Consider the following 72,089-nt stretch of genomic DNA (forward strand, 5'->3'; position numbering starts at 1 on the left):
ATAACAGTTTGGTTCCCACAGAACCCTTTAAAGTAAAGCACAGACCCTGAACCTATCAGTTCTGGCTACCTATAAAGAAACCTGAACCTATCAGGTAGGTACTAACTGACACACAGTTGTACTCAGTCTGACACACAGACTCCAACTCCAGCTTCTAAACTTCTCCACACAAGCTCCACATATATATATACAGTACAGCTCCTCCCCCCTGATGTCCCGCCTTCCACTCCCCATAGGATGGAACTTTCCCTCCAAACCCATGACAGACAGGTACCATCAGTGCTGTATGTGACAGTTTCTCATTCCGGAGGGGCAGAAATGTATTATTCTTGAAGTGTGCGCAAGCAAGACTCCTCCTGCCTGATTCATTGAGGCTGAAATTCTAAAGACACTTACTTGGGAGTGAAGAGTATCGAACTAAATGGGACTGATGTGTAAATAAGCATGCATGCACATCTCTTTTGCATTTTGGATGGAAGTTCATTTATCACATTGACCAATTTCAGATCACAGTTCCAATACTTCTCAGAAGGTATTGTTACAGAACATCAATTTTCTGCTACTAACAGTGTGCATTTCTTTTAGAAGTTCTTGGCATCTTTGTCTTCTAGCCAAAGCAAAGATGTTGCCAAGTTATTGCTGACATCTGAGTCTGTTCTACCACCAGAACAGCTCAGCTGACGTTACAGAAGGCAATGGGCTTTTAGAGAAACTATTGTGTTAATCATATTCTGTGTGTATAACAGCCAGCCAGCCAACCAGCCAACCAGCCAACCAACCAACCAACCAACCAACCAACCAACCAACCAACCAACCAACCAACCAACCAACCAACCAACCAACCAACCAACCAAACAAACAAACAAACAAACAAACAAACAAACAAACAAACAACCCAACCCAACCCAACCCAACCCAACCCAACCCAACCCAACCCAACCCAATGAAAATAAAATAAAATAAAGTATATATAGGCATCCTTCAGTCTCGAGAGACTATGGTAAATAAAGTGCACCTTAAAGATTAATGCATTTATTTCAGTGTGAGCATCCAGCCAGAAGTGGACAATCCACTTCCTGAGGGATGTTGAGTACATTAGCTGGGTCATAGGTTCATATAGACAGAAGACACAGCAAAGGAAGCAAAGGAATGGGGACCAGGTGACGTGGGGGGTTACACAGTGACAATCACGTTGATAATGGGCCTACAAAATGACAGTGCCATTGTTAGCAACAGTAATTATCAGTTACTGTAATCAAAGTGTATATTACATAGCAATCTGCCTGATCATTACTGGTGTTAACCATGCCATTGTCCTTTTGAAAGCTCATTATCCTGTAAACTCTCTCTATAGCAGAAATGATGTCCAGCGTTGGCAAGGGAGCTTCTAGAGTGCTTCAGGAACAGAAAAAATAAGAGTCAAGGAACTGCTACCAGTTGATTTCTATTTCCCTTGGGCAGGGCTAGAACAGGGGCAGGGCAACTCAGGATATCTTCCAGGGACCAAAACTTAGATGGTGCTAAAATCGAAAGGTCAATCTATTATGTGTGTTAGGAAAATAAATATCCATTCTTCTCATCCCCTTCACCCTTCCTTCCTTCCTTCCTTCCTTCCTTCCTTCCTTCCTTCCTTCCTTCCTTCCTTCCTTCCTTCCTTCCTTCCTTCCTTCCTTCCTTCCTTCCTTCCTTCCTTCCTTCCTTCCTTCCTTCCTGTTTCTATGTAGTTTTGCTTCTTATTGCTTGATGGGGGCTAACCCAAGGCTGAGTAAGAGGGACTACCATTTGCCCTGGGTGCTAAAATTTCTAATCACTGTATGCCTTTGCCCCCCAGGAAAAAAATTCTATGTGTTAGGGCAGTGGTCCCCAAACTTTTCTGCAGACCGGTTGGGGGGGGTCTGTGTGTGGGGCGTGGGCACCGCCCACTCATGGCTGGGCAGAGCATGCTCATGCTCATGTGCACATGGATGGGGCGCTTGTGCATGGGTGGGGTGTGCTCATGCACATGGGTGGGTGGGGCATGCACGTGAGTGGGTGAGGCATACTCTCATGCATGCATGGATGGCGGGGTGTGTGTGGGGGATGGGCAGGGTACCCATGCATGGGGGTGGGCGGGCTGTGCGTGCGGGTGGGTGTGTGGTCATGCATGTGGGTGGGTGATCTGTCTCCTGCTAAGACCATGGCCCAGTACCTGGCCGCGGACTGAGGGTTGGTGTTACTGGCTTACAGTTTTTAATTTTGCAGGCTATACATTCCCCCCACCCCAAGCTGGGTACCCCATTTACCGACCATGGAAGGATGGAAGGCCGAGTCAACCTCAAGCCAGCTACCTGAGTCGAGGATGAAACTCAGGTCCTGAGGACACTTTTCAGTGCAGTACTGTGTAGGTTAATTCTTAGGCTACAGTTCTTAACTTTCTTATTACTGAACTGCATTGAACTCAGTTTGCTCTAAGTAGAGATGCATAGGGTTGGAATATTAGGAATATAACTCTTTTCAGCTTAAGTGTAATTCCTACCAAAAATGCTTCTTTGTGGAGTGATTTTGAAATCTTTGTTTAATGGAGTGATTCAACGACTGCTATAGCGGCTATGATAGATCCATTAAATTTCAACTGGAAGTAACAAAGTAGAGGTTGGAGAAAAATGGCTGAAACTGGATTTAGACTTCTTTGCATCCAGAGACCTTCTGAATTTCGAATGGTGTGTATTTCCAAAAAGTTAGCTGTATAGAGAAAACATTTGGTAAGGAAATAACTGACTGAAATCCTGTTGCTTACTCACTTTAGCATAGTAAGTTACAACTAGAGGAGGCCCATTTGAATCCATGGAACCTAGGGAAGAGCTGACTTATGAAATCCCCACTCATTTGATGGGCCTACTCTAGTATGACTTATTATACTAAATTACAGGATTTCAGCCACTGTTAGGCAAAAGCAGAAAGTCACTTTGCAAATATCAATTACAACCTGGTGCTTCCAGATATTTTACTGTATAGCTCCCATATTGCCAAATATGAAGGGATAACGGTTGCAGCCACCCATTAATGCCCCTGCTGCAACAACTGCACTGGCTACCAGTCCATTTCCAGACCCCATTCAAAGTGCTCGTCATTACCTATAAAGCCCAATAGGTCCAGGACCTTCTGAGGGACCGTTTCTCCCGATATGAGCCTTCTCTGTGCTTAAGATCACCAGAGGAGATCCTTCTCTTGGTCCCACTGTCAGCACAGGAATGGTTGATGGGGACACAAGAGAGGGCCTTCTCTGTAACAGTTCCCATGTTATAGAATACTCTCCCTTGGGAGATCAGGCTTCTCTCCTTCTGCTGACCGCTGATGACCCATCTTTTCAAGCAGACTTTGAATAATCATGATTGAGTCTCTGAATGCTGTTTTTAAGTTAAGAGACTTTTTAATGTTTACCTGCTTTCAATTATATGAATGTGTTTTAAGTAGTACCATATTTTTCGCTCCATAAGACGCACCTTTCCATAAGACGCACCAATTTTTTAGGAGAAGAAAACAGGAAAATATAATCTGTTTTCTTTGCTCCATAAGACGCACAGACTTTCCACCCCTCTGTTTTGTGGGGAAAAAGTGTGTCTTATGGTGCGAAAAATACGGTATATCATTTAATTATTTTTAATAGTTACTATGGTTTTGATTCTATTCTTTTAAACATTGTAAACAACCTTGAGCTCCCTTATTGGGAGAAAGGAAGCTTATTAAAAAAAACAAGCAAACAAACACACCCCAAACATCTGAAAGGTACACATCTGCAATACGCTTTATGTGGGGCTACCTTTGGAAAGTTCTCGGAAGCTTCAGTGGTTCCAAAATGCTGCAGTCTGAATGCTAACTCGGGCTGGTTACATGGATCAGGCCACTGCCCTGTTACAGCCGTTCCATTGACTGCTGGGCACAACTCAAAGTGCTGGTTTTAATTTACAAACGGCTTGGTTCCAAGCTATATCAAGGACTTTGCGTCCCTTTATGAGCCTGAATGGTTGTTGAGATCATCAGTGGTGGCCTTTCTCTTGGTCCCACCACTTTTGCAAGTGTGTTTGGTGAGAGGACATGGGATAGGGCCTTCTTTGTTGCTGCTCCCAGACTTTGGAACTCCCTCCCACAGGAGGCTAGGCTGGCAAAGACCTTTCTTTTAAGGCAAGCTTTTCTTAAGTGAATGACTGCTGAGTAGGGTTTTAAATGGATTGTTGCACCTTGGTGCTTTGAATGTGTTTTGGTGTTGCTTATATGTATTTGTATGTTATTTGTTTGATCCTCTTTGTATTTATACATTGTCAGTATCCTGAAGTGGCTCTCTTGTTAAGCTACTTCACGATATCAGAAATTGCTGCTGGAAGGAGCCAAACTAATAGGACAGCTTGAACTCCGATATGCCATTTGGATGTGAAGATCACACCAAATGGCCTATTCCACTTCTACCCCACCCCAAGTGATTTTATTTAGCCCACACCAACCCGCTGCAAAAGAGCCTTTGTAGACAAGCCCTTACATGGAGCTAGTTGGGCTAGCTTCAATCAAATCTCCTTCCAGCTTATCTTAAAAAACAGCAAGATCCTGTGAAGAAAAGTAGTTGCATTTGGTCAACCAAGATCTGCTCCTCTTTCCAGCTGTAAAAGGATTGTGTAAAACACAATCAGTCCTAAACCTAATCCTGCAAAGATGAAGATGGGAAGAGATAGAAACCCACTCTATTTAGGCCTTTCTCAAGGTCCCACCTTCCTCACAGGTGTGCTTGGTGGGGGACATGGGAGAGGGCCTTCTCTGTCACTGCTCCCAAACTCTGGAATTCCCTCCCACAGGAAGCTAGGCTGGACCCCATCTTTGTTGTCCTTCCTCAACCAAGCAAAGATCTTTCTCTTCAGCCATGCTTTTCTTTAATGACTAGTGGTCCAAGGAGGTTATTAAATGGATTGTTGTGCTCTGTTGTTTTAAATGTGTTTCAGTATTGATTTTATTGCTGTTTTTAATATAATACTTGTTTAAGTATTTTAAAATATTTGTATAATTACTTTTTTTGCTTTTAAATACAGTGGTGCCTCGCAATACAAATGCCACGCAGGACAAAAAACTCGCAAGACAAATGGTTTTGGCAATGGGGGGGGGTGTCGATGACTCGCAAGACAAATGTTCCTATGGCCATGCTTTGCAAGAAGAATATTTTCCGTCTTTTTGTTCCTGCCTCATGTTTGCTGATTTTAAAATGTTTTTCTATGATGTTTAAAATGTTAAGGTTTTCTGATTGAATTTTTTAAAATCATCTGCACAATATGTATGCCTTTAAAGGGCACTTAATAAACCCTTTGTAAACCAAATTTGACTTTGTTCTGACTTTTTTTGCCCATAGGAACACATTAATTAGATTTCAATGTATTCCTATGGGAAAATGCATTTCGCAAGAAAATTTTTTCGCAAGACAACATTAACCGTGGAACGAATTAAATTTGTCTTGCGAGGCACCACTGTATTGTCTTTTTAATGATGTAAGCCAGTGGTTCTTAACCTTTGTTACTCGGATGCTTTTGAACTGCAACTCCCAGAAACCCCAGCCAGCACAGGTGGCGGTGAAGGCTTCTGGGAGTTGCAGTCCAAAACTCCTGAGTAACCCAAGGTTAAGAACCAGTGATATAAGCCACCTTGGGTCCTTTTAAAGAAGAAAGGTGGGGTAAAACTGTTTTAAATAAATAATTTTTAAAAAGGTCCATTTTATGTTATCAGTGGAGGTGGTTGACATTATGGAACAAGTAGCTGTTTTCCTTGGGTCAATTGTTAGGAGGCGAAGCCTTGACCATGAATGAATGTATTTATTGCATGCTCCCTGTGAATATAGAAATCTAACAAACTAGCTTGACTATGTTTATTTTATGTGGCAGTAAAGGTTTATTTAACAACAACAACAACAACAACAACAACAACAACAACAACAACAACAACAACAACAACAACAACAACAACAACAAATTTAAAAACAAATACCCATAAATTAAAACTGCTTTAATGGCAAAATGTGTAGAAATGTGGTTACAAACTGTGAAAGGATTTAGAAATTCCTTATCTGCTAATGTATCAGTTATCCAAGCCATTTTATTTCAGAGCTAATTAAATGTAACACACTTTTCTTTAGTTGTTAATCATATGACCTTCAGAAGAATTTTCTTTCTTCCTTGCTCGCTTGCTGGTTGCTCCCAAGAAACTAATTTCACAAGGGAGACCAAATGGCAGGTGAGGAAATCTGTGTCTGTCATTGCTCCATTTTTATTAATGAATACATATCTTTCTGCTAATAATTTCTTTAGTCCTCAGATGTTCCCCAGAAGGCTTTCTTTCCTGTATATGGTTTAAGCTAGATGATTGAAAAGCTTGACATTTTCCAAAGAACTGGCTTAATGGGGAGAGTTCTAACTATTATTGAAGTTCGGAGCCGTCCAAAGCAACTGGAAGAGGACCAAATTGGCTGTGAGAAGTGGATAACTGATAAAAAATGAGTCAGCTTCTCGAATTTTCACTTGTATGGTGTCAATTTGTGAACCGTAGTGAGCAGCCCTAATCATCCTCTGACATCTCCAAAAGGAAATACCACTGAAATCATCTAGAAACTGCCTCCAAACACCCAAATCCTCTCTTATACCAAACGTAATCCTAGTCCTATGGAATGGACAATGCAGCCCCCTCATTGCATTACAAAGCTGATGCAGAAAGGTGTGACCCGGCGCCACCACTCTGCAGGCAAAATTTAGATTCCAATATCCTCCCCTCACGTACCTCCTTACCTATCTTTTCTTGAACTACTCCTTCCATACAAGAACTCAAGTGATTTAATTGATTATTCTACCAAAAAACTTTTTTTTGTGTGTTTTATCAGTGCCTGTAAGGATAAAAAAAATTAATTCTAATGTATCATTAATTATATAACGAATCGTAAATATCACCTCAAACAAAACTATCACAAAACAGTCAATGACCCCGACCAGGCCCAATTTAGGTGAGAGGACAGATAGTGGGCATATGATTAGGAAGGCAGCAGTGAATATAAGGCACCCGTGTAAGCGCAGGGCAGATGGTTCAACCCCGCCTGCTCTGCTGGGAGTACAACTCAAGGGGTTTGTGCTCCAAGAAACCATGTAGTTTTAGGCACGAATGCTTTATATAGTAGCCTGACTGACTCCAGACACATTCTGATTGGTTAGAATCCTATGCTATGCCAATACAATATACAATACAGTATCCTATTGGGGTTGCTGTGGCCACTGGCCAGTAAGTCAAAGGAGCCACAAGTTGAGAGATGAGGGTGTTTGTTTGTTGGTCTCTGAGAAAAATTCCACTTTTTTTTTGGCATTTTTAAAAACCAAGCAAAGAATGTGAAATTGTTGCTGTGTGGTAAAAGCAATATGGTTGGATTAGTTGCTTGTGCCTTTATAATCAACCTTCTGTTTTGTCATACTTACTGCATGCAAAATTTCCCCAATGAAAGTTCTGGAGAGACAGGAGCTTTATGTACAGCATACTTCTTGCAAACTGAAGGAATCATGATGAATTTGGGGTGGGGGGGAGTACTGGTGTCTAGATTCTGGTGAAACCTCTCCAGAGGATAGAAGGACATGGTCTTGTCATGCCCTCTGGTCTTGCCTAAAATCTCAGAATGGTGAGGCTTTTCACATCCCTACTCTCCAGTTTTCCAAAACCTCTGATTACTTCATTCTTGAATAAACAGATTCATAACTTGAAAAACAGCAACCTTTTGATAGAGACTGAACTGAGATGCAACAAAAAACACAGACATGTGTTATGTTAAGGCCATGTGTACAGAGGCAGGAAGATGCCAAGCAAATAAGAAATTATATGAAGAATAGATGTGTGAGACTGTTACTGGAGGACTGTGCAGAATTACAAGTGAAGAAAATTATGAGAACTTTTAACAAGTGTGCCCTTATGTGGGTGGATTTGACTTATGGTTTTATAAGCCTGGAACTGATAATGCTGTTATAATTTTTTCTTTCCCCAGCAGTACTAGAGAACCATGTGTAGGTGTTGGGTGAAGCACAAGAAAGACTAGATCAGAATAATGCATCTTTAATGTCAAGTCTTTTTTGTGCCCTCAATGAAAAACCTTTAAACATGTTTCTTTGAATGCCATGTTTTTTATAAGTCTCAGACGACAGCAAACATGCAAGATATGCTTCCACGATCTGAGCCAGCTGCAAGAATCAAAATGCACACCCATCCACTCACAACCTAGGCATCACTACAAACCAGTTGTTTGTATGAACCAATGTACCCTCTAATTTTCAACTCCTCTGGGTAGGTCTCTCTCTCTCTCTCTCCTTCACCCCTGTATGTGCCCACAACTTCACTCCCTGCATGCAGGGTTCTGTTGCAACCAGAACCTAACACACTTGCTGTGTGGAGGAGGAAGAGAGCTGTGTGCAGGAAGGTGGAGATACCCAGCTTAGAGGGAACCTTAGTAGGAATCTATTGTTTATACACAGGAGCGAAATATTTCGAGGCTTTGCATTCACTGCAGTCAGGGTGAGGAAAAATGTGGCTCTGTAGATGGACTACAACTCCCATCATCCTTCACCACTTGCTATGCCGGTACAAGTGATGGGAGAGGGCAGCCAACAGCATCTGGTGGGTCACAAATTCCTCATCCTCAGTTCAGAAGATATTCTAAAATTGTGCTAATTCCTGACCCACTAAGTACCTATAATATTGGGCATACTATCCCACCCTGTGTCCTTTGAGAGACACTCTGACCTCGTCCGTCCAAAGTGCCTGACATTCCTGCTCTGTTTTCAGTTTGCAAGCAAAGCAAAACAAAGCAAAGGTTTTACTAGGAAGGGGAACAGGCATGGCTATGGCCCAGGGAATTCAGTGGTTGGAATTTCTAGCATTGTAACGAAAGGGGAAAAAAATAGAATGTGGGTGGGGAGAGAATGGGGAGGTACTGTTCCAAAACGCAACAGGGACCGTCTAAGCAGCAGTGCAAGTCTTTCAGTTGCCCTACAGCTCCATTAAGTGACTGGCATAGTAGTTGCAAGAGAATCACAATATTTCTGTAACATTTGGTAAACTAATGTGAATTTGGAAGAGATGGATACTCCAGAATGCAAAAAGACAATCTGAACAGTTGCACAGATCTTTCACTTTGGCCTACAGCTCTGCAAAATGGCTGCCACAGAAGCTTCCGGAGAAAATATAGTCCACAATCGTCTGACCTGGGCCTTTCCTAGCACCTCCGGCTGGAATGTCACTGCTGCCACTGCTGCTCCTTTTGTCGGTTGTGCCCCCAGTGCCTCCTCTGTGTCAGGATGGGGACTGGGACTGCTGAATGCCGAGATCTGCACTGACCGGTGGATGCAGGGGTAGTTCTGGTGTTGTCAAGTCGAAGGCCCCATCACCCTCCTCTCCTTCTTTCAGGAAGCTGCACCTTTCATACAGACATAGTCAACCACACCTAGGGTTGCCAGATACACGGGTACTAAAAGGAGGACATAGAAAGACAAAAAGGAGGACAAAGGAGGACATATTGAATGTTTCATTTGAATCGTTCCAGAGTAAACCCAAAATCAATACAATTTTATTACAATAGCTGCCAATAAATGTCTTTCAGTGAACCGACCAAGAAACAGCCATGTTGAAAAATAAATAAAATAAAAATAAATTCAATGGAGGCTTTCTTTTTCAAAATACCGGGAGTGGGCAGGCAGGTGGGGGTGGGGAAAGCCAGGGGGAAGGGGGTCCTTCCACCTCTCCCCCTCCCATCCAAAATTATAACATAAAATATACAGAAGCCTGACATTTTAAAGATTTTTATCTTTGCCTGCCTGACAGAGGACATTAGGCTTAAAAGGAGGACATGTCCTCCTTTTGCCTGACATCTGGCAACCCTAACCACACCAGCCATGCAGAAAATGGGGTCAGGCTCCTTGGCAGTGTCTCCCTGTGCCCCTTCCACCCACTCTGACTCCTGGCATGCTGGTCTCCATTTCTATCCAGCTCCCATCTAACTCTTCTATTCCCTGCAGTGGCCCACCAGCCACGGCCCCTCTCTGCTCACCCAGGTGGGCCCTATGCCTCACCTCCTCCTCTCTTCACGAGGGCAACTGGACCCGCCTGAGGCCCATCGCTTGTACCTTTTGAGGTGCTCTTCTGGGGGTGTGGAGAGATGGCAGATGGCCTGCCAGGGGCACCGGCAGCAGTCCCTTCACCCCTAGAGAATATTGTGAAAGGAGGATGGGGCAGAGGTAAGGGCGAACTTGTGCAGAAGTGACATTGACTAGAAATAAATTAATTCACAAATCTCTAAATTCAATGCCATTTGAACTGTCACACTCATGCTTTTAAGTCTCAAAGCCTTTACAAGGATATTTGTCTGTGATGCTAGAGCTGCTTTATTTTTTTGTACAGTATTTAAACAATGCCAGATTTGTGATACTGCTCTAATATACCTATTGATTTACCTCATTCAAAGCTCTTTTGTGCTGGCACAATAGGTCTTTGGATTAGCCGATCAATCTTCGGGGGGGGGGGGGGGGAGAAGATGACGATTAATTTAAAAACCTTAAGATCATGAGCTTAATGTATCTACAAAGGGCCTTTACACAAACGATGTCACATTTCATTATGTTTTTGAAACGGCTGCTCCGATCAATCACAAATAATGTTGCATGACAAAGGGAAGCCCTACTCCCCAGCCTAGTTGGGAGGATAATGGGCATATTGAGTTTAGGGTTCTTCTGGCTGGTATGTGTGAAATATCTGTAACAATCAAAGCAATGGACAGGCACGGCCAATGTCCATAACTGGCAGATGGTCATGAAATGACCACCTCGTGCCAGAAGGCCAGAGATTCTGTGAGAAAAAGGCATCACGTGGGAAGAACTTTGAATGTGATGCTGCTTCCAACACTTTGCTGATTATTCTGAAAAAATAACATTCACAACAGTCCTCAAGTGTTCTTTTTAGGGTTTTAGGACCTACGTTGGTCTGATAAGATACGAGTCTCTCTTTTTTTGCATTCAAAGCAATGATGAGAACTTTTTTAGAGGGGGGGGAGTCAAATTAACCCAGCCACTTTGTGTTTGTACAGTACAGGCTGACAGTCATGGAACAATCAAGGGCTATTGATTCTGTGCCCTGCTAAATAATTATTTATCTCTGAACTACAGTCGTGCCCCACTTTACAATTACCCCGCATATGATGAATCCGCTTCACGATGACATTTTTGCGATCGCTTTTGTGATCGCAAAACGATGGTCTAAATAGGGTTTTTTCGCTTTGCGATGATTGGTTCCCTGCTTCAGGAACCAATTCTCCACAAAACAATGTTTTTTTAACAGCTGATCGGCAGCTTCAAAATGGCCTCCGGGTAATTAAAATGGCTCCCCGCTGTGTTTAGGGACGGATTCCTTGCTATATAGGCACCGAAAATGGCCGCCGTATGGAGGATCTTTGCTGGATGGTGAGTTTTTAGCCCATTGAACGCATTGAACGATTTTCAATGCGTTTCAATGGGCTTTTTATTTTCGCTTTACGATGTTTTCACTTAACAGCAATTTTCCTGGAATGGATTATCACCGTTAAGCGAGGCACCACTGTAGAGGCAAACATTATAACAAGCAGGAGTCCCTCGGAAACCTTGCTCTGTTTATTAGCAGCATTTCTTTTCTTTTCTTTTCTTTTCTTTTTTTCTTGCTAACTTGATGATGGGAAACAGCAAAATCAAACAAAAAATAAAAACCACAGAAAACTGGCATATAAATATGGTAATTGTGCCAAAAACGTGCACATATTTATACTTAGTTTTGCTTTGACTCTTTGTGTTGGAGAGCTGTGGGATGGTCCCCTGCTGAGTTATGGAAGACAGTCTTCTCACTTTCTGCCAGAGTCTCCTCCGTCCTCCAGAAACAGTCTCCTGCATTAAGTGTGTGCACGTGTAGCATCATACACAAGGCACCCCAGTCTCAGTCATGAGCTGCCCTCAGTCATATGCCTGTTAGAGATATCAACATTGTGTCAACCGGTAACAGCAACACCAGCTCCACATTTGGGAAACATGAAAAGGGACCTAATGCACATGCCAATGATTCAGAACTTGGATGCAGTACTTTGAAACCTAAAGCATTTAAGCCCAAATCCTATAGCTCATCTCAAGCAGAGTCGGTTCATTGAATCAAATGTCAAATGGTGAGTTAGCACATACATAATCCCATTCATTCAGTAGGCCTACCTTAGTTGGCCTTAGTGTTAGCTTTTGCTCACTGTTTAGAAAATAATGACTTTGAAGTGTTTCAATATTTCAACCACTATTTTGCATTTTCCAATGATTTTATTTAAAAACATAATTTTAAAAAAAATAACACGTTAGTGACATGTCAGGCAAAAACAAGAGAAACATACAAAATAAAAAAATGAGAAATGAGAGAGACAAAAATATTATGGCACCTTAGGTTACTTCTGGATATCTTTCTTGCTTTGTGAATTTGTTCCTTAACCATACTGAGTGGGTATTGTCATCTGAGGAATGTGTTTTGTATATCCTTGAGTCTGGAGTCTCTGTCTTGTGGGTCTGAGCATGTAATTAATGAGTAACATAACACACTGGCCAGAACTGGTGAAAAAAAAAAGCAAAGTGTGCTGCTTATATACCGCCCCATAGTGCTTCAAGCACTTTGAGCAGTTTACAAGTTAATTATGCAAACTACATATAGCTCCCCCCCCCCAAGCCAGCTGGGTACTCATTTTACTGACCTGGGAAGGATAGAAGGCTGACTCAACCTTGAGCCGGCTACCTGGGATTGAACCCCGGGTCGTGAGCACAGTTTTAGCTGCAGTACAGCAGTTTAACCACTGTGCCACGAGGCTCTGGTGATTTAAGCATGCATTCTTTGAGTTAGTAACTCAATGTCGCCAGTTGCTGCTATTAACTAACAAGTCATTGGCCATGTTCTGAACCGTGTGCTTAAGCACATCTAGTAATACAACTGGTGCCTCATCAGTTAGCAGCAATTTGCCACAGTGTGCTACACAATTTAACATATGCATGTTTAAATCACCAAAAGGATTCTGGCCAGTATATTTTATTACCCTTTAAAATATGTTACTCCTATTTTTTTTAATTGTCTTTTTAAGAAAATCAATGATAAATACAAAAAACGGCCCAATATATCGAAATAATTCATAGTCATGTCTTATGAAGTAGAATCTCTTTTTGTCACAAATTACTTTGATTGAGTTACTTCCAAGCTTTGGCCAATAAAGACCCTTGGCTCCTTCAGATGAACAGGGATCATAATTGGTTAAGAACATCCCTCACATAAAAACGACCATGGAGATATGGCAGTATAGGTTTGGGAGATTTTTTTCCCCCACACTTATTGAGAGTACAGCCACAAGGGACCACCATAAAGTGGTCAGCAGGCATGTAGTTAGGTTGATGTAGTTAGGTTTGTTTGAATTCACCTTCTATCATCACAAATCAATTGCAGACTAGCTGCTACCTGGTATGAGAAGGAAATATATTGAAATGTTATCACCCTGAAGCATCCCCATCATAAAAGTGTCAAATCTTTACAGGTTTGAACAAACACAGTAAGAACATCAGATGGAACCTCTTTACAGAACTCCTGTGACTGAGAACCCATTTTACCTATAATTGCATTGATATAATGGACTTAACGGTGTATTCTTCAGATCTTTCCATCCAACATGTGATGATTGTATTAAAGTCTGGAAGATGAGGACAGTCAGATGGCTAGGTTTATGAGCACAACCCTGTGCACCGCACACACACAGCTCTACAATGTGAGCAAAAGTGTTAATTTTGTAAATGGAGGCTAGAATCAGATAAAGTTCAGCATATACTTTATTATAAATATAGGACCCTTGCCATAACTTTGGGTGGCTGACTTATCCATCCTTAACAAGCATCCTGAGCAGTTCTGGTTTGTTTTAGACTCAGCACTATATTTCAGCAAACAAAGCTTATTATGGATAACAACCTTGCGGTAAATAGCCACTGACCTCCTGTTTTGGAAAGTAACATTTGCTGGGTACAGTTAGCTGTGAGATGTGCAGAATTATTTTTCATCCACACAGTTTATTTAATTAGTTGTTTCCCCTAAAACCTAGAGGGAATTTTTAGGGATAATAAGGATTTAGAGGAGAGCTGGTGTGGAGCTGCTTAATAAAAGGTTGCGATTTCTCAGCAAGCTGAAAAAAGGTAAGCAAGAAGACTGCTCTCTGTCTCCCTTGCACTATGGGAGGCAGAATTAGAGAATAAACACAGGGGAGATGAGCAAAGAGGGGAAAGAGATCTGTATAAATGACCTTTATTCAGGCTCCATTGAATCAGATGAATAAAGGGGATTTATTTTGTAGGAAACAGAATGGAACGTGGTGCTGTCTAAATAGCATATAATTCCATATAAAGAAGCACATGTAAGTCTGTTTGCAGTCCAAGGGAAGGTTTATTTATTTTCGAATTTACAAAAGGACTCATAAGATAATATTGCTCAGAAGAGACTATAATGGAGTTCAGGCTAAAGCCATGTAAACACAGTGATAAAAGAGACCTCATATTTAAGGCGGGGGCAAAAGGGCTAACAGAAGGCTTCCAACTAGATTTCTTGGTTTGCACAATTAATCGGAGATCGGTTCCGCTCAGTGTTCCCTTTCTATTTGGGCTTCTATTCTTCTGAAATGTTAGTGGCTAGAAATGGGCACGAAATAAACCACAAACCAAAAAAACCCCACAAACTGGGCCGGTTTCGTTTCATGAGAAGTTTGGGAACCGTGCTTTCACAAAGTGAAACAAAACACTAAACATTTTCATTATTGGCATTTCATTTCACTTCATCTCTCCGCCCCCCCCGCCTGGCCAGAATGCCACCCTTCATGGGCCCCAGCACCGACCTTCCTCACTCATGGAGCTCGCTCCCCCAAAAAGGCCCCAAAAAGGTTGGGGACTGTGACAAACCCAGACCTACTGGGATCTGCCACACGTTAACTAAGCTGCCACCAACCATTCCCTATAAGTTCACTGACCCTCTGACCACCTTCACTTCAAAGTCGTAGTCCTGTAGGTTTAAAGCCCACCTCATAAGTTTGCTATTGTGGGTTTTCATTGTCTTTAACCATTGCAGTGGTGAATGGTCAGTGCACAGAATAAAATGTCTTCCCCAGATGTAAGGCTTGGCCTTCTGGATCGCGTAGACTATGGCCAAACACTCCTTCTCCACGGTTGCCAAATGTCTCTCACCTTTTTGAAGTTTCCTACTCAGGTAGGACACTGGATGCTGGTCACCATTCTCATCCTCCTGGCACAGAACTGCTCCTACCCCGCTGTTAGACGCATCGGTGTAGATGATGAACTCCCGGTCGAAGTCTGGAGCACGCAGCACTGGATAGTTGATTAGCGCCTGCTTCAACCTCTGGAACGCCTCCTCACAGTCGCTGGTCCACGGGATGCGGTCATCAGTCTTCTTCCTCGTCAGATCGGTCAGCGGAGCCGCAATCTCGCTAAACCTCGGGATGAACTTTCTGTAGTAGCCCACCAACCCAAGAAATGATTTGACTTTTTTCTTGGTGTTGGGTCTGGGCCAATCACGAACTGCTTCTATTTTGGCCTCCAGGGGTTTTATCACTCCTCCCCCTACCATGTGACCCAAGTATTTTATTTCTGGGCTACCCAGCTGACACTTGCTGGCCTTTACTGTTAGCCCTGCTGCACTTAACCTCTGCAGCACTAACTCCAGGTGTATCAGGTGATCTTCCCAGGTATTACTGAAGATCCCTATGTCGTCAATGTAGGCCACTGTAAAGTCACTGAGCCCTGCCAAGGTCTGGTCCATCAGCCTTTGGAATGTGGCTGGTGCATTTCTGAGACCAAAGCTCAGGACTCGAAACTCATAGAGACCAAAAGGGCTGCAAAAGGCAGTCTTTTCTTGATCCCTGGGATCAATTCTTAATTGCCAATATCCCTTTACCAGGTCCAATGATGAGATGAACCGACAACCCCCTATGGTTTCAATCAGGTTGTCTAGCCTGGGCATTGGGTAGGCATCAGGAGTGGTTACGCGGTTTAATTTCCGGTAATCTACACAAAATCTAATGCTCCCATCAGGCTTGTCCACCAGGACTATCGGAGAGGACCAAGGACTAGAAGAGGGGACGATTATGTTCTCCCTAAGCATCTCGTCCAGCTCCTTCCGCACCTTGTCCCTATAGGGTCCCGTTACTCGGTATGGGGATACTGCCTGCGGGGGTGCATCCCCTGTGTGGATCCGATGCATCACTCCCTTCACTATCCCCGGCTTGTTGGAAAACACCTGTTGATATTTAATGAGCAGCATTTTTAGTTCTTGCTGCTGGTCTTGGGTGAGTGCAGGACTGATCTTTACCTCCTCTGGGTTGTATTTTACTTCCCCTCTACCCTCCCAGAAGGGTAATTCAGCTTCCTCACTCTCAGCTGCTTTTATCGCAAATAAAACCCTCTGTTCCCCTCTGTAGTAGGGTTTTAGGGCATTCACATGAACCACCCTCCTTGCTTGGTTCTCCTCCTGCTCTATAAGGTAGTTCAGGTCTGACATCTTGGAAATGACCCTATATGGTCCTGCCCATTTGAGCTGCAGTTTGTTCTCTCTGCAGGGCCTAAGCCAAAGCACTTCCTCCCCTGGGTCAAAGTGCCTCTCTCTAGCTTTGCGGTCATACCATGTTTTCTGTCTGACCTTCTGAGCTTGCAGGTTTTCTGCTGCCAGCTCTAGATTCCTCTTTAGGTCATTCATCAAGGTGTCTATGTATGTCACAACGTCTTGTGGGTCATCCTGGGTGATCTGCTCCCAATTTTGTTTGATCAAATCAAGGGGCCCTTTCACCCTTCTCCCAAATAAAAGTTCAAATGGACTGAACCCGGTACTGGCTTGTGGCACTGATCGATAAGCAAACAAAAGGGATTGCAGCTTCTGGTCCCAATTGTTTGGATTCTCTGCCAAGTAAGCCCTAATCATGCGCATTAGAGTCCCATTGAACTTCTCAGTTAACCCATTACTTTCAGGATGATAGGCAGTGGTTTCCTTGTGCTTAATTCCACAGATTTGCCATAAGCGTTTCATGAGCTTTGATGTGAACGATGCGCCCAAATCTGTGATTATTTCTGAGGCAAATCCCATCCTGGACATATACCCCACCAAGGCATCTGCCACTGTGTTAGTTTCAATGTTAGTCAAGGGTATGGCTTCGGGGTACCTCGTGGCATGGTCCACAATGGTGAGAATGAACCTGTTCCCCCTCTTTGTGGCCTTGGGCAAAGGTCCCACAATATCCACTCCTATACATTTGAACGGGGTGTCAATCACAGGCAAAGGGCACAACTTTGCTTTCGTCCTGTCACGGTTATTCCCCTGCCTCTGACACACATCACATTGTTTACAGAACTCCTTGATCTGCTTCCCTATTTCAGGCCAATAAAAATTTTGGGTGATTCTCTGCTGTGTTTTGTTCACCCCTAAGTGCGCAGCAAACATGTCAGAGTGCCCCCTTTGTAAGATCATGGGGCGATACTTTTCAGGTACCACCAGCTGACTTCTGATCCCATCTCCCCCTTTTGAGATATTCCTCAGGGTCTCTCTATATAAAATTCCCTTTTTCTCGTGAAATCTCGCTGTGGTTTCAGGTGTTAGCTGGGTGTCTGTCACCTGTTCAAAACACTTTCGGAGAGTGGCGTCTGCCTTTTGCTCTTGGCCAAATTTGCTGTCTGTGGTTAAGGTTTCTACCACAGCTTCGGAACTACCCTCATCTGCTTCCGTCTCGGGCCCTTCAGTACCCCCCTGAACTGTCCCCGTGGTGGCTTGTGAGCGTGTAATCACTAGCACCCGTTTCACATGTTCAGCCAGGTCATTTCCCACGAGCACGGCTGCTGGCAGAGTCGATGAAATCGCTAGCCGCCAAACTCCCCTCCAGCCTTGAAAGCTCACAGGTACCTCAGCTACTGGCAGTGAGATCACCTGCCCCTCAATCCCTGCCACCTTCAGGCTCTCATTTGGGATTATATACTCCCTAGGAATAATGTCTGGATGGCACAGGGTCACCTGGGAACACGTATCCCTTAGCCCCCTATACTGATGGTCAAGTATTCCTACGTCCACCCCTGCGGTCTCAAACAACTGCGAATCTGTCCTCACTAGTAAGCAGCGCTTGACCTCCACAAGAGGACCATTTTCCCCAGCCTGATCAGCAGATGTAACTGTTCCAGACTGAGTAGCCATGGCAACAGGCTCCCTCAGTGGCAAGGAGCTTTGCTCTGTCTGGACACAGAACACAGCTTTTGGCTTGGTTCCACTCAAATCATGAGGCAAATTTCCCTTTAGCTGCTTTAATTTCTCACACTCTGAGATTAGATGGCCCTTTCCTTGACAGAAATAACATTTTCTGCTGTATTTGGAGTCTTTCTCATCTGGTTTTGGTTTTCCCTCCAAAATCTGAGGTCTTGGTGGTTTCATGTCTGAGGGCTTCCCTTCAACATGGGCCCCTCCCCCTTGCTGGTTTTTCCTGGTCCCTGAGAGTACTTGCTGTAGGTTTCTTTGGGTTTACCTACAGATTTCCCCTCAGCACCTAAGGGCTTTCTTATTTGGTAAATAAAATCTGCGATCTCGGCCGCCTCTGTCACAGATTTCGGTTTCCTCTCCCTCACCTGGAACTTCAGTTCCCCATGCAGGACTGAATAAAACTGTTCCAGCGCTATCAGGTCTTTGAGCTGCTGGAACGTCTCTGCCCCCTCCTGAGTCAGCCATTTCTCTAGCAGCCTCACCAGTTGGGCCCCCACTTGGGTAAAAGTCTGCTCTGGTTTCTTTGTGAGGGACCTGAATCTTTGCCTCAGCTGTTCCGCATTTATCCCATGTCTTGCAAACACCAGTTTTTTAAACTCTGCAAAATCTCTCATCAGTTCCTGTGGCATCTCTGAATAAACCTCAGCCAGGCTACCACTGATTAAAGATCGCATGATGGTCATCTTCTCAGTTTCCCTTACTGAGAAGTCCACAAACGCTCTTTCCACTAAGGAAAAGAACACCTCAGGACAATCTCCCTTGTGGTACACAGGGAATTTCTTCAGGTCAGCTTTAGACAATTGGCCTCCCTCAGAATCCCTATTGTTATTATTGTTCTGGTTCATCAGTTCCAATCTTCTTAACTCAAACGCCATTCTTTCTTTTTCCAGAGCAATTTTCTCTCTCTCCCTCTCCATTTCCATTCTCTCTCTCTCTACTTCAAATTTCCGTTGTTTCTCTCTTTCCCTTTCCTCCATTTCCCTCACCCTCAGTTCATGCTGTTGGGCTAGGAGTATCTTTCTGAGTTCTGGGTTCTGCTCTCCTGTGCTGTCACCCTGCACCGAGCCAAATTCATCCTCAGAACCTTGGTCTACCTGGGGGTCTTTCACTTCACCCATTTCTGCCATTTGGCTTCGAGTCAAAGGCATAATTCCCCCCCCCCAGAACAGGCTGCTTTAAAAAGTCAAGCCTCAAAATAAAACGACCACTTTTTTTTTTCTTTTGCCTCAGAACCAGCTTTCCCTATAGATTGCTGCTGTCCTTCAGCACTACTTGCAACAGTTGCGAGCTAGAGTCTACCCCCCTCTGCTGGGCCTCTCAGCAGACAAGCTAGCTCACTTCTACTTTACAATTTTGCCTCAGCTTTTTCCCGCCAAAACAGGCTGCCTCAGAGCTCTCTAATCTAGCCCCCAATCTGAGGTTACACGTTCTTCTACTAGTGCACCCCCCCGTGAGGCACACCTAGAAGATTACCTACGCCCTCTCAGATTGTCCCTGACTAGACCCCCCTTGCTCTGGGCACACTTGCCAAGGCTTTGCTGGACCGCTGGACAACTGGACCAGTCGTATCCCACACGCTGGACACCAATCAATGTGACAAACCCAGACCTACTGGGATCTGCCACACGTTAACTAAGCTGCCACCAACCATTCCCTATAAGAAGTCACACAGACCAGGGATGGATTTTCAACAAATAAAAGAATAAGGTTTATTAAATACAACACACAGGGAAAATAAAATGATCAGGTGAATAAGATATAGTAACGTGGCTTAATCTCATGCATACATGCATACAGTTTGGTTCACACAGAACACTTAACTTGAAGCACAGACCCTGAACCTATCAGTTCTGGCTAACCAACAGACACCTGAACCTATCAGGTTGGTACTCTGACACACAGTAGTACCCTGTCTGACACACAGACTCCCACACCAGCTTCTTCTTCCCAGCTGCTGCTTCGTCTCCCAGCGTCTAAACTTCTCCACACACGCATCACATATATATACAGTACAGCCCCTCCTCCTGATGTCCCGCCTTCCACTCTCCATAGGATGGAACTTTCCCTCCAAACCCATGACAGACAGGTAACATCAGTGCTGTATGTAACAGGGACCACTGCCCTAGAGCCTCCCAGGAAGCATAATTTCTCATGCAAGCCAAGTGGTGCTCAAGGTTGTTGTGTGTATTTCGGGCTCTTTGGCCATGTTCTGAAGGTTGTTCTTCCCTAACGTTTCGCCAGTCTCTGTGGCTGGCATCTTCAGAGGACAGCAACCTGTGCTCTCTCTGTCCTCTGAAGATGCCGGCCACAGAGACTGGCGAAACGTTAGGAAGAACAACCTTCAGAACATGGCCAAAGAGCCCAAAAAACCCATAACAACCATTAGATCCCGGCTGTGAAAGCCTTCGTGAATACATTGGAATACATTGGTGCTCAAGGTGTTGCAACAAAGGCTTTTGCCGTATGTGGAGCAAGAAATGCCTCATGTTCAAACTGAATTTTAAAGAGGAAGACACACTCCAGATCCTATGCAAGTATAACTGACTACTGGAGAGCACCAAAGGATTTCGGAAGACCATCAGACTATGCTTCATGGGCTACAGCAAAACCTTTCACTGTAGATTATGAGGAACTATGGATTGTAAAGTAGAACAGCCTCAGTTTCAACATATTTGCCTTCAGAGATAGTTCTGGTTTAATTTGCTCCAGAACCTACTTGTTCATCTTTCTGGCTCTCCTCCAGCACTACATTTCAAATGAATATATATATTCAAGAATATATATTCTTGAATATATATGTTCAAGAATATATATTCTTGAATATATATGTTCAAGAATATATTATATAAAAATATTTTTTCATTAATATATATTCTTGTCTGCTTTTATTGCTCAGCTTTCACATACAAAGTAATCAAGAATATAACAGTGTGGATGATCTTGGCCTTGGTCTCTGGTGACACAACCTTACACTTTATGATATTTTCTAATTCCTTCATTGCTGACATTCAGAGTCTCACCCATCTTCTGATTTCTTGGCTTCAGTCTCCATTTGGAATGATGATTGAACAAAGGTACAGTGGTGCCTCGCATAACGTTTTTAATTGGTTCCAAAAAAAAAAACCTTATGCGAAAAAAACTTTATGCGAAACACCATTTCCCATAGAGATGCATTGGAAACCGGTTAATCCGTTCCAATAGGCACGGATTGCCGTCCTTAAGCGAAAAAACCCATAGGAAACATCGTTAAACGATACAATGTATCCTCCATTGGAATGTATTGTAGCTGACTCAATAGGTTTCAATGGCTTTGCGAAGTCAATTTTTGCAAAATTAAGTGTGTCATAAAAGGGTCAAAAATGGTTTTAAATGCTTGGATTAGCTTCTGCACCCTCTAAAACGGATGCAAAAGTTAATTTGGCTTTGATCTGACTTTTCGTTAATTAATGGTGAATTTTTTTCCCCCAACTTTTGACAGCTGTCAAAATCTGACAGCTCCATTATTTCCTATGGGGGAAGAAAAAATTCACAAAAAATTAATGAAGACTCAGCAACTGTTCTAAATTCTTGGGTTCGTTAGAGGACCCCCTAAGTTGTGTGCAAACCTGATTTGGCTTTGATCTGAACTTTCGTTAATTTTTTGTAAATTGTTTCCTCCCCCATAGGAAAGCATGGAGCTGTCAGATTTTGACAGGTCCATTGGTTCCTATGGGCCAAAAAACAAAAATTCACAAAAAATTAACGAAACGTCAGATCAAAGCCAAATCAGGTTTGCACATGACTTAAGGGGTCCTCTAACGAATCCAAGCATTTAGAACCGTTTTGGACCCTTCTAAGACACTTTTTAAATTGAAAACAAAAAAAACGTTAAGCGAAGCAGGGGACCTAAAACCAAAAACGTTAAGCGAAGCATGGTCCCAAAAACGCTATGCGAAAATCGCCCATAGGGAAAAACGTTATACGAAGCACAATCTGCCTCTGAAAAAATAAACGTTAAGCAAAAAAACGTTAAACGAAGCAAACGTTAAGCGAGGCACCACTGTATACAAAATCTCTATAACTATTTTAATTTCTTCATTGCCAATGTTAAATTTATGTAGCTCTTCTGCGATCATGATTTTTGTTTTCTTAACATTCAGCTGCAGTCCTGCTTTGGCACTTCTTTCACATTTCTTAACAGTTGTTTCATGTCATTGCTGCCTTCTGCCAGAAAAAAATGGTGTCATCTGTGCACCTTAAATTATTGATGTTTCTTCCATCAATTTTCACTCCTCCATCATCTGAGTCTAGACTGTCTTTCTGTCTATGTCCTGCCTGTCGATTGAATAGATAAGGGGATAAAATGCACCCTGGTCTGACACTATTCTGTCTCTTCATATTCTGTCGTACTTGTAGCTTCTTCGCCACAATACAAGACACTTCAGGACAAGTGTTGAGGCACACTCATTTCTTTTAGAACAACCCACAGTTTCTCATGTTCCACACAGTCAAAGGTTTTACTGTAGTCTACAAAGCATAGGCTGATGGTCTTCTGAAATTCTTTGGTGCTGTTCAGCAGTCAGTGGATATTTGGAATAGGAGCTTGAGTGTGTCTTCTTTTTCAAAATCCAGCTTGAAAGGAGGCATTTCTCATTCCATATAAAGCAAAAGCCTTTGTTGCTACACCTTGAGCATGAGAAATTAATGCAATAGTCCTATAGTTATTGCACTCTTGGTGTCTCCTTTTTTAGGGATTGGTATGTATACTGAGGGGACATGGTGGCGCTGCGGGTTAAACCGCAGAAGCCTCTGTGCTGCAAGGTCAGAAGACCTGCAGTCATAAGATCAAATTCACGTGTCGGAGTGAGCCCCCATCGCTTGTCCCAGCTCCCGCCAACCTAGCGGTTTGAAAGCATGCAAAATGCAAGTAGATAAATAGCTACCACCTCAGTGGAAGGTAATGGCGTTCTGTGTCTAAGTTGCGCTGGCCACGTGACCATGGAAGATTGTCTTCGTACAAACGCTAGCTCTATGGGTTGGAAACGGGGATGAGCACCATCCCCTAGAGTCAGACATGACTGGACAAATTGTCAAGGGAAACCTTTACCTTTTATGTATACTGACCATTTCCAATCTGCAAGGCATTGTTTTGTTTTCCATATTTGTATTTTGTATACCATATTTGATATAATGAGTAACATCTAAATTGGGGTCCATAATTAGGGTTTTCAGGAGAGCTTGGTCTTTTCACTGGTGCTTGAATGCCATTCTTTTTTTGTTTTGGATTTTCTGGCTATGTTAAAGTTTTTCATTTTCTGAGTAGGACTAACTGGTGCTGTGTCTTTTTTTTTTAACCCAGCTTTTAGAATTTGGTGCTTCAAGGACTCCCAATTCAATCCAAGCATCACTTTGGGCTTCCTCACTTTGTAGCAGTTTGGAAACCAGCAAAGCCTCTTGCTTCACTTTGGGTTCCAAATAATTTCAGAACTCTGAGCATATTCTTGCTAATGAGTATTATGGAGAGAGAATATCTGGAACCAGAATCAGCATTGCTGAAGAAGGAAGCAAGAAAAGCAATGAGATGATAGAGAGGACAGTCCCCTTCTTTGTGGAAATCAGATGGAGGACATTAATGGAAAAGTGTGCAGAAGAAGATGCACAAATAGAAGAGGGTCCTCATATTTTAAGAAATAATTTTAAATGCAATCCACATGTTTGTTGGTTTATTTGTTTATTTAGGCATCAAAACCCAGGAGCCCAATAACTCATTGACCACAGCCCTTCGTGGGTCTATTTTTAAAAACAATGACAGCTGCCAGGAGGAAAGCTCTATGAACTGGATTCCACGCAGACACAGCTACCCATTCCTCACCAGTGACCTTCAGACTGTTGAAAATGCCTCCCCTTTTCAGTAATCAAGTGTAGTCTCATGAAAAACAACAACACTGTGCATAATTTCCGTGAGAAAGTGGTATTATATTTCATTTACCTGCTGTGGAAAGCAGACAGGCAGAGAGTGTAACTGACAAGAGAATAGAATCCTTGGTGTTTATACCCTTGAAAAGCTTCAGGTGATGCTAGGGTGGGTTTTCTTTCCTTTTCTTTCCTTTTTAAAAAGAATCCCTTTGCTTTGTTCTCATTGACGGAGCTGACAAGTGTTAAGATGAAACATCAGTTAAAGAGGTGGCTGTAAAACTCCTGCTACCCTTAGCAACAGAGCTTCAGTGAGCAAACAATGCCCTCTCCCTGCCCAGCCTCGCTTTGGAATGGATGGAAATAAAAGATAAGGTGGTTGCAAGAGATAAAATGGATGGTGAATATGGTTTTGAAAGCGATCAATTTTACATCCCATAAGCACGGGATAAAAAGGATTACATAACAGCCAATAATAACTAGCTGAAGTATCAATAAAGATCTTTCCTGCAAGAAATATATTCTTTGAATGCCACTGCCTGGAAAAAAGAAGCTGTTTGATTATGGAAGCCAAAGATGTTGAGGCACAGAGGACAATAGGTATGAACAAAAGCATCACTCCTCTCATAATAGGGTCGGGCTGTGAACGGGGAGAGATTGTGGTCATATAGTTATCTCAGAAAAAGTATGTGGCTGAGTGAAGACAGCATGTTTTTCACAAAAGAAACCCCTACAGGGAAGCAAAGTTAAGGAAGAGAGAGATAATAATGGGGAAAAAAATCCCCTCCAAATTTGATTTGAAAGAAACATGAACAACAATGTAGGTTTCGAACACGAAAGTTCATTATAGACCCATTTTAAAAGTATGTTCAGAAATATGGGCTCACACCATTAAAACCACTGCAGTGAACTAATAAATATGGAGTTTAGGTCAGTGTAACTTGTAATGCAGTGCAGAAGGGTTTTACATTTTGCTTCCTCTGGGTGGGGATGAAGAATCATATCATTTCAAAGCAACATACATGAGTGGCAGGTGCCCAGACAGTTCACTGCATGTGAAGCCACCACTTATGTAGGTTATTATTTTTATCAAGCAATTGCATTTTACTAGCTAATTAAAGTGCACCTTGCACTGATATCTTAAATCACTCTTACTCTTTTATTATACGTGCCTCTGCGCTGCATTTGATTAACTGTGACAAGGTGGGGATGAAAATGTCTTCTGGAGAATATTTTCAACTTGCTTGATGGGTGAGGGTTACTAAATCTACAGTAACATGTATCCAGCCCTTGGTGTATGAGAGATCATTATTTTTGATATTACATAGATACTTAATGTGGTGATATACAAGAAATATCATCTAATGGACCCCAGTCTACATCTCTTGAGGCATCATTGAAATCAAAGACAACTCTGAAAAATCTGGAATAAAAATCCTGAATTGGCAATAGGGTTAAAAATAAAAACACCTAAAGAAAGGCCAATCTTCCTCCAGAAAATCCCTTTATGCCAAGCCCATGTCCATGGCTTACCCCCTTTGCTGCAGACTCAAATCAAAGAATTTATTGTCATTGTAATATACAATGGTATACAATGGTATGCCCATACAACGAAATTCATACAGGCACCCAGAGACCAGACCCACATGCACACACATAAAAATTCCCCAAACACTCCCCACCCACTAAAAACAACAAGGCATTATTTTGTCCCTAGATATATGAATAGAAATCATATCTATCTATCTATCTATCTATCTATCTATCTATCTATCTATCTATCTATCTATCTATCTATCTATCTATCTATCTATCTATCTATCTATCTATCTATCTATCTATCTATCTATCTATCTATCTATCTATCTATCTATCTGCCCTCCCGCCCGCCCGCCCGCCCGCCCGCCCGCCCGCCTGCCCGTCCGTCCGTCCGTCCGTCCGTCCGTCTGTCTATCTATCTATCTATCTGTCTATCTATCTATCTATCTATCTATCTATCTATCTATCTATCTATCTATCTATCTATCTATCTATCTATCTATCTATCTATCTATCTATCTATCTATCTATCTATCTATCTATCTATCTATCTATTTATTTATTTATTTATATCCCACCCATCTGGTATATTATACCACTCTTTTGTTTTCCATATTATTTGCCTATTTACTCCTCCTTTTTTTCTTGGTTAATGCAAGAAAGATAGTACAATAGAGATTTTTAATAAGATATATAAAACTATATAAGATTTTTAAAAATAAGATATATATATATATATATAAAACATATTTTTATAATATTATATATAAACTATATTTTTATAAATATAGTTTATATATATATTATAAAATGAAAACAAATACTTTGAAAACACTGTTGAAAAGTAGCATCAAAAGGAAAGGACTGAACCCATCCAATCAGAACCCACTATGCAGCTATCATGTCAAAAGCCAAACTGAAGAAGAAGAGCTTTGCCTCCCAGTGGAAGGGCAACATAGAGACATCAACCTAGTTTCCCTTGGAAGGGAGTTCCAGAGTTTAGGAGTGGCCCCTGTGAAGGCCTTCACTCTACATATGTAGCAGATAGGACTCTGATGTTGAACAGAGAGAATCTCCAAGCTATCTCCAGGACTGCATCTCCCTTTATCAGCCTGCTTGAGTGTTAAGATCATCAGGCAAGGTCTTTCTCTTGGTCCCACTAGTGTCACAGGTATATGGCATGGGGACATGGGAGAGAGCCTTGTCTGTTCTTGTTGCTCCCAGATGTTGGAACTTCCTTCCACAGGAGGTCAGGCTGGCCCCATTTTTGCTGTCCTCCCACAAGCAGGTGAAGACCTTTCTATATCTTTTTTTTTCCAATTTTTATTATTATATAAGTTACAATCCTCTGATCACATAACAAAAAAGAGAAATGTAGTAATTACCTATAAATAGTTACAATTCCGATATTTTTCTTATCTATAGTATACTAATAATATTTAAATATGTGTATATGTTTTACTTCTAACCCTACAGTGATTCAAACTAACCAGCATTTCAGCCCATTTTCCATGAAGACCTTTCTCTTCAGGGAAGCTTTCCCTCAGTGACTGGATACCTGAGCGACATTGTTGCACCGTACCGCTTTTGAACATATTTTTGATGTTTTCGTTTATTGTGTTTACTGTATTTGACCCTTCTGGTATTTGTATACTTATTTGTATACTTACCATTTTTAGCTTTAGATATTGTCTTTAAATGATGTGAGCCACTTTGGCACCTTTTTAAGGGGGGGGGAAATATTCTGAAGAAATAAATAAACAGTTCAGCAAACAAATAAAGGAGTTGGAGATGCCACTCAGTCTTGAAATTGCTTGAGTGAATGAGCTGTCAATACTTCCACATTAGAGACAAAATGCATGTAGAAGCACCCAAGATCTCTTGAGGTACTATGAGTTGGACCCAGACTTTGAAATGCTTAGAGGAAAGTCACTGTATAAAGTTATTCATGACTAAATTAATTCTCATTTGTTTCTGTGGATCTACTATAAGCATAATAAAATCCATTTTTTCCCTACTGTGTCAGTCCATGCTACTCAACTGTTAGCCACCAGGAATTCTGTCATCAGTTGATGACAAAGCCAGAGAAGGCACATGAGTCTCTGATTCTCTTCAATACTTGTTATGAATTCACATTTTCTGTGGGTGCCAATTACACCTTCTGATTGTGGACAAAGGATGTGCCAGAACAATTTGTGGATATTAACCATGTTGCTGCAACTTAGGGGGTGGTGCAACCTGAAAGGACAAAAGTGGACGGTGCCTGAATTGTAACATCCTGGGCTGATGAAGCATGTCTGAGCAAGATCCGTGTGTGAATGGAAGTTGGGGAGTACATGAAGGGAGTGTTTCATATGTGAAATGTCTGGAAATCATGTTGCTTGATGTGAAATCTCCTGATTCCAGATGTGGGGTGGGTATACTTTCTTGGAACTCTAGGGGACAGTGTTTTGTTTGTGTTCTTTGGTATTTTGTCATGTGTGGCCCTCTAGGTGTTGTTGGATGGCAAATCCCATGAGCCCAAGCCGGCATAGCCAAGAATGAGAGGGGACAAAATTGCAGCCTAACAACACCTTGAGGACCACTGAAGGATTCCCCACCCACCCCCGGCCATCTCAAGAACACTTTACTGCCTGAGATGGAGCAGAAAATGGCACCCTGCACAAAAAAAATCAAGGTACTTAGTAGATCAGTCATTTTAGAACATGGCACTGAAAATACCCTGAGTGACTCTTCACATGAAAGTAAAATTGAAACAAAACTAAATTAAATAACTAGCCATCTGCTGCCATTTCATTAGCCAACAATCACACTCTGATGTGCACTGGTGCTGCTCCTGTTCCCACCCTGCCATAGGGCTGAATTCTGGCATTGAAACAGGTCTGAAGGGCAAACACGTGCAAGCTCTGGTCCACAAAAGGGAGGAAGAGAGTGATAGGAGCCTTGTACCAACTTCAGACTGCACATGGATGCTGACATGGAGCATGAGTGTGCCGATCATTACGGATGTAAGGACAAGACTAAGACATGGCAGCTTACACATTTGTGTGCTTCTTGAGAATCAACTCCAATGAGATATGTGACTAATCCCAACCGATGTGTTGACCCATGGAGGTTGGTGCCAGAAACGTCAACCAACATTGACTCATGAAACAGGAAAGCATGATGACCTTTGAAGGTCAGGCTGTGTCCTGCATCCTCAGATGTCCATGTCTGGAAAAGATGCAGGAGTTTGACTTCCACTTGCCTTACTGGGGCATGTTGGTAGGTTTCTTGCTGCTGCTGAGGACTTCAGTTTAGTATCCACAAACCATCAAACCCTATGATTCTATGAAAATTTACTCTGAAGATCATTGGAACTGCCATTGACATATTGCATTACTCAGGGAGACACAGAGAGGACTCCCACAAGTGCCGAAGGCCACAATCTGTAATATACTAAGTATCCTTCTGTGTCTATAGCGAGGCTTATCAGTTATGTTCAAGTTATATCCAGTATGAGTGGTTGACAGAAAATTACACTGTGTGTCTCTACCTTTTTTACTACGGGCAATAAATCATCTCAAGTAATGAGTGTGTGGCTAGAAAAACAAGAGGGCTTGCCAGCCGCCGTGAAGCATTAAGACTAATACTGTGTGGCATCCAGCATAGAGCTGTAGACACTGAAACATCATTTGGAGAGAAAGTATCTCCTTAAGGGAATAGCAGTGACATCACCAAGTTGAAAGTCAGGGTGCCACCCTTTATAAACATCAAGGAAATGAAAGTAAAAAGAGAAGAAAAGGCTCTGACTTAATAGTGTGATGATCACTCTTCAGGAGCTGCAGCAATAGTGGATTCTCAGTTTCTGAACCCCTTTCTAAAATTAATCTAATGATTCTGCTGTCTTGCATCATCCATCAAGTCAACCAACAGAACCCATAACTAGCCATGACAGTCTTCTGTGTGGCTGTTCCTCACCCTTCCTTCTTGATTTAGGTCACAGCTGCATTACTGTACTTGATTACTGGCTGGATTACCGTAACATGCTCTATGTGGGGCTGCCTTCCGAAAGTATTCTAAAATGTCAGCGGATCCAGCCAGATCATTAACTGGGGATGGTTACAAGGATGACGTAAATCTTCTGTTACAAGAGCTCCACTGGCTGCCAACATGTTTACAGGGATAATTCAAAATGTAGATTTCAACTTATAGAGTGTTAAACAACTTGGGTCTAAGCTGTGTCAAGGACATCTGTCTTTATAAACCTGTGAAGATAATCAAGAGAGACCTTTTTCTTGGTCCCATCACCTTCACAAGTGTGTCTGATGGGGACACAGGAGAGGACCTTCTCTGTTGCTGCTCCCAGACTCTGGAACTCCCTCCCACTGGAGGTTAGGCTGGCCCCATCTTTGCTGCCCTTCCACAAGTAGGCAAAGACCTTTCTTTTCAGGGAGGCTTTCCCTTAGTGACCAGCTGAGAGGGTCTGTTTTGTTTTGTTTTTTTTTTAATGGATTGTTGTGCCTTGCTGCTTTTCAATGTGTTTTTTAAGTATTGATCTCATTTACCATTTTTAATATCTTAAAAATATTGTTCAATTCTTTAAAAATCTTTGTATAATTACTGTTTTGGGGTTTGAGGCTGAGATCTTAATGCCAAGAGTCTTCAATGCTCGTTTGAACCCATCCAGCGAGGGTGCCAGGTGGATCTCAATGGGCGGGTTGTTTCACAGGTGCAGGGCGACCGCCGAGAAGCCCCGGTTTCTTGTTCTTTCCCTCTGGGCGTCCTACGGGGTCAAGGCCCTCAACTGCCCTGCCTGTGAAGAATGGGTATTACAGACAGATCTGGCTGGGAGCAGGCATTCTGATAGGTACCAAGGTCCTAAACCATCTATGGCAGGCTTGTCCAACCTGCAGCCCGAGGGCCGCATGCAGCCCAGGTCAGCTCGTAATGCGGCCCAGTGCAATTTTTTTATTTTTAAAGAAATTCCAAAGTTTCAAGTTACACTGCCGGCACTTGCAGCCGGGGCATGACACAACAGTAGAGGGGGGGGAGAGGGAAGGAAGGAAAGAGTGGGAGGGGAGGGGATAGGGGGGCTGCATGACTGCATTGCACCGTCCCCGTCAATACGTGGACCCCCTCCCGGCCCCATAAAACTGCCGGAGTCGAAGCTGGCAGCCTCTGCTGTCTGAGATCACAGCTGCTGGTAAGTGCGCTTGGAGTGGGGCTGTGGAGGACGGCTAGGGCTGCCTCCCCATGTGGCCCAAACCAATTTTTCATCTTCTAATGTGGCCCAGGGAAGGTGAAAGGTTGGACACCCCTGATGTATGGGTTTCAATGTTATGATCATAACCTTGAAATTGATGTGGAAATGAACCCGTAGCCAATGAAGAGAGGCCGGGGGGGATATGCTGGAATTTCTTCACCCCAGATATTAATCTGGTCACCGAACTTTGGACCAGTTGAAGTCTCTGCATCAGCTTCAAGAGTAGCTCCACATAGAGAGCACTGCAGTGGTCTATTCTTGAGATTACGAGGGCTTGAATCAGCATCATGCGTGCCCCCTCATCTAGATAGGAACGAAACTGGGCAATCCTCTGAAGATGGAAATGGGCTGCCTGGACTACAGATGCCACCTGGGTTTCCATGATGAGATCTGGGCGCAGGCAGATGCCCAAGCTGTGAACCTCACTCTTTGTGGGAAGAATCACTCCCCCAGAGGAGAGGGAGTTTCCCAACCTGCTGACACCAGGGCCACCCATGCGCAAGATTTCTGTCTTATCCGGATTCAACCTCAGTCCATTTGCCCTCATCCACTGCAGAACGGTACCTAAGCAGCATTCAAGGGTTGGAACAGCATCCACTGCAGTTGGAGAAAAGGAGAGGTAGAGCTGGGTGTCATCAGCAATTGATGGCTCCGGGCTCCACAACTCTGGATGACCTCACCCTGCAGAACCTGACAAATGAGCATCCACGGGGTGGAAGTCATCTTGCCAAGATGCACTCTCTGGGGACGGCCCTCCAAGAAGGAATGGAGCCATGCCAAAGCAAGGCCACTGATCCCCAACTGAGAGAGCCATCCCAGGAGGATACCAGTATCAAAGGCCGCTTAGATACTGAGGAGGACAGTATCAAAGGCCGCTTAGATACTGAGGAGGACCAACAAAGACATACTGCCTCTATCGGCCTCCCTCAGGACGTCATCCTGCAGGCGACCAATTCTGTTTCCATACCATGCCGCGGCCTGAAGCCCGACTGGAATGGATCCAGGGCATTGGTTTCATCCAAGAGATCCTGAAGATGATTGACCACCACCCTCTCTACAACCTTGCTAAGGAAGGAAACATTGGCGATGGGCCTATAATTGCCAATGTTGTCCACAGCCAAGCTCAGTTTCTTCCTAATGGGCCTAATGAGTGTCTCCTTGAGGACTAGGTGTGTGTGACTGTTGTGTTGCATTCCTGTGATGTGTCACCTCTCTATATATCTTTATAGTTCTTTCACATGTTTACAATTTTTCTTCAAACTAAACATTCTCTTTTCCAGAACCTGGAAGGTATAGGGGAGTTCTTGTAATAGGAATTTCTATTGTTTTTGCACCTCCTGTAAATGCAAGGACTTGTAACTCAGAATCTGGAAGGCTGCCATTATGATGATAAGCATAATTGTTGTGACTAAGATTTGCAAAACCTGGAGGAACAATGACTTGTAAAATAAACAAATTGGTACACCAAGGTATGTAAAACCAGAGTATAGTAGCTATAAAAAGTCCAAGCGATAGGACTTGCAAACGTTATCTCCAGTCATATTAAAACACATTGCAACAGAAATACATTCAACTGTGAGCCACGGGGAAAAATAATGTTGCAAGGTGACGTTCTTGTACCTGGACCAGGCTTCCAGGCTTGGCTGGAAAGCTGGCTGATTGTTTTGCAGCTACACTTAGTAAACTGCTTTTCAAACCTCATTTTAAAAGTACATTGTACATTTTTAGGGCAGCTTTTCCTGCACTCCCCTTAATTGTTCTAACACTCTAGGTACAAAAAAAATTCACATCTTGAGAGTTTTTTTTCATCACTAGTAATGTCCTTTTTACTGGAAGTCTTCACTCATTAGGAAACCAGGAGTTGGTGTACACCTATACTCTGTGAAAAGGTTTCTAGTCACATCAGGCTTGGCCACTTTGTAAAGCATGTGTGTGTGTGTGTGTGTGTGTGTGTGTGTGTGTGTGTGTGTGTGTGTGTGTGTGTGTGTGTGTGTGTGTGTGTGTGTGTGTGTGAGAGAGAGAGAGAGAGAGAGAGAGAGAGAGACTATAAGATACAGTTACAGCATATAGCCAGACCATGTATTTTTATTTCTGCTTACAAGTCTCAGTTTTCTACTGTTTCACTGTTCCTTCTCTACTAGTGGCTAGTCACATGAAACCAAATGTCAGAAACCAGCAACGTCTCTGAGAATGATGGGAGGGGGACATTGTTATTATTTTATACCAGGCAGGCACTGTGTTGGAAAATACAAATATAGGAGCCTCATAACCGTGAAATGTTATGATAAGAAAAGCTCCTCTCTGTTGATCTTGCTTTCTCTTCCTTGAGCTTTATACATACGTTGCCATCACATATATCAGATAGTGTTTCATTATCTTGCTAGACATGATCGTACTTGAGTAATATATTTTCTAATAAATCTCGGATCTGCAGACTTTGCAGAATATCAATATCATTGCCTCCCGAGCTACTTGCTTGTTGCGGCGTAGCTGCAATGTTTCATCCTCTGCGCCAGTTTTATTTTTTTACAGTGTACAGTGATCAGACATGACAACTCCAGTAAATCGGAGTTTGTCGTTAGTGACTCGGGATACATCTGCCCGTCTCTCCTGCATACATATTTTCCAGACATTCCCCGAAAGGATGGTTATTTGGGGAGCGGGGTTTGCTTTGGTCACTACCAGCATGCCAATGCAGTTTCTGATCAGCTAAAACAGATTGGCCATCGGGTCCCCCGATGGATGGTTGTTTTGGGGGCGGGCTCTAACCCCTAAATAGCTCATTGGTAGCTATTTGGAAAGCAAACTGGTTTCTAGATAATGGGCTACTGCAGTTGCTTGTGAACTGATATTCTTTCTGACACTGTAGAATGCACTGGGGAAAGTGTTCATTATTCATACAAAGGCCAAAAATGTCAAACGTCCTATTTTAAATCAGCTTCATCCAGACATTGCCTCGGTCACCAAGTACCCTTAGAGGAAAGAAATTCTCTGCTTATTCTCTCCCTGACATTTGCAATTCCAATATGTGTATGCTCACTTTATGTTTTACCATATATATCTCTATCAGTGCTTTATTTGCAAGCTCCATTGGAAATTTGCAGTGCATCTTTCGTTAAGGTTGATTCCTTAGGGAAGTGCTCATAATGATATACCCCTGTTGCTGCTTGTTTGTTTACTTAGACATCTATCTAGCAGGATAGCAAATAGGGATAGACAACATTCCTCTCCCTGGGTTCTGCTTGAATTAGCTTGGGCAAGTTTCTACCCTAAACTGGAAGGAGGTCTAGTTATGTTGAAGTTAAACAAACTTGCGATGGTATGTAAGCAAGCCTATGGACAGGGGCATCTGCAGAAAATTTGAGGAGAGGGGAGCAAAATTGCTTACTGCACACTGCAACAACACATGTGCATTTTCCTTGAGTTTACATACATACTTTGATCTGTAGTGTCACATTCAATGCGTTACTGTATTACTGCCTGAGAGTGCAGTGGTAGATTTTGTGCATCAAAGCAAACTAGCATTCCATATGACAACTCCAAAAATGAGGGTGCCCCAAACAAAAAAGTATAACTTTGAAACTGGACCTTGGATCAGCACCACATTTGGCACAGATGTAACAGTCTGTTCTTGCTCTGTGTCAAATTTGGTAGTGTCTGGACAAACAGTTTTCAAGTTCTTTATTCAATTTGTATCCTTCTCCCTTTAGTATCACAACACTACAGTGGACCCTCGACTTACAGACGGCTCGACTTTCAGACTTTTCGAGTTACAGACTTCTCTGACTACAAAATTTAGGTTCAACTTTCAGCTGGAGAATTGACCTACATACCAGAAAAAAACAAAAATGGAACAAAAATGGCAGGTTACGGATTAATCCAGTGGTTCTTAACCTTTTTGAAAGAAACGCCCCCTTGAGCCATTGAGGAAGTTATCATCGCCCCCCTCCCCGCGGTGATGATATCTTTTTATTTATTTATTTATTATTTAAGACACTTAAATCCAATGACACCTGAAAACAAAATTCAATTCCAAGAAAATGAAATGCCCCCAAAAAGTAACATTTAATGATTTAGTTGCAAGCGAATTTTAAGACAGAAAAAGAAATATAAAAAAGCATAAAAACAAACCGCAATGCAGGAACTAAAAATTTCAAGACGAAAACTCTGAAACTAAATTAAGATTGGAGGAAAATATATATTCATGCACATTGTAAAAAGGTTGCAGCCATCTTCACAGCTTTGGCTTGCTGCAGTGCCCCCCTACCACCCCCCTTCTGCTCCAGTGCCCCCCTGCCGCCCCTTTTCATTCTACCGCCCCCCTGAAAAATGAAATTGCCCCCTGGGGGGCATTATCGCCCACGTTAAGAACCACTGGATTAATCAATTTTCAATGCATTGTAGGTCAATGGAGACTCGACCTACAGACTTTTCGACCTGCATTCACCATTCCAACACAGATTAATTCCGTAAGTAGAGGGTCCACTGTATTCTGGGCAGGTTACAACTTGTAGAATAGAAAACAAAAATAAAAATAAAGATATTAAAACCAATAGCAATAACCCTGAAAAACCAGATGGCACTGACTAATCCCACAGCAGATGGAGGAAAAGAGGGGAGGGAAGAAGAGAAGTGGAAAGTTTAAAAAAAAGGGGGGGGAGAGGTGATCAGCTGTGTGGAAAGCCTCCCTGAACAGCAATGTCTTTTATTGCTTCCTAAAAGTCCACATACTGGAGTGGCTTGCCACTCTAGAGGTCCTCCAGAAGGTGGTTCCATAAAGTTGGAGCCACCACAAAGAAGGCCCTACCTCTTGTAGAGGATTTATGGGCCTCTTGTTACTTTTACGTTTACCAAGTTATGACTTTATAAAAGTAAAAAATGTTTTATCCCCCATGCAGATTTTAAACAGATAAATATATTGAAAAGACCAAACTAGCTTATCTTGAAAGAGAAGGGTTAGTCCCAGCTTCAGGGGCGGGGGGGGCAGTCAAACTAAATCTTGGAAAAGCAATTTCAAAGGGAAACAAACTCCAACTTTGTGACTTTCTTATCAGTGCAAACGTTCTAAAGATAAACAATGTTACAAGTTTGAGAGCCAGGAAGGTGGATCTGAACTTTTGGAGCTGCTACTCAGAACTAGAGATAGGGATATTCGTATTCGACCTGGCAGGGAGACTTGTCATCCCGCCTCCTGCTAGGAGTGGCTAGTCAACCGTGAGCTCTGGAGGATAGGAAGGGAATGCAGACCTGCAGCAGCAGCAGAAGACGGGACTCGAATGGGTCCCATCTCTACTCAGGACTAAATTAAATGACTCTGGACGTGAATTTTGTAACTCCTTCCTGGCCAAACAGACATTAAAAAGAGTTTCTATTTTTGCTGTAAAAATATTTTAATATATATATTTAAAAATAGAGAATAAATATTGAGAAACTCACTCATTAAAGCTGTGAAATTAATTTTTTTGTTTTGTGACTGGGAATGGTGTTACAGAGCTTGTCACTATACCATTGTTTGCTAAATTAGAAAAAATCCAAGGATTCTATGTTCCATCAAGTCACCTCTGATGTGTAGTGACTACATGAGCTACTGATTTCCACTCTAGCTGCCTAGAGTGGTCCATTGGTCCAGATAGGCGGGGTATAAATCAAATAAATAAATAAATAAATAAATAAATAAATAAATAAATAAATAAATAAATAAATAAATAAAATGTCTGTCATTAACAGCTCTGCTCTGATCTTGCAAATTAACATCTCATGTTAGGTTGTTCTCTCTTCCTACTGTCCCCGATTCCTACTAATATCGTCTTTTCTAGTTCTGTTCAGATCTTGCAAACTAGGAGCTGTGGCTTGTCAACCCATCTCATGCTAGGTCTTCCTTTTTTCCTACTGCTTTACTCTACTTTTCCCAGTTATATAGTCTACTCTGGTAACTTTTGTATTTCCATTATATGTGCACAGTAGGATAGGGCCAGTGCATTCATTTTTGCTATAATGAGAATTCAGTCCTGATTTGATTGAACACCCACTCTTTTGGTTTTCTGATTGTCTTTCATATCTGTATGGCTCTTCTCCAGCACCACATTTCAAATGAGATTATTTTTGCTCCTGTCTTTACTGTCTTTCTTTCGCATAGTATGGAAGACTTTGACCTTGCTTTCCAGTGACATTCTTTGCAAACTCCAACCTCTTTTTAATTTCAAAAGACACTTTTTTTTATATCAAAAGCTCTACAGACATGAGCTTTTGATACAATATATCTTATCTTCCTCTGCTTGCCTCACTCAAAGAAAGAGTTTAGAAATTAGGACATAGCTTTCTAATTTGATTCCTGTGGAGTGGGAATGGCAACATTACTTTACTTGAGAGATTAAAAGATATGTATGTTTCTCCATTGTACAAGTTATACCTATTCACACCTTTGCTTCGACATTTCATTAAGTCCAAATCAGCCCTTCAAAATATTTTGGCACAGAAGGACTACAGCCACATCCAAGCTGTTATTGTTTCTGTCTTCTTCCAGTAACCACAGTACAGATCATGTGCTCATCTTCTGGAATCCTCTAGCACTGGATAATTCTACATGAGGGAAGTTTCTGTTGGAATTTGTGTGTAGTTTATGTATATTTAAACGTCCTTTTAAACAAGTCAGGAATGCGGGATATTGTGGTTCTGTACCCACAATTCAAAAAGCCAGGAAATTCACACACTTGTTGAAAAACAGCCCTGACAATTGTTTTGTTTTTAGCTGAGAAGTGGTTAACTGATGAAAAAAGAAGTGAACTTTTGGAATTTTCCCTTGGTGTCACTTTGTGAAAACTAATAAGCAGAAGAGGGGATCCTGTAGACCATCTTGACTGCTGCCACTGGTGTTGTCAACATTCAGGCTGCCCTTTGCTATGTAAAGCCTGGCATCCTTTTTCTTGCTGGCAACACAGGCACAATATTGTGCAGCAATATCAGGCCATTCCCTGGCTTTCTGAGTCAGTGCTACAGAAGCACAATACTGTATCCTACATTCATAAACCAGAGGTTTTTTTTAAAGAATTGAATGAATGTGTGTGTCATGTGATTTCTCTGCCCAAAACCCAAAGACCTGGTCACTCAGTATCAACTGTAGAGTAGACCGCTTGTCGTAAAGTGCTCTAATTCAGTGCTTCTCAACCTTTTTGAAAGAAACACCCCTTGACCCATTGAGAAAGTTATCATTGCCCCCCTCCCTGTGGTGGTGGTGGTGGCCACCGCGGCGCCACCACTGTGCCACCACCAGGGGGAGGGGGTGATGATAGCTTCCTCAATGGCCTGGGTCTTGCTTCTTTCCGCTTTCGCCCTCCCCGGCCGCCGCACACTCAGAGACTAAGTGGCAGCTTCTGCTTGGCTTTTGGGGCAGCTCTGGAGCTGCCAGCGCCTTGAAGGGGGAAATGGCCAGTGCTTAGGCTACTGTTGTGGAGAGAGGGGTGGTGGTGGGAAGAAAAAAGTGGGGGAGAGACACCCAAGGCTGGGCTGAGGGAAGGGAAGGCAAACTGTGGCTGGCCTCCTTGCCCGCCCACCCGGGGGCTTCAGCCCCACCTCAGGATGTGGAGCCCAATGGGACTAAATAAAGGCTAGGCATGGGCCGAGAAGGGAAGGAGGGAGGCCTCTTGGCCGGCCAACTCCCGCCCTTGCCTCCCTTGGGTGTTTGGTTCCGGGGGGTCATAGTCTCAGGGAGGGAGGTGGGTATCCCGCTGTGAGGGATGCTTCTCCATCCCCCCCAGCATCTGGATCACCCCACACCGATGCACCCATGAGGAGGGCAAGGTTGTGCCCTCGGTGCAGGCATGGGGGGGTGACGAGTCCTGATTCTCCCCAAAGATGGAGGCCTTGTCGAAGTCAGCCCTTTGTGGCTGGACGTTCAGAAGAGGCGGTGGGGCAGGATGGTGAGGCTGCATTCCCCTTGGTCTCTTTGTGGGGAGAGCGCTATGCAATCTGCCAGATGCTGGGGATGGGAGACCGAGCCCCAAAAAAGTACCTCTTCTGATTCCCGCTCCACAACTGCGCTGTGAGGATAGGGGCGGCTGGTCCGAGTTGATGGCCACCAATCGGAGCTCGTAGGCCATGCGGCGCTCCTGGTTCAGTGGCCCCTCAAAGCACAGGAAAGAGACACCACCGTCACTGCCTGAGAGTCACAGTAAGAAGGCACCCTTGCCGCCCTGGAGGCTCAGCACCACGCCGCCAGCCTTTCCCTCTGTCCCCTCTTTGTCCAGGTCTGAGATGGACACGCGGGCCATGGGCCATGTAGTCCCCTAGCAGTGAGGTTGTGGCGCTCCATCGCCCCCTATTGCTCCCTTCTGTTCCTTCGTCCCTGCATTGTCCCTTTGGGTTCCATGTCCCCCTCTGAAAAACAAAATTGCCGCTCGGGGGGTGATGTCACCCAGGCTAAGAACCGCTGCTCTAATTCCCTGCAATAACATGGGGATAACAACAACAGGTTCCTATGCAGGGCTGGCATAATAACTATTTCTCAACCATATGAGCTCCGCCTCCTAGGATACAGATTAGAGACGGGGAAATGGTTTTCATAGAGAAAGATGAGTCCCATTGACAGTGGGGGCTGGCCTGATTTACATCCACACCCAGAACTCACAGGTTCACTTACTGTGTGGCACACGGCACGCAGAGCTGCCATCATCAGACATCATCATCAGAACACCAATTGGGGCAGTAGCCTGGCTTCTGTAGCCCTCCCCCTCATCAGTTGGCCACTCCAGAGAGGGGCAGTTTTTCTGCTGTTTTTACAGACAGTTATTTAGTATGATGTTCTTGTCCTTACCAGATTTTAGATTTGGAATTCTGGTCTTTTCAGGAATGTTGTCATTGCTCCAATTAATTTTTGCAATAATGTATAACATTCTACTTCTCCAATCTTATATGCTCTAAATATTCTGGGTTATGACTCCTGTCACCACTTCTGTCAGCATGGGCATTGACTATGATGGTCGGTGATGATGGAGATTATAATCCAATGTAACTGGAAGGGTTACAGGTTGAGGATTGCTGATTTATCAATATTTTCCAAATATAATACAAGCCACATGTATCTTATTCCAGTGCCCATTCTTGACTTACCGAAAACACAGTATCTCGCCTCATTATACGCTTTCAGTGTGGCTTGTCATGTCACTGTCAAAGTTATTCATGGGTAATTTCTTTTCATGAATAATGAGTCTACTGTGCTGAAGCACGTAAACAATGTAAAATTACAGCATGTGCAGGAATGCCCCAAGTGATAAAATCAGGAGATTTTCCTCCTCCAAATCTAATTCTGTTTAGTTTAATTTCAAAGTAGACTGAGAAGAACATTTTTTTTCTGCATCTCATAAATAGTTTTGCTTTTTGCTTCCTGGAAGTATTACCAATGTATGAATGTGTATGTCATGAAAAAGTTTAATTTTGGGCTTCTTCACACAAGTTAAGATGAGGGTTATACAAGCTTCAGGGAAGTCTTTGGTAGACCCACCTCCATACCAATGTTCCTAAACTCATATGCATAAGATTTTCAGTTATGCCAGCCGGTGTACACAGAAATGGTGAAGTTATATGTCTGGACTACAACTTTCACAGTTCACCAACTAGCATGGTCATGGGCCATGTTGGTTTGAGGGCTATCTGCAACTTGTAGTCCAAACAAGCAACTTTTCTAAGTATGTCCTTACACACTGCCCTATAGGTTTCTATAGTCTTTGTTGGTTTGACAAAATAATTGCTAGTTCCATTTGAGACATGTTCATAAGCCTATGTTGTCTACTTCTTTTTTCCCCCTAAGAAATGGTTCAATTGAACACCTCCAAGGTTTGTCTTATTGTCTATATATTCTCACTCCCATCTGGCTGCCGTAACTCAAGTTTTAGGACATTATGACTTTAGGTCAATGGTTCCCAACCTTGGGTAGCCAGATGTTCTTGGACTATAACTCCAAGAAATCCTGGACAGCAGAACTAATGGGGAAGGCTTCTGGGACTTTTAGACCCATGAGCTTCTGTACCAGTTGGTCAGTAGAGGCAAGGCTTACCAGCTACTGATAGTGCCAGTTCAGGAGATGTCCCTGAGGCAAGAGAACAGTGTTGCTGCTTGGCCAGCACTGTAGAGGCTTCCCAGCCCAACTCGGCACTGGCCAACTGGTGACATTGTTTTTGCTGGGAGTGGGGGAGCAGTTACAGTGGCTTCTTTTCCCCTCCTGACCCCAGTGCTGCCAGTAGCAGTGAAAAGCTTCCTAGCAATGGGTGTCAAGTGGGTTACAGACTGCTCTACATGATGCTTCAATGCAAAGGTTTGCATTAAAGCAGGATGTGTCAAACAGGTGGTTTCGCACCTGTTTTCAGATAACCTGCAGTTAAAAAAAAATACTCTGGGTTTTCTGAAATGGGTAGTTCCTGCCCAATTGTATTTTATATTTCTTTTTTCAGAGCACCCGTTGCTTCCAATCATACAGCTGCTATGTGAAAGCAGAACCAAATAGAGAATGAAGGTGAAAAATCGTCTCTTGTTGCTTCCTGTGAACATCTTGTCATCAGAATATGCTGACTAAACATGAGTTGGTGGGAAACCACAGCCTCCCTTACAGTCAGCGACGAGGGCAAGATCCTGAGGAAGATCTCATGAAATCCAGAATCATGCAACATGTGCCATTTCCCTCTCCTCTCAGCAATGTTTGAATCTCCAGGGCAAGTTTTAGGAGGCCAGAAGGACTGTAGAAGGAAGATGGGAAACTGAAAGTTTCCCTCTGCTGACTCACTCTCCAGTGGTTATCTGAGAGGACAGCTCAGCTCTTGGAACACGCTTACCAGTGGGATAAATCTCAGGATCTTGGCTGTTGAATTGTCACTGGATGAATGTTGCCAAGAGATGAGAAAAAAATTCTCCCTTTATGCTACAGGTCCACCAAATCCTTTTCCTCAGCCGCCTGCCATTTCTGCCTAGAAGTAAATATACATAAGCATTGCCTAATAACCCCTGCGTAGGAAAGAAAGATTAAAAATTCATGTAATTTAGCTTAGTTCCAGTTTGTTTTCAATTAACAGAAGAAAATCCTCTCTCACACATAATATGCCATTTTATGTATGGCTTTGGTTTATTTAACTGACAAAATTAAGCTCCAAGGCTTGTGAATCACAGCCATTAAAGGCTGTTGAAAATAAAGTTTATTAAACAAATGGATAATAATGAGAAATAGACAATAATAAGCATGTAAATATTGTAATTGTAATTGCTCTTCTCCTCTTCTGTGAAAGCAAATATTGTTCTAATCGACAAACCCAAAGAAGGCAAAAGAGGGAAGGAGAGGAGCAGAGGGAAGTTTCTGGATCCAACATTATATTTCCACCTTTGTGTTGTGAAACCATACGCAGGCCTGAGGAAATATTTGAAAGTACATGACGAGAAGCTCAGCAGTTCTACCTGTGTGTAAGATTGACTTGGAACAACATATCCTCAGGCAGAGAGGCAGCTGATAAACATTATATGCCTAGGAACCATGTATCCTCGGGCAAAGAAACAGCTGATAAATATTGTACTTCAAGGAGCTTCTACAAACCTGCCTTTCCAGTTGCTATGCTTACCATTTTAATGGTTTGCAGGCAACCTTGCGAATATATTGGCTGCTGAGATGAGGCTTCTTCATCTATTAGGCATAAACTACTTTCTTTTCTGTTGTGAATCAATCTTATTTATTTACCCATAGGAGTGGATAGCATTCTTCCAACCCAATTCATTCCCAAATAAGGGCACATAGATAGGTGTCTGGCCTGCTCTATATGTGTTTTTCTTTTGGCAACACTTTGGCAACATTTCCAGCTCTCCATGAATGAAATCCATACCCCTGGAGGAGATCATGCAAATGGCTTTGACCTGATGTGGAATCTACATAGCACCGTTGATCCTGTAAATGTGGGTGAAAAGAGAATTTCTTTCCTGTTCAGAGGCATCTTTCAAGCAAGTGCTCAAAGGCCAAGAGGCAGTGGGATTTACATCACCACAAAGAAAAAAGGTAGGGGTAGAAGGGAGGAAAGACCTAGCCTGGCATACTAATTCTGACCTAGCTAAACAAAGGCCATACAAGAGGAACACAGGCATTCATCCACATACTCATTCATTTCTAGCAATCAGCTATTCAGTAAACCAATCCAGCTAGATAATACAAGATAAAGGAAAATTTTAGAACATGAATCCTCGTTTACAAATGATGACACAAATCTTCCTTGTCATCATACAACTTCACCAGTGATCATGGGAGATCTTGGGCATGGAGCTGTCATTCATCTTTTCCCTTGCCACCAGCTGCTTTGTCTTTTTGAAGTCCATTTCCTCCATTCAAATCACTGGATATCTTTGGTCAAAAGGTTTTTCACCCCAGAAATGCTGATGGAACATGATGGACCGATGTGAGTGTTGCCCGGATCACTGGGCAAACAGGAGCTCCTTGTTCTGCCCCATAATCAGCCTAGAATAGCACATATACCACTGATTCAGTCCACCTTTGGACATGCATCCCCCAAGATTCTGCACATGACCATTTAATAACATTTGTGTTTGTCATTGAATGGTATGGGTCCTGGAGCAGCTGTTTGAACTAGAAGCAAATGAAGTGCTGTGTGCTGACAGAGATGTTCGCAATGTGGCTGTTTATGAGGTGCATACAATGTAATTAACTAAAGAACAGATTATTGTGGCATCTTAAAGACAAGTTTTATTTGGAAGAAGGCTATTTTTCAGTTGTTCTTCATGGTGAATATCTACAATGGCTTATCCCAAATACATCCTAATCTCTAATATATAATAAGCCTTTTGTTATTGCTGTATTAGATGGAGAGGTGACAAATAATATGAGAATTGGGATGTTCAGATTCATATTAGTTTATGTTGACTAGGCAATTTATTTATTTATTTATTTATTTATTTATTTATTTATTTATTTATTTATTTATTTATTTATTTATTTATTTACTGTCATTGTAAGTATATACACAGTATACCCATACAATGAAATTCATAGGCACCCAGAGACCAGACACATGCACACACATAAAATTCCCCAAACACTCCTCACCCACTAAAAAATCCCCCAACACTCCCCACCCACTAAAAGTCCCCACTAAAAATACAAACATCTGCACCGCAGGCCAAGTAACACAGTCCAACTAACTATTCACTACTGGTGGTCTTTAAGCTCATTATTAAGTGCAATTATAGCTCTGGGATAAAAACTATTCAGAAAACGTGTGGTCCGAGTCTTAATTGTTCTACATCTTCTGCCAGACAGCAACAGTTCAAAAAAGTTATAAGCAGGATGGGAAGAGTCTCTCAGGATGCTGTGTGACTTCCTCAGACAGCAGGATGTGAAGATGTCATCCAGGGTTGGTAGCTGGAGCCTGATGATATTCTGGGCAATTTTAATGGATCTCTGTAGAGCTTTTTTGTCCGCTACAGAGCTACTCCCAAACCATGCCAGAATGCCATAGGTTAGGACACTCTCAATGGTGCTACAATAGTATGACAGAAGTAAATGCTGAGATAAATTTAACTTGCCGAGCATTCTCAGGAAATACAGCCTCTTCTGTGCCTTCTTCACTAGCATGTTGGCATTTATATTCCATGAGAGGTCCTCTGAGATGTAAGTGCCCAGAAATTATACAAATATAATATACAAGAAAATATACAAGTATTCTTGATTGATTGCACATTAATTTATTTATGTTTTCTATGCTTCTGAGCATGTCTTTCCTGTTTCTATATTAGTTTGCGAATATTTCCTTTAAATATTTTCAGAATAATGTGTTGTGTCTTTGTATATGGTCAAAAATGTGTACACTTTTCTCCTCAATCTACTGTGGGTTTTTTGGTAAGCAGTTTCCCCTAATGTATACCTTCTGGTGCTTTGTTTTCACTAATGTATTCGTTTTTGTGCTCATTTTTTCAAATGGAGAATGCCACAGCAAAATTTGGACGAGTGGGAAAAACAAAGTATAATTGTGCTCTCGCTTTTTGTTAGTTGAGGAAGTGTAAATTAGGTCAGTGCATATTTAAATGAGAAACATATGTTGATTCCGTCCCTACAAAATATGAATATGAATTAATACGGTTGACATTAAACTGGTGTTAAAATGTATCTGCTTCTAATGTTTCGTTTACCATTTTGAACTGCTGAATAGAGACAGGGTATTCATATTCCTCTCCCAGGGGAGATGAACACAAATCTTGCCAGCAAAGGTGGCCAGGCTGATTGGACCCTCCCCTCAGAACCAGGCCACCCACTTACCACTTGTGGCGCGGTGTGCACAGCCACCATCATCCATACTGCGCCAATTGTGAAAGTAGCTCAGCTGGGGCTTCCCTGCCTCTCTGCACTGCTGACCAATCCAGTGAGGAGGCAGGATGATGAGTCTCCTCACTCAGCTTCTGAGTGGTCAGCAGCACAGGGAGACAGGGAAGCCCCAGCTGAGCTACTTCAGCGATTAATGTGGCGCAAACAATGATGTCCATGTGTAGCGCACCGTAAGTGGTAAGTGGATGCCCTAGTTCTGGAGGGAGGGTCCAGCACCAGCCACCCGTGGTGGTGATATTCATATTTGTCTCTGCCCTTCTCTACTGCTGAACAAAAGTCAAAGGAAGCCTTTGTTCCAAAAACCTGGCTACAGATATATTCCGAACTGGAGTAGGCCTGCCATTAGACATGGTAATGTTGTTTTATCACCACTGATTCCACAGATAGCCCCATGAGCTCCCAAAAATGGGATAGAAAAATGTGCCATTTTTTCTTTACTTTTCCAGTCAGCAAAACATCTGCAGCCAGCATGTTTCATATTGTGGGTCAGGCCCACAACTCAGACAAAATGCTTGGGCGAGCTCTTGCAGTGTTTACATTCTTGAGATTACTGGGAAAAATTCATGACAAAGATATGATCCTGGATATAGACATTCTCCCCCTCTGAGTAACTTCAAAGAACAAGCAGAGAAATTTAATGTCAGAAGGTTTCAGTACTTGAGGGAATGATTTCCACGGTAGCCACTGCACAAGGCATACTGAAGAATGTACAGATGTTCCCTTGTACCCAGTGGTATCAGAACAAGAGTCTCCAGGAAATTAGTTCTCTTGAAAAATACAGCAAGCATCATCTCAGTGTCATTCACAGCAAAAAAATAATTTACAACTCCGGCCCTTCATTGTAGCTTGTGTTCGCAACTCTATGCCTGACTTTCAATAAAGATTCTGTGTTTGCCCTGACAAACACTAGAGCTCAGGATTCTGGTTTTTAATTAAAGTATGTTTGACAGAGCATGTGCTGTGCAACCCCGTTGATCTCAATGGCTGATGGGACATTGACCAATATAAGAAGAGGGCTTGTTACAGAATTACACCAATAGACATTTGGAAGCACAGAGAATCAACACAATCAGGTCAATAGGATAATGGAGCTTGAGGAAATAGGGGACCAATAGCAACATTGTTTAAAGAGAGCTGAAGTGCTGAGTCCCCCCACATTGGCTGTTGCAGGAAAAGGCAACTAGTGATGGTCCACATCTTGTTGGACTGCAACTCCCATGAGCCCAGGGCATGTTTGGAGTGGCAGTCCAGAAAAATCTTGTGGGCTGCAAGTTGCCCACCTCTAGTCTCAAGTTAAATACAATATGGTGAAGTGGGGTGGAAGATTAGAGGAGACAGGTTGTTTATCTCTGTTCAGTGGCACTTTTTATATGCCATCCATGAACTGGCTGGGTCCATGCAATCACACAAATGTATCTTGATACTGATGCAAACCTTTAGAATGAACGTTTTAGATCTGGTTGGGCTGTCAAGAGACCATTTGGATAAGGCATTTCTTCTGCATTGCATCACAACAACAAACTGAGATTCATACTCCTGTTTAGGCAGACAATGAAGACTGCAAACACTCTAAAAAAATAGAAAAATATTTCATCTCTGCTTCTTCCAAAATCACACAATCAAGGCTCTCCTCTAACACATATCATTGGGGTTACATCCAATTGGCTGCAGAGTGACACATTTTATGATTGGGAGAAATAATATCCTCCTTTTCTAATGAGTACTGTCTACCTAGAAAACTCTGAAGAGGGTCAGCACAAGTCGGAATTGACTTCACGGCACACAATTCGTTGTTATTGTTGTTCTGATGTTCAGTACACCACTATTTTCTTTCTCTTTCCACTTCTATTCAGCATTTTGCTGCATGAGGAAAAGCAAATGGCTCCCCCTATTTACCCAGTTCTCAAAGCTAGCCGACTTGTTTTAAGAAGTGAGGCATAAAATATATGAACTCCCCTTCTTAGTGTCATAACTAGATAGATAGAATAGTGATGTAAATACAATAGTGAAATATACTACCGCAAATGACACCCCAAATTTAACCTGCATTGGCTGACTCAGACATTCTCACGGTATGTCCAGCCGTGATTATCTTTCCTATTTGAAGAAGAAGGGTCTTCAAAGACCTCATCTGCTTTCCTTATCACATCCCATTCCTCAAATGTTATCTCTGTTCAGTGATATGAGGGTATTTAAATATAGTTAGTCTTCAAAGTTTAAGACTTAAATGCTTTCTTGAAAACTAGGATGTGTGGTCTGCAAACTGTTCCTTGAAAGGCAGTTGTTCACTTTGCAAGCTCTTCTAGGGAACATATCACTGACATTACTTTTCTGACCTCCTGTCCTTTCCACCACTGAGGAGACGCCAGTGTTCTCCTATTTTGGGTCTCTATGTGTTTTTGGTCTTCCTGGGAGAAGAACAGATCAAGACTTCTTTGCTTAACCAGAAGTGTAGTTGCATCAACAATGCAGTTATAAATATTCACACATTATGCAAAATGAGATTTAAGGTATGGCCTGCAGATGCTTCAGATTGAACAGTTTTCCATTAGTGCAGTACTGGAAGTCAACACCAGTGTATTCTTCCCTGTAAATGTCTCAGAGCATCACAGGAAACATAAGACTGAAAAAAGCACAGCCTTGTTTTACACCATTTCTAATGGAAAAGGGATTCAGACAAGATACCATTGTTGACAACACACACTTGTGTACCACCAAGGAATTCTTGAATGATATGCCTGGGTTTCTCAGGACGTCCAGATCCGTTCATGATTTTCCATAGAACTTCTCCACACACCATGTCAAAAGCTTTAAGAACGTTGTGCAGAGGTCGGCATGCTGCTCTTGATGCTTTTCTTGTAGCTGTCGAATGCCAATGATTCTGTCAACAGTCCCTCCAAGCTTGGAGGGATTGTAGAACAGAGTCAGAGGACGCTTCTCTGCAATTTTGGTGTCTCTAAGAGCTTGGAAAGCTGTTTTATAGCCAAACAAAATGACAAATTGAAAATTGCTAAACATTCATTGATTCATATTCCTTGAGGGCATTGATTTGTGTGAATATCAATCAACGCATTAGGGATTTTTGAACAAATTTGGTGATTTGTTTTTTAATTCGTGGCCATCTCTGATCCTTATTCCCAGCTGGAAATAATTAAGCAGAGCTTGTAGAGAAGAGTCAGGGGAGGTTTCCCTAAAAATGTGTTGTCTCTAGGTGCTTGAGGGATCATTTTATAGGGTTTTAAAGTCAAAAACAAATTGATTTGTCAAATTGTCAGGAAAAAAAAATCATACATTTGTAATTTGTGCTTTGTCAACCTTGATGAATCATGAATCAAAATAAATCAGCATTTTTCTGATTCATGACCATCTCTAAAAGATTCTTTTGTCCACTGAGAGCTTTATGGGGTTTGATTAATCCATTAGTGGAATCTGTTGAGGAGGGATTATTTCCCAATCTGTGAAGAAATCATTCAGAGAAGGAGATTATAGCAAAACAATAAAAAAAGTTTTAAAAAATCAACTTTTGTTGATTGTTAGCCGCCTAGAGTGGTCCTGAGTTGGCTAGATAGGCGGGATATAAAACAAACAAACAAACAAACAAACAAACAAACAAACAAACAAACAAACTGATTTGTAATAGGCAACAACAACAAAAAAGGCTTGATAACAGTTAGACAAATAGGAGACTACATAGGTAGCCTTTAGTCTGAATAAGGGAGCACCTCACCCTAACATTTTTCTTGGGGATTCTTCCCTGCTTGAATCATGAACTTGCCTTGGTAGACAGAATCAGAACAATAGATTTAGTATACATGCCATACGAGAATACAGTTCAAACTGAATTAGAAAAGGGAGCAGCCTGAGGTTCTGGATACTTGGGGAACTGTTCTTTTCTCTTCCTACTCTCCTGCTTAACTTTTCAGACACTAGGTACTTTCTTGAAGGATTCTTCATCTAGACCTCCATTCTGTTCTTGGCTTATAGTAGAATCCTGGACCTGAACTTAAAAGTTTTCCAAGTGAAGTGATCAAAGAATATTCAGGTAAAATGAGGCTCCTTGGATACCATACTAATTTCCTGTGACTTTCTTGAAATGCAATCCATGCACGTATGCTAAGGAAGTTCTAATAAATGGCTGAGTTAACACTATTGACCTCCTTCTGATCAAAAATAGTCTAATCATTTTGACATTTTAAGTTTGTTAGAATTTTATCTATATTTCATATTGATGCATAATTTTAAACAGAGCTACCTTTTCATACAAATAAAGAAAAAGGATTCTTTTGTCTTCCAGGATAGTTGACTAAATTGAAGATTCTGGTAATGATCCGTTAACACCCTAATCAATATTGACCGGTTGACCACCCTGAGCAGCCTTTTAGATATTGATTCATCCCAGAACTGAGATGATCAAACAGAAATAATTACAAGAATATTAAAAATGAGAGGGAGAAGCTGGGCAGGAAAAATGGGGAACGTAAAGATAATTTCTTGGAGCTTGTATTTTTCTATCACCAGAGGCAAGACAGCAGACTTATAAAAGCTGTGAGGGAATAAACAAACTAGAGTGGGGTGTTTCTTCTTCTTCTTCTTCTTCTTCTTCTTCTTCTTCTTCTTCTTCTTCTTCTTCTTCTTCTTCTTCTTCTTCTTCTTCTTCTTCTTCTTCTTCTTCTTTTGCAGTAGGAATCAAATGCATCTCTCCAGTGTGTGGAGTTAGGAATAAAGGAACTCTTGCCACCTCCAGGGTATGAGTAGCATAAAGCAGATCTGTAGCTAAACCTTCTTGTATTTCCCCCATACAAATGTCTAGCTCTGGGAAGTCAACAGAATTGTCCTTTTCATATTGTTCTGTACAACAGCAGTCAGATATGCTACTTTGAGTGTCTCACTAGTCCTTTCTTTGGTGTATAAAAGATGTTCTGTGCCTGAAACTATGTGAGGATGAGGATGAGGATTACTACTGATGTGTTTATTTCTCAAGAAGTAGATATTCCATTTTCATCTTTGCAGTCATCATATCAGTCTAAAATCAAAGTGATATATTAGAAATTAGAATAAGAAATTAAAAGCGTTAATAATTTAATAAAGTTGTGGCCCTAGTTTAACCCACTTGATTGTCTCATCTCGTTATCCTGGACTGGGCGGGCAAGGGCCTGTCCAGACAGATGAATTTGGAGTTGTCTGGTTCACACTTAAAAGATTCTTATCTTCAATGGGGTCTGTGCTATCTCTCACTTGAGCTATTCTTCCATTCACACTGGAGATGTGCATTGTCCTGTGAGAGTGGTCCACACAAGACTGTGGATTGCCAGTTTACTCGTGTGCAAGTGTACCCAATTTCCTCATGAGTAAGTTTATCTGGTGGGGCAAGCTCACATCATTGAGGGAAACATTTTGAGGTGAAGCCTCCTCTCTTCCCCACCTTTTCTTGCAGCCATCATTCAGCCAGCCATTGTGGCTTTTTTCTTTTTGTTAATTAAAATAAGTGGTATATTGAAAGAGCAATGCATCAACCTAGCATAGTATTAGAATTGCAGTGTGTCAGTTAGGAACAGAAGAAGGAGGAGGAGGAGGAGGAAAAGGAGAAGGAGAAGAAAGAGAAGAAGAAAATAAGAGGAGCAAGTTTCCCTATTATTGTCACAACCCACCTAATGTCACAGGATTGTCACCTCTGACATTGCCACCCACAACTCCATTTGGGTGCAAACAAGCCATCCGCACAGGCTATACAACGGGACAATGAGGAACATGCCAAATCAGGCAAAAAACAACAACACGAAACCTGGGGCCCCTAGTCCTGTAGCACAAAGGTGTGGGTCAGCTTTTAAAATGGGTCGATCTAAGTAGAAACATGTGTGAACAATGCAATTTGGTTCAACCCACACCACACCAATGGTACTCAAAATCCTGATCCATATACCCATCTGGACAAGCCCTAAGTTTGCTAAATATTACTGCACTATTTTTACACTATTCGGATTGAATATGCCTGTGCTTGTGGAAGGATTATTGTTTCATCAACTTTGAGTGGATAGATCACATAACAGGTCATTATGCAACTGCTCTCCAGATCATAGCTAATTTATCTTTCTTTTACTCCTAGAATTTTTTTTAAAATACAAAGATTCAGAAATGCACATATAGTTTTGGACCTGGGAACAGAGGAGGTTAGAATAGCTTTAAAGAATACAGAATACTTTTGACTTGTTTGATGTATGGTGCTAGAGGACAGCTTTGTGGATATCACGGACAACCAGAAAGATGAATGAGAGGATCCAAGATCATATCAGGCAATCGCTATTTATTACAGTACAGAGGGATTGGGGGGCTTCTTCACAAACTAAGCATAATTAAAATAAAAGGAAGGTGACAAAATATACTGAAGAACTGAACATAAGAGAAACAAGGATGATAGATTCCTTTGAGGAAGAATCCTGCAATGAAGGAACATACTGGAACGTACCAAAGAATTTCAGAAAAAGAATGTTCTATGTTTTATAGACTACAGCAATGTTTTTGGCTATGTAGATCATGAGAAGCTATGAATTGTTCTAAACAAAATGGGGATGCCTCAGCACTTCGCTGTCCTGATAAATAATCTGTATTGTGTACAAGAAGCTATACTTGGGACAGAATGTGGAAAGACAATGTGGTTTCCACAGGCAAAGGTGTCAGACAAGGACATATTTTAAACCCAACCCCTATCTGATCAATCTTTAGGCAGAACATATCACATGGATATCTTGGTAAGATTCAGATGAGGGAAGAGTGAACATTAGTGGAAGGAGAATCAATAAAAAAAGATATGCAGATGAAACCATATTACTAACAGACAACTGCAGCAACCTGAAATTACTCCTGATGAGGCTGAAGAAAGAAAGTGCAGAAGTAGAGCTACAGTTGAACATTAACAAGACAAAAGCCAGGACTACATAAGTATTAACAATAGTAATATTAATCATGTGCTGTTAAGTCATTCCAGACTTACATTAACCATTTTCAGGGTTTTCCTGAAGTGGCTTATCATTTCCTTCTTCTAGGGCCATTTTGGAACTCTGCAGCTTGCCCAAGGCCACACAGGCTGGCTTTACTCACAGGAGACACAGAGGGGAATCGAACTCTCAACTTTGCATTCTGCAGCCAGACACCTAAACCACTGAGCTATCCCGCCAGCTGCAGAAGAATTACATAACATTAATGTTAACAATGAAGAAATTGAGATTGTTGAAGATTTTGTACAACTCAATTCAATCTGTTGTAAATTCAGATCGAGACTGTAGTGAAGAAATCAGAAGACTCAGATTTGGGACGGTAGCAATGAATAAGCCAGAAAAAATAATCAAGTGTAAGGATGTATCTCTGGGGATGCAGGCTGTGATCATCCACACTATTGTATTCTCAGTTACAACTTATGGGTGTGAAAAATGGATAGTGAAGAAAGCTGACAGGAAAAAACAACAATGATTTGTTTGATGTATCGTGGTGGAGGAGAGCTTTCCAGATATCCTGGACTATCAGAAAGTTAAATTAGAGCATACAAGTTTGAATCAAACATGAAATCTCTCTCAAATCAGAAATGACAAAATGAAGGCTATTGTAATTTGCCTCATAAGAAGATAGGACTCACTGAAAAAAAAACCAATGATACTAGGAAAAATTAAAGGCAGAGGGGAAAGAAAATGACCAAATATGAGATGAGTCAACTCCTCAAAGGAAGCCACAGCATGTGTGTGTGTGTGTGTGTGTGTGTGTGTGTGTGTGTGTGTGTGTGTGTGTGTGTGTGTGTGTGTGTGTGTGTGTGTGTGTGTGTGTGTGTGTGTGTGAGAGAGAGAGAGAGAGAGAGAGAGAGAGAGAGAGAGAGAGAGAGAGAGAGAGAGAAAGAAAGAAAGAAAGAAAGAAAGAAAGAGAATAAGGAGCTGCAGGAGAACTGGAAGGGGATAAGTTGAACAATGGAAGACTTAGCTTAGGAAAGTTACTTTTTTCTATGACAACTCTTTGAATATTCCAGCAAGAAGCTGGTTGGAGGATTCTGAAAGTTGTCTCCCCAAAAGGATTTTTTCTAGACTTGCCTCCTACATTTCCAAAAGACTTCCCTTCATAATCTTGATGCCTTTGTAAAACTGTTGATTAGTTATACGCCAGAGCTGAATGCAAGGTTTATATGAGAAATAGATGTTTCACCTTTGAAGTGGAAGGGGGGGGGGTTATTGAGTTCCTAATAACATTCTCGATTTGCCCAGCAGAAATTGCTTTTCTGTATGAGACCCTTCTCCATCCCTTGTTCCTCTATAAAAGGAAAGGAAAGAGGGACAATGTTAATTAAACGCCAAAATGTGCCCTTCCACTCCATATAATGATTTATGCTAGTGTCTTCAAGTGAAAAGCTGTGTGTTGGAGTTTTTAGAGGAGAACGGCACTGTTTATTTATGACTATAACTGGACTAAGCCACTCTCTTTGCCTAATGAATTAAACATTTGGATCGTCTAACAAATTAAGAAGCCTGCCAGTGCCCCCCCCCCGGCTTTATCTTCAAGGTATTCTCGACTAAGAGCGCACTCCATGTCTTAAGGGCCCAACGTCAAACTAATATGTTCATCTCTTCTTGGAGATGTCCTTGGTGGGTCACATCTTCTAGCAGCAGTCAACTGTTACAGGACAGTGTGCAAGGTTTTGAAATCAGAAAGTTTCATCATTATTCCAAGGACTCTGAAGCTGGAGAATCCCCACAGGTGAACCAACTAAGCCAGGATGAGCAGAGCTGAAACTAGGGTGGAGCGACTGAGGGTTTGCTTCCTGGTACCAAAAGTTACAAGACACTAACATCTAGAAGTGAATTGACTGGTGAGTGTTACCAAAATAAATGGAAATACCTTCCAGAGCTTTTTTTTTTAACTTCCCTTCTTTTTTAAACTCCTTATTTCATTTAGTGTGTGGGGGGGATATCACGTTTTCCTCAATCTTCCGATGGAGGGTTTGCACCCATGCTTCAGTGTGGAGTGGATAGGAGAGGTGTCATTTGCCCCGGAGAAGCTTTCTTTCATCCCGGAGAAGGGTTTTCATGTCTGTGAGCTAGCTCTCTCTCTCTCGAATTAGTTGTGGTAATACTTCCACATTTTCAATAAAGATACAAGGACAGAATGAAGCTTTTTTTCTTTTACTCTGCCAGGTTTAATGTATTTCAGCAAGAAATCATGTATTCCTGTACACATATAGATGGGAAACATTACAACAATCAAAGGTTCCCCACTCCCCATAATCTAGCCTTTTCACCAGCTTAAAACCCTTCCCATCCCTTCTATATTCTAAGGCACATCAGGATGTTTCCAACTGTAGGGAGTGAGTTATGCTAGAGAGAAATGCAAGCATGGACACTTGGCATGTATCTGGTGGATTTGCACTTGTTCACCAGGCATCCAAGTTTGGGTACAGGACAACCCTACATTTGCAAATAACTGGAGAAGTGGAATATGCATGTATTTAGGCGTACGTGTGTTGGCCACCCCAGGCAACTGACCTTTTAATGGAGGTAGAGTGGATTCCCCTACAGCCAGTGATCCTGACATGGAAACTTGCCTAAGGCTTAATTTGCAACATAGTATTTTGAAAAAGCTGGCAGGTGGATGCTGGGAGCCATGGTGCAGAAAGACAAGCTTTCCCAAACTCTGTGGCAAAGTGCCCAGAAGGAGTACATTTTGGAGCATCTCCTGAGAAAAGCAGTCTCAGAACTGTGATATAGACACTGGAAAAATCTCTCAGCATGTGGCTGATCTCCTAAACTCAGCATGCATAATAATAAAAGGTTGCTGCTGATTTTATTTAGCTCCAGGCTGATTGGAAATTCTACTTTATTTTGTTTTTAATTAGGAAAAAGCAAATCTCCTAAAAAAAAAAACCTAATTTGGCTTTTACATTTAACCCTCATGCATCAGAATGGCACATTTTAGTCCTGCACGTTTTTTCCTCCCCTTGTGTCCTTGGAATCCACTCAGAACTGTAGAACTACAATATAGGCATTCAGAAGGGTTGTAAATAGGGTTGTACTCTAGGTTTGGACAAACCACATATTGCAGACCAAATTGGCACAATTCAGACCACTTTATATGAGAACTTGGTTGCAACAGAATGGCCAGATTTGGTTTGGGGGCAAAACAAAGTGAATTTATGGATCAGTTTGGACTGGGAGCACCAATCTTTTCAGTCTACTAGTTGTTTTTCAAACCTTTTTAAATCTTTAAAGGTGCTGTGATATAAACCCATGGAATGTGATGGGTTTACTTCTTTCTTTAGGCTCTTTTATATCTCTAGATTTCATATTTATCCATACAAAACCAAAATAGTGATAACCATTTTGATTAACAGATTTCTGAACCAAATTGTATCCAGGGCAAACTCCTGTCATCTTTGGCACAAATTGATCTGAATGGGATCATGGTATATTCCAAAGCTCCAAAATGGCTGCCACACTGGATTGGGGCCCTGCACAAACCCCTAATGGCGTGCAATGCCCTCATATTTCGGCCATACACTTTTATTTATTTCTTTTTGTCAACAAATACAGCTTGGACAAAAAGATTGCTGCGACAGTTACAGTGACCTGGCAGCTGAGGTGCCTATTCTAATGTACTGTAATATAGTGCAATATGTTGGAACAAAGTGGAGGGGGGGCAGATTACTTTTCAGTGAACCATGATGCAAAGTGGCAGACCCTGCTTGATCTCACTGAGTGCACACATGGACATTTCAGAGTGAAACAGTAGACCCATCAAATCAGTTGCTGTATAGTAAATCTACACTTATTTAAATTTCAGTGGCTCAATGGCTCTATTCTACCCAAGACTAGCAATGGGATACTGACCAAGAAGTATACAAGGACCCCTAACCCTAACCCTAACCCTAACCCTAATGTACTGAGGAAGCCCTCAGTACATTTATGGTTTCATTAAGGTGAGAAAATACCACCCAACTCACACTGGGATTCACCTCAACCTCATTTGTGGGTGTTAAAAACATAAATGATAAAGCAGTCTTTGACCAAGCTGGCTCAAATTCTTGCAAAGCTGCAATTCTGATCCACCACATGCTATTGTTTCATGCTTACTGATACTGTTTCTTAAGATCTGCGTAATCCATCTTCAGATTTGTATGTCAGAATTGTTACACTGTACATGTAATAATTGTTCACCTCATGAGAAATCCATTCCAAGAGGATGAAGACCCCATTTTGAGTGGTGGGTCTCTATCGTTTGGCGCCGACGTTGATGGCATTTCGGTGCCAGGTCAAAACCTTCTTGTTCCAGAAGGCTTTTAATTGAAAAAACATCAACTGTGGGTCCTGATGGCAATTTTAATTGTATTTTAATCATTTTATATTTTATTATATTTTAATTGAATTTTAATTGTTGTAAGCCGCCCAGAGACCTTTGGGTAGAGTGGGCGGCATATAAGTTAAAATAAATAAATAAATAAATAAATCATGGACGCCATTGTTCATGCTGGAGCTCTTCCTCAAATTTTTTTACATATCACAAACAGGAACTGTAATCCAATCCCAAGAGTGCTAGACACATCAACTTTTGCTTTGGATTGTTTTGGTTTCTTTGGGGGATGCCTCTTCCATTTTCAGTTTTCGTCCACACCACTCCTATCATGTATCATGCCTCTTTGTGGTCATTTCTTTTGATTCCCCCCTTATTCATTTTTCTGATACTAAAAACAAAAAACAAAAAACAAACAAAAAAAAAACTTAAGAGCCCATTAGTGACTCAAGGAGAGGGAATGGAAAGTGCGTGGTGGGTGTGCCAAGGAAGTGAATGGTGGTGGTGTCAACGTAAAGAGGGGGAAGGGAAGAGCAGTGGTTGCAGCAAGGCAAAGAAAATTTCCCGGGTGATTGGGATGAAGAATATGTTCTATGAAACGGGAACATGGGAAAAACACTTTTTATTTTTTTGTTTAAATGAACCCTTTGTGCTTAAGAGTCTCTCTTTCAAGAACTGATTTAAAAAAAACCAAAGTGAAAGTAAAAGTTGCTGTTTTTGCTTTTTCTCCTTGGACTTTAAACAGAAGACCCATCCCTGAAATGTTATTTGTCTGATTTACACCCATGTGTATCATATAAAATGCAACATAAGCAGTTCATGTTGAACAGAAGATGCCCATTAAGTGTTACATTTAAATTCTAAGCTCTGCTAAGAATTCTAAGACTCTGATTACTACATGTGGATCACATTGCTACTTCAATTTCCCCTCAATTTTGCTGTTAAAGATATCACAGCAGCCGGGGGCAGGTTCCACTGGCATAGGAAGAAGATTTTTCATGGGGCAACACTCCACTAAGGATTCTGTCTCATCCACTACTAGGTATAAATACTGATTTGGCTTTTAATTGACTTTTTAACCTATTGGGAGAACTAAATCCAATCTCCTACTTGGCTGACTTAATGCCTACTGAGTTAAATTTCCTTTTTTTCCTGTCCTGTTCCTCAGAGAAAGGGCCTGTGAGCCATCCCAATGGAGGTAGAGATAGACATTTTGTCTACAGAAAGAGGAAAGATTGCAAGCTGACATCTTGACACTATTCTTTTGCACTAGATCTCTAATCTCTTTTTTAAAAAATTCATCAATACTTTTTCAGATACAAAACTGTAACCACGACAAACAGAATTAAAAAGGATTTTTTATTTTTTAAAAAAATGACAAGAAAAAACAAACAATTTGTAAAGCTGAAATCTATTGATGGAGAGTTCAATGTTCTGCACATTTTTCAGTTTACCTTGTCATTACGAGAAAAGAGGAATTCATTAATGGCTTGGCATTTTTCTTTATAATTCTTTATATTGCAATTTGTACTTAATTCTTTTTTGGTAAATTGAGGAAAGGTTAGATATGTCACATTTCCTAAAAATCTGGTTTTCTTGCTTTACCTTTGAAGTTGACACATCTGTTTTTCTACCATGACAGCTTGCCATAGTTCTGACTTTAAAGCATTTATGTTAAAATTTTGTGGTCTTCCAACATTTTGCTATTATCTCACAGGCTGCCATGAATACAAAGAGTATTAATCCCTTTTCCTGCCAAAATGGTGGTTCATCTTGGTAACCACAAATGTATTATTTTTTTCTGAATGAATCGTGAATTGAGTCAGTTTGTTCAAGATTTTGTTTAGACAGCCTGGTAGGTGTCTAAAAAAAGGGCTGCCTCCCCCCCAACAGCCTGTCCCCCCCCTTCCCATTGTCTCTGTTGTCTCCTCACCTTTTTCTGCCACTGCCTTCTTCTGTTCCTCTGCTCTTAAAATGCAGCCAGCTCCAGCAGGCCCACAGTCACTGCACATGTCCCTACCTTTTTTTTTAAAGCAGGCAGCTTTAAAAAAATGTATTATTATTTTTGTCTGGTTTTTGTAGTCAACTGGGTCCTGGCAGTGTGGATGAACCTGAACTGACCCGAAGCAACAAACCAGTGATTTTTTTAAATGAACTTCCTGGTTCATTTTTATATTCTTGCGCATCTCTAATCCTGACACTACAGGGCATGACTGCAGGGATTTAACGGATTTTTACCTCCTAAATCGGAGGACCTTCCCGCAAACCCTGAATTATATGAGTACAACCCCCCCCCCTCTAAGAAGCAGGAAGTAGAATAGTCCAACTTTATTTGGTTCCTCTATTACCATTCCTCCAGTCGGTGGGGAGAGGCAGTCTGTGTTGGAACTCACTGTCCCAGGCATCCTTGAAAGACCCATAGAATCTCATGATTCTAAGAGCTCAGTGTGGTGCATGTTTCTTCTTGCTGACCTATGGGAGGGGGTTTGAAATCCATTAGGTACAAACATATTGTTCTGATTCACTAACCTCCATCTTGTTTTGACAGTCTGCTTTCAAAACAATGGTGTAGATTTTTTTTTGTGACATTTTGGACTTCCTGTTTTTTTTTTTTTTTTTTCATTTTTTGGGTTGCATGCATGTATGAGGAGGACTTCCGAGGGAGCCAAATGCTCATTTTCTTTGTAACGTTTCCATGGGGATGTGTACTAGCACCAAAATTTGGATTGGGAATTTGGAATTACAGCCTTTCAGAATCTGGATTTGAAAAATGTCAAATCTCTGGATATCTGGAACTCCGTTACAGTCAATAGGAATATTGTATAGTCATTATTTGTCCCCTTCTAAATAAATAAATAAATAAATAAATAAATAAATAAATAAATAAATAAATAAATAAATACATAAATACATAAATAAATAATTAATAGGCAAATCATTCTTAAAGGATTTCTCTGTGTCCTCTGATACCTTCCCAGTGACTGTGCCAAAAAAAATAATGCCCACAAAACAGCCAGCAGTGCCTAGGTATTAGGAAATGACTATAAAGGGCATACTGATTGAACCATGAACAGTGGGAATGCCAGCAGGAAATGCCAGTGGCCTTGGGAAAGCAGAAGAGAGGTCACACTGGGGTGTGGGCAAATGAATCTGGGCAGCCCTGGCAAAGAGATTGGAGCTGCAGATAGCCTGTGGTGGATGAGAACTGTGCCCATAGCATGAGGCACAGCACAGTGGAGTAAGTGAGAACAATCTTGGAGTAGCAGTTGGAAGAAAGAAAGAGGCAGAAGGAAAGAGCAGCAAATTGAAACATGGCCTTCCTAATCCTGTGAGCAGAGTGGGTGTTTCTCTCTCTTACTTAAAGTATTTCTGCCATACATCAAAGGGGTCATGGACCACAGGGGGAAACTTCTGAAAAAACACAACCTACAAACAGTATTCCAGCCCACCACAAAAATACAACAAATGTTATGGTCACCAAAGGACAAAAGGGACCCACTCATCACTGCAGAAGTATACCAGATATCTTGCAGTTGTGGCCAAGTATATATTGGAACCACAAAATGCAGCATCCACACCAGAATCAAAGAACACGAGAGACATTGCAGACTAAAACAACTAGAAAAATCAGCAGTAGCTAAGCATGCCCTAAAACAAGCTGGACATTAAATTCTATTTCAAAATACTGAAGTACTGGTCAATACCAGCAATCATTATGTTAGACAGAACAGGGAAGGCATTGAAATCCACAAACACCAGCAGAGCTTCAACAAAAAAGAAGAAAGTTTAAACTCAACAAAGCCTGGCTCCCAGCACTGAAAGACCATCCTGCAAAAAGTCAACGAACTCTACCTAGCTACAAGGATGATCACTGCACACAAAAGACCAGCTAACAGCACCCATCAATCACAGTGACAGATCATCTCTCCCTCTTATCACAACAATGCACCCACAACAAAAACATGCTGATCACCATAATCACCCAATCTCCTGAAAAGGACAAAAGCTGATCCCACAGCTATAACTACTCAACTATCCCACAAACTGCAACAGAGCACAGATAGAGTTCTAACTCCTGTCCTCTGAAGATGCCAGCCACAGAGACTTGCGAAATGTTAGGAAGAAAAATCTTAAGAACACAGCTAAACAGCCCGGAAAACCCACAACAACCAACAAAATTATTCATTGATTCATGGGGTTTTCATTAAAAGGCAGCTAAGGGAATCCGGGCTACCCTTAGCAAAGATGGCAACTGCAGCTTCCCTACCCTAAATGAAATTGCAGCTTCCATCTTTGCAAAGAACAGCCAGTATCCCTTTCTACAGGCTGTGGTTGCAGAGGCCTGATGGCGACCTCAGCAGTGGCAGCGACAATTGTGGTAAAGGGGTGACGGGGGGGCTGAGGTAGGGAGAGGATGGGGGTAGGGGTAGGCTGTGGGGGTGGCTGGCTGTGGGGATGGGAGGGTGCCTATCGCCCCACCAATCAGCTGATTGGTGGCCAGTAGGCAGAATGGTGTTTTATTTATTTATTTTTATTATTACATGGGGTCACGAAGAGTCGGACACGACTAAACGACTAAACACACAACACATACATTATTACAAAGGATGAATAAAAAAAAGAAAAATATTTGTCAATCCGTATTCGTCGGGACTTAAAATTTGATGAATACGGATCGGTAACTATTTAACGAATTGGCTATTTTCATCGAAAAAGTCAAACCGTTTTTATATTTGTCCCCATCTCTATTGCAGATCTATTCCTGCACCCACCCAAGCTCCTCCAGGGTAGCCTGAGATGTATTCTTGAGATGTGGGTCTGGCATTTGCTGCCACCCACCTCTTGCTCTTTGCCCAACTACCTGTCTGTTTCTCAGGGCTGGTGGCTCAACCTCTCCTCTCTTACCCTTCACTATGAGGAAGCCACTTGCCTGCCATAGGGCCCACTGCATTTGCCACCAGCAGAGCCCTGGGTTGAGCCTTCCAGAGGCCGAGCAGGCGACCACTGGAGAGGTGGCCCAAATCCTGCCCACGCTTGAGCACCTTCTTGCAATGCATGCACTCAACTGTGGGGAATATTTCCAGATTATGGACTGCTAGGGATCCCCCGTGTTTGACTGCAGGGTCCTAACTGGGATGGCTAATGTGTCATCACTACTAATTCCAGTGATTTCAGGGTCACTTGCTTGTGAAATAGTGTCCATCTGAGTCCCCTCAATCTCCTCTTCCCCCCATGTCAGATGTGCTTATTCTTAAAGGGAAGCTCCCACCAACCACAAGGCTGCTTTGCATAGGAGGTCTGCTGAAAAGAAGGGGCTGGGGGGGTAAGCCCTTCATTGGATAGGATGGAGCTGCATGGTGTGGATATGGAAGGCAATGTCTAGTGCTCTTCATGAATCTCTTTTCCAGCCACAAAAGCAGCAGCACTGTTGCTGTCCAAGCTGCCCAAGTCAGTCTGAGTGCTGGTGCCATCTGTGTCCTTCTCTGGCACATTGTCTCTGTGTGAAAAGTGCCTTCTTCAGCATATTTTTGGCTCTTTGCCCTGGCTGCCTAGCTGGATTGCACAACGACATCAGTAGAACATGTCTGAGGTTCACTCATACGTGGCCCACCATGAACCAGAGGTTTCTGTGACACCTCCTTGGTGTGCACACACACTCTCGCACACCCCATACTGCTTACTGCCTGCTGCTCATTCATGGTATCCGTGTTGAGACACGTCCTTCTGTGGAGAAGTAAAAAGCAGAAGACAAGAAAAATCTTTTTACACAAGGACAATAATGAGGTATCTTGTAACTACTGTGGCTGATGCAAATCAGTACTGACTGGGAGGTAAAGCAGTACTATCGCATACTCTTGGGTTTGTGTTTTGAGGTTTTGATAGGAGAACCACAAAATATAAGGAAAATGTAACCATTTCCCCCCCTTCGTTATAGACTGACTCTCTGTCTCAGACTAAAGCTGGAAATGACTGATCCCACTGTGAGTGAATAATCACATGACACAACAGGCTGATGTGGGAAACCAAGCTAAATATCTCCACAACTCCCTGGGTCTCCAACAAATTTAAGTTGTGAGCCCATCTCTGTGAGGAATGCCTGTATGGTTGTGTTATTTACATCTGCCACCTTCTTCTTCTTGACAGCAGTGTTGCCAGTGTTGAATACATTTTCTTCTGATGTTTATAAATGCAAGCCATGTTCACCTTCAAATGCATAAATCATTGCCTGTTTGCAGCACATTTTTTTTTAAAAATCACATGTCCCTTGAGTTGTTCGTCTCTAGGAATGAAGAATCCATTTGCATGTATATCTTTGAAGAAATAATTGCTTGCCAATTATCCCAGCTCTGCAAAGACATATATCTTAATTTATTGTCCCCCCACATACACCAGGGAAGTCTGTCTAGCATTTCTGCATTGCTTTTCATTGCCTTTGTTTTTACCTTTTAGGTTTTTGACCTCCTACTTTGAGAGGAGCTGGACTGAGCTATCTCACATATTTATTTATGTGCTATATTTGTAATGCAAATCTCTTGGGGCAGCTGGCATAAGAAACAGCTTAAAATTGACAAATAACACAATGAGATTAAAAGGTCTTAAAAACCAAAACCATAGTGATCAAATGGGCACATATATGGGCAAAGTGAAATATTTTTTATCAACAAAATGATAGCAGTGTGGTGCTGAGCAAACCCCTTTGCATGGGGCACCATGTCTTAGAAGATCCTCTCTCTTGTAGCTTCATTTAATAGAGTTTCATTTGTAGCTTCATTTAAGAAAGGCACAAAAAAGGGATTTCAAATATTGTCATAGAATCCAGGCATGCATAGATGGGCTAAAGGCACAAACTACTGTGACTGAATAGAGAGCCAAACCCAGACTCAAACCACCTGAGGTTGGGAGTTGAAGACCAACTGCCACTTCTCTCTGTGTGAATTAGAGACAGAAAGGATGGACTCACAGGCCGGGAAGTGAACAGACACAAACAGAGGTACATGTACACACAAGCATATTGTAAAGGCTATGACAGTAGAACAATGGGAAAGAAAAAAAAGATGGTTCACTAAGAGGAAAAATCTGAGAAACACAGATTGACACAGAGAAGAGGAAAGGGTTTTGAAACCATAACAGGGACACAGGACTTGGAATCACCTCATGCCACATGTCAGCACAGAATAAAGTCAGTTTATCTCAGTCCCAAACCCTCTTCCAAATGGTAAATGCATGTCCCAGAATTAGGAGGCCAACCTGTAAATCTTCCCAGTCCTCTATTCCCTGCTTCCACATGGCACATCGTCTGTGTACCTGTGTTTTGAAAGAGCTCTGATAGCCCTTTCTCTGAGCCCCCTTCTCGTACAATGGAATACAACACAACAACCTTAACCCCAGGTTTTTAAGCAATGTGGACTAAAGTAGTTTCTAGGGCCTCTCCAGGATTAGGGGCCCTGAAGCTCAACCTTCATTAGTTTCATAGTAGATTCACCCCTGCTCATCTGTGTCTCCACTGTCACACAGATGAAAGTCACTCAGACAGCAACTGCCATGTTTCTGATGCTACCTCATGAACTCCCTCCCATTCAGTGGCACTGCCATCACACCACTACAAGTGCCAAACCATCAGTGGCTGATACTCACATATACCATTATTTTTCTGATGATAGAGACACTCTTTTTGCCTTCAAAATGCTGTTGCTGAGATACTGTCATTTTGTCCTTCAGTATCTTGGAGAAAGGCATGAAATATGCATAAAGTCTCTAACTATTTGTTTTGAAATATGGAAGCCAAGATAAGCTTTTAATGAAGTTTTGTCAGATTTCAAGCAAGCAAGCAAGCAAGCAAACAACTTCTGTGTAGATTCCTCGGCTCATTCAGAATACTGCCTTTGCCTTAAGTCTGTGTTTGGGGAATAACGGAAGGAGAGACGTTGTCTGAAAATTTAAGAAAATTAGTACTAATTATTAACTTCAAGAGAAATCAATGCCAGAGACTTTAAAGAAGAAGAAAAAAAATCAAAAGTGATTTACTGAAAGACCAAGCAGCAGCTTTGGTATATGAGGAAACTCTAATTTGTTTTCTTTTGTTTTTTGTTTTGTTTTTTGTTTTGCATAGAAAAGGCCTTAAAATATTTGCTGCCATTATGATAAGCCTTAATCACACCAGCTTTTAAAGCAGCTCTACTGGCTGTTGATCAGTTACTAGGCATAAAATAGAGCTAGTTTTAACCTACTGTACAAAGCCCTAAATGTCCTGCGTCCAAGCTACCCCAAAGACCATATCTCCAATTATGACCCACCTTGGATGTTAAGATTGTCAGGGGAGGCCTTTCATTTGGTCCCACCACCTTCACAGGTGCATCTGATGGAGACACAGGAGAGAAGGCCTTCTCTGTGGCTGCTCCCAGACTCTCGAACTCCATCCCACAGGAGGCCAGACTGGCTCCATCTTTGCTATCAAAGACCTTTCTCTTCAGGCAAGCCTTCCCTCAGTAAACTAGCGACCTGTGTGTGATTTTAGGTAGGTTGTTATGCAATTCATTACTGCTTTGACTGGATTTTAGTACTCGTTATGTTTTCCATTTTCCGTTCTTCAGAGTGACTTTTTTTAAAAAAAAATTGTATACTTATTGAACTTTGCCTTCATATTGCTTGTTAGTGTTGTAAGATGCCTCTTTATTCGTTGTTTATAGTTTTAAATCTCGTATTTTAATGATGCTAACCACCATTGTCTAATCATTGGTTTCAACTTTAAATATTGTCGTTCATTGTTGTAAGCTGCCTTGGGTCCTTTTCAAGGAGAAAGGTGGGGTAAAATAAATAAACAAACAAATAAATAAATAAGCAGCAAAAAAGAAAAGAAAGGAAAAAGTGCATCTTTTCTACAGATGTATATACAGAGTGGTATAGTTTTTCCATTTTTATAACATATGCTAAAGCAGGCATAAGAAACCTTAAGTTCTCAGGATGTTTGGGTCTACAGTTACCACAGTCTGTTATCACAAGTGAAGATAAAATGAAGGCTTCTTGGAAATGTAGACCAAAAGACATGGAAGGCCCAAGTCCAGACTCTGCTTCAAGGGAATTTCTCAAGATTGTAGGTTTCCCTTCTGGGACCATACACAGTGACCAGAATCCTATTGCCGATTTATGCTTGCATAAGGGAAATAGTTTAAGATTGCTACTCATTACCAAAGTGTTTATTGCATTCTAAACATGGAAGTGGCCACATGACTAAGAATCCAACCAGTAACTAATTTTTAAGCAGTAATTTGTTGCCAAAGACACACACACACACACACCATCTCCATTACATAATTTTAGATTAGATCATGGACATACACACAGACACATATAATTATTGTTATTGGTTTTTCAATAGTTTGGTTGTTATGGCATTTCCCCAAAGAATGCAGGGAGCATAGTTTACTGGGAGTGTTGATACATTTTTGTTGATTCTCCAATAAACTATCATCCGCAAGTGTTCTTGTGGAGTCTATAACTATTACCTCAATTGAAGGCTGCGTTATAGATGTGTCCTTAAGGCAGTTTTCCTCCAGTGTATCTATATATTTTTTTAACAAGTAAAGAAACCAAGTTGACTGTTTCAAAAAAGAAGAAAAAAGGAGTGTGCATGTGGTAGGGCACGATCAAGATGTATCATGTACTGTTCATTACTTCAGAGAAATATACCTTAATATATATATTTGCCTATTTTGGCCTCATCAAATGCTAAATATGTGTGTGGCAGGGCACCGAATAGCAGACTGCCAGCAATACTGACAGTTTGGTGCTTGGTATGGGGCCTTGAATGCTTCCTTTCCCAATTGCTCATTAAAATGTGGCAAAGGCTTTGTTTGGTCAGACCAAAGCTTGGAGAAAGAATGAGGGGGGAAATGCTCAGTTTCTACTGGTCTTCTGCACCCAGCTGGGTTGCTGCCTCTGCTGTTTCAAACCCTGTATTTAACAGCATTCCCATGCCCACAAATATTTTCTACCAGGATAGCTGAGTCTATTAAGCAGAGAGGAAACAGCTGCCTCAAGTGGCGGATGAATTTGTCACAAAAACAGTGGAAATATTTAGCTATTTATTTCGCTAGTGTTGTATTTGTTTTTACTACCAAGGAAGGGGAGGAGCTCCTGTGGCATCTTTTCACCCATGTGACAAAATGACTTCGCTTTCATAATGTCCATCTTGAAATGGTGGGGGCTATTTGCTGCTCTGTCTCAGGTGGCAACGTACTTTGGGTTGGCCATGTTTGTCATCAGTTCAACGTGAGAGAAATCAGTGTGTGTGTGTGTGTGTGTGTGTGTGTGTGTGTGTGTGTAGGTTCTAGGATTTTAAGCACTGGAGACAAATTAGCTGTACTACCTCTTGTAGAGACTTGAACATTCCTCAGGCTTCTCAAAACTGAAATGAAAATAAGAATATGAAGGAAGATGTGGCTTTATAAAATCTCATTGCATTGTGCCATCTCCCCTTATGTGCTTTTCCTGTTTTGAGTGCCTGCAAAATCATGTTTGAAGAGAGAGATGAAACCAGTTTAGTGTTTATTTGCAGAAAATCTATTCCAATCTATAGAAAGATGTAGAAGACTAAAGTTATGACAGAAATGCACCACCCACTACAGCATCTTAAGAATTCAGCTTCATTTCTGAAGTTATCATATTCCTAATCTTCCGCGTCAACTAAACTGCATGATGTTGTTATTCACACATTTGACAGGGTATGGGTGGGAGAGGGGGGTGTTTCACACCTTTTTCAATTAGGAAACAAACATTGGGGGCGGGGGATTGTGGATGTTATTTTTGTTTAAGGACAGACGAGTGGGTGAATTGTTTCACATAAATTTCTCAACCATAAAGTACATGGGCTCTTTGGGGGTTAAGCCGGATGAGATACATGAAGATCAAAAAGTCATGTAAATGGAGCACTGTGGGGATTATGCTGAGTAGCCTGCAGCTCAAAAATAAAATAAAATAAAAACAAATCACATCAACTCCAAACTTTTTAATTTATTTATTTATTGAACTTATATGATGCCCATTTAGACATAGTCAACTCTGGGTGGCTCACAAACACATAATAAAAAACAATCAACATAAGATAACGGTTCCTGACATTAACACAAAAACAGAATAGATAAAGAAAGAAAGAGAATTACGTAGAGTCTGGAGGGAAGGCCTGTCTATATAACCAGCTCTTGAGTTGGTTTTCGAAAGTGCCCAACGAGGGGGCCAGACGAATCTCAGGGGGGAGCATGTTCCAAAGCCTGGGAGCAACTGCCGAGAAGGCCCGGTATCTTGTTTTTTCTTTCTGGGCCTCCCTTGGCATTAGGCTCCTCAGTCGCCCCTCCTGGCTAGATTGGGTGATACGAGTAGATCTAGGTGGGAGGAGGCATTCCACCAAGTATTGAGGTCCTAAACCGTTTAGGACTTTGTATGTGATCATTAGAACTTTGAAATCAACGCGGAATCGAACGGGCAGCCAATGCAATGCGTCCACAGTCGGAGTAATGTGCTGATGTTTCTTCACCCCACTGAGAAGTTTGGCCACTGCATTGTGCACCATTTGTAGTTTCCGCATTAATCTGAAAGGCAGCCCCACGTAGAGTGCATTACAGTGGTCTAATCTTGAAATTACGAGCGCATGGACCAAGGTGGTAAGTGCACCAACGTCAAGAAAGGGACGCAGCTGGGCAATCTGCCAAAGATGGAAATAGGCGGTGTGGACCACTGACGCCACCTGAGTTTCCATGGACTTTAAGTGGACTTAGGCAACCAATCTGTCTCTGGATCCTCTTTGGCTTCTCATTACATAGGGGGAAATGACACCAACCTCCTGTATAGGGTTTGGTGAGGATTACTGAAACAAGTGCTTTGAACACATTGCAATATTAAGTTGATGCTTAGCATATCCTTTAGAACTCCACATACATCATCTCAGTAGACCTCAGAAAAGGCTAGGCTTAAAATAGACTAGTATTACTGTTACACCTTCTAAAGCAAATTCAGAAGGAGAATGCCAAGTAAAACAAGGACTCTGAAAAGCAAGGGTATTGATGTGCTCAGGAGAACCAGGGGGTTGAAGAGGTACAGAAAAAAACCCTCAATAAAAACTTAAAGGGAGCACAGCACCCCAAAACCAACTCAACAAAGTTTAAGCATACTCAGTGTGCACAGAATGTTGACTGTCTCTTCTTTGGAAAGGAAATAGAAACCCGGAGTGGAGGGAGGAGAGATTGAAATGTCCAGGAAAAGAGCAGACCATTCAGGCTGAAACACTGAAGAGACTTTTGTAGCATTTTTTATCCTTTTCTTTTGTAAAAGTTTTTAAATTTAAGATTATCTAGAAAATCTAGAAAATACCACCCAAATTAGGGGAGGTCTATCACTGCAGCCATAAATCAGTCATATCCCTTCTCAGGTGATCATTTTACCAGCATCACCTTCATCATCTTGAACTTGTACCCCTCTGTGATTAGGATGTGGGTGTGGTAGGATAAATGATGGGGATTAGCACTATGAGCTTTCATTCAGTGTCATCTTTCAACTTTGCTGAGCCTCCAAAGGCTCTTAAAACAAAACCCAAGCCTTACCAGAAGGTGATCAGTCTCTACCACTAGGAGATCACCTTCTGCCTGCTACAGCAGAAAAAAATTGGAGAGAAAAAGGTAGATGTGTTCGAGCTCTTGAATAGAAATATAGAGGACACAGAGAAAGACAAAGAGGGGGAGGAGAGTGATGGAAAAGCTGAAGCGGCATAAACCAGACCGTTGTGGGGCAAACTGGTTGCCTGGCTTTTTCATATACGCTGGAACAATAGTTTGTGCCCAACCAGAAAGAGCCCTTCCATTGATCCAGTATATGGACATCATTTATAGGGCATAAGTTGACTTCCTGGGGCATTCATAGTTGCTTTATAATGAGGGGTTCCATATGCACATGGCGCTGTGCCCCAACATGCATTGGGACATCCCCCACAATGCATTATGGCTATGGACTATGATACCCGCATGCCCGATATCAGGTGACAGATTTGAAAGTGGGCATTTAGTCCAGAGGGCATGCATCCTGCTCAGTAGTGAGCCAGGTGGTTCAACCCCGCTTGGTCTGCTGGGATTATAACATCCGGGGGTCCTGTAGCAGAATGCAATGTAGTTTTAAACATTACTGTTTCAGCTTCGGTGGTCCCGATCAATCTGCAACTTGTCCCAGAGGAAAGCAAGGGGGAGCAGGAGGGTGGGAGCCAGGAAGCAGCTGCAAGCCCTGCCCCCGAGCCCCAAGCATTCAAAAAAAAAAAAAGGCCCCAGTCCAATTAAAATCAATTAAAATAGTGATCTGGAAGAGTGGCTGTGGGATTATCCTAATAGAGCAGCGGCTAGATTTCTGAGTGAGGGATTTAGGAATGGTTTTCGTATTCCTGCTGTGGGTGATCATGTAACCACTTGGGCAAAAAATTTGAAGTCTATAAGAGGACATAGTACGGGCCAAAATTGCTAAGGAAGTAGCAGAGGGATGGGTATTTGGCCTTTTCCAAACCCCGCCGATTGCACACCTTCGGGTGTCACCTCTCAGGGTTGTTCCCAAAAAGATGATCGGTGAATATTGGTTGATTCACCATTTGTCTTATCTAGCAGGGCAATCAGTTAACAACATGATTTCTTCAGGCGCTGTGCACTGTACGTTATATGTTCTTTGATGTGGCAGTGCATCATCCCCTTCGGAAGGAGGGGATAGGGGCTGAGTTGGGGAAGTCTGACATAAAATCGGCTTTCCAGCTCCTTCCCGTGCACCCTGAGGACTTTGACCTTCTGGGTTTTGCTTTTGAAGGAAATTATTATATGGACCAGTCATTACCTATGAGACGCTCAATAACATGTTCTGCTTTTGAGCAGTTTAGCACATTTTTGGAATGGATGCTCAAGTGGACGATTAGCCGAGCACAGGTGGTACATTATTTGGATGATTTTTTATTTTGTGGGAGGCGTGGCACATCACAATATGCAAGCCTTATGACTGCCTTCCAGAAAATGGCACAGGAACTAGATGTACCATTGGCCGAAGAAAAGACAGAGGGTCTGTGCCAAATTCTAACTTTTTTGGGTATTGGGTTAGATACTAGGTCCCAGTCCAGTAAGCTTCCAGAAGCAAAACTGAGTAATTTGAAAGTGCGGTTGCAATGTCTACTGGAGCAGAAAAAAAGGCACCCTGAGGCAATTGCATGCAAGGTGGTGGCCCCGGGTAGGCCCTTCCTGCCCAGATTATGTGATGCTATGAAGGGTCTCACAAGACCTCATTACAGGAGGAGATTGTCGTTCAGAATGAAGGAGGACTTACGGGTTTGATTACAGTTCTTTAAAAAGTTCAATGGAACCTCCTTTTGGAGGGAGGAACTGCAGTTGGGATCCAACCTACAAGTTCAGACTGATGCTGCAGGGTTGTCGGGGGTATGGTATATTCTTCAAAGGAAAATGGTGTGTTGGGGCTTGGCCTTTAGATTGGCACAAAGAGGGCATCACTAGGGATCTCAAATCTTTGGAGCTTTTTCTGATAGTCAGAGCCTTATGGTTATGGGCAGATGAGTGAGTTAATCCTGTGGTCACTTTCTGGTGTGATAACCAGGCAGTGGTGCACATTGTTAACTCATTGACATTGAGATCACAAAGAATGATGGTACTAGTTAGGGCCCTCACGTTCAGGTGCTCGCAGTTCAATATAGTTTTTCAAGCTTGGCAGGTCCCCGGGATTGATAATGCCATTGCTGACGCCCTGTCCCATCAATAGATGGACAAGTTCAGGGTGTTGGAACCAGGGGTGATGGCCCAGCAGGACATCCTACCAGACAAGATATGGAATCTTGGAGGGCTGAGGCTAACAGGACCATGAGCTTAGTGACTTAGCTATATGGCGGCGTGCAACGAATATTTTGCCTTTTGTGAAAGGGAGAGTTTAGGACATGAGATCAGATGATCAACTGATGCAGTTTGCAGTTTATTTACACAGGAAAGGTTTAGCCCCTAGATCCATTCAGGGTAGGATGGCGGCTCTGGCCTTTTATACCAGGGCCCAAGGCTGTAAAGGATTCTCAATTGACTTCCATATTCGGAAGATGATTGAGGGGTGGAGTAGGAAGCGAGTTGCGCCTAGCGATAATCAGACTCCAATATCACCTGCTATTCTTGCTAAATTAGGGAGAGCATGGGAATTGGTGTGCAAGGACTGATTTGGGGCTTGCCTTTTTAGAGCTGTGTATAGCTTTGTATTCACGAAGGCTTTCACAGCCGGGATCTAATGGTTGTTGTGGGTTTTTCGGGCTCTTTGGCCATGTTCTGAAGGTTGTTCTTCCTAACATTTCGCCAGTCTCTGTGGCCGGCAACTTCAGAGCACGGAGTGCTGTCC

This window comes from Pogona vitticeps, chromosome 1 (assembly GCF_051106095.1).
Source record: "Pogona vitticeps strain Pit_001003342236 chromosome 1, PviZW2.1, whole genome shotgun sequence".
Classification (NCBI taxonomy): domain Eukaryota; kingdom Metazoa; phylum Chordata; class Lepidosauria; order Squamata; family Agamidae; genus Pogona; species Pogona vitticeps.